Here is a 62,500-nt window from a genome sequence, read left to right on the forward strand (position 1 = left end):
AAAAAGGTAATCAGCTATGATACAATATATAATTTATAAACAAATGATTTTATATTATTACAAACGAATGATAAAATAACATAAATTATAGCATTACTAATAATTAGTAAACATTATTAATGATCATTTCATTGTTTGTTAACAGTAAAATAACTATTAACTAAAGTTTAATTAACTATCAATTTACCATTCATTAATGATGGTTATTATAAAGTGTTACCGCTTTACTTACTTACTTAGTGATCGGTCCAATGGGGGGACGCTACAATTACAGGTCAAATCAAGGAGACATATTTGTTATTGATTGGCTCAGAGGGGGACTGCATCATTTGTGTGGGACGACATGTTTACTGTTGCTTTGTTTCGTTTTGTTGTTTTACTAATGAACCCCACAGTCCTGAAAAAACAAAACCTGGGCTCTCTCACACTGTCCACAAAGTCGATGTCCAATTCTGTGTTAGTGGAGAAGCTTGGTGATTTGGCGGTTTATTGTTCAGCTGCAGGAGGCTGATTAGAGTCACACACACGCTGCTGTCATCTCAGCGCTGTATCGCTCTTTCAGTGAAGTAGAAACAAAAGCAGGGAAACAGCTGATACAGGAGCCTGCGTCACTCGCCTTTCTCTCTGTATTTCTGGGCCCTGAAGCAAACAGCTATGGGACTGGCAGGTAATAAGGGCTGGCTGTCAATAATGTTCACACACACACACACACACACAAAGGCATACACACAGAGTCACAGGGTTCGGTGACAAACACACACACACACACACACACACACACACACACACAAAGGCATACACACAGAGTCACAGGGTTCGGTGACACACACACACACACACACACACACACACACACACACACACACACACAGACTGTACCAGGATGGAAACAAAGAGTCAAATGTCACAAAACACACACACTCACCTGCAGAGAGCTTGGCCAGGTACTTTGACACGTCAGTCGAAGTGGCGTTCTCGTCTCCAACGATATAGAGAGCATAACTCTGAGAGAGAGAGAGAGAGAGAGAGAGAGAGAGAGAGAGAGAGAGAGAGAGAAAGATGAAAACAAGAGCAAGACAGAGCGTAGAAAAGAGTAAGCATCAACAAGTTACGACAAGACAAGTCTGAACCTATGTAAAACCTTCCATTGATTCAGCTGAAAATTTGATTTTCCTGAAAATATACCAAACAAAATATGTATTTTTGAGTAGATTTCATACCGCATATATTTCATAATTTTGGCATTTTTTCATACCGTACATATTCTGCAATCATTCTGTCTTTGCCGCAGTAACTTCTAAGATAAAAGTAAGTAAAGTAAGTGTTGTACATCCTAATTCTGTGATCCACACTTTCCCCATACTTTTCATTCATACATTCTGTGAAATTGTCAATTGTCAGCCCCATTTGCTATATTCATGTTTATATTCCATTTTTCTGTTCATATATTCTATTTTTCTTTGCCGTATCCTGTTGCTATCTGCTGCTACAACGACCTAATGTCCTGGAAATGTCAGAGGGAGACAGGCACACTATTGCACTGCATTTGGGAATGCCAAAATATCCAGTTGTTTTGGAGGAAAGTTTTGGAATGTTTGAGTAATTGGCTCAGAAGAGTATTACCAATATCGCCATGGTTATGTCTATTGGCAGATAGATTGCAAATACAAAAGATCTCAAATGTGAAATTTTCTGGTAGGCACCACTACTACCGCCAGAATAATACTTTTAAGAGAATGACAAAGGAGTAGAAGTATAAAGTAGCATAAAATGGTAATACTCAAGTAACGTACAAGTACCTCAAAATTGTACTTAAGTACAGTATTCGAGTAAATGTACTTAGTTACTTTCCACCTCTGTATTTAACTCAGGAAGCATTTGGAACCAGGGGGAGGTTAACCAGAAGGCGAGCTCGTTAGCCCTTTCTGGTATAATAGCATTAGTCTTCCTTGCGCAGATCCCCACACACATTACATCCATCAAGACATAAAGCAGCAAGGAGTGAGCAGACACAACAATGAGCAGCTTGATTATGTGAGGGTCAAAACAAAGGCTAGAGAGGCCATTTACACATACTATACATGTATACACACAGGTAAATGGGAGTAAACAGCAATGTAGTTGCACAAGGGCCTTCCTCTCCCTCCGCCTGTCTGTTTCTATGCCTGTGTTTTGGTAAATTTAAGCCTTTTTAAGAGCGTTTTTTAATACCAGTTGAAACATAAAAATGAAACATAAAACCAATTTCACAACTGAAATAAACGTGAAAATGAGAATAACTGTAGATCAGTGAGGATGCAGGTTTACATGACAGGACTGATTTGTCACTGGAAAAACAGCAAACAGAGGAAAATGTCTCTGTCTATTTCTGATTGTCTATTTTCTTATCTGTCTCTATTTATAAGTCTGTCTGCTTCTCTTTCTTTGTCTCTTGACCTGCCTATCTGTGTGTCTATCTGTCTGCCTATCTGTCTGTCTGTCTGTCTGCCTATCTGTCTGTCTGTCTGTCTGTCTGTCTCACAGCCTTTGTCACTTCATTCGTCCTCTAGAGGAATGAAGATGTAAACGAGACTTTTGTTTTCATCAAATGACCTGCCTGGTTAAATGAAGGTTAAATGAAGGAAATGGAGACACTCTGACATCAGCAACCCCCCCCCACGCACACACACACACACACACACACACACACATATAAGCACTCCATGGCCTAATTCTGTTTTATGTTCACTCACGAAAGAAAAAGGAACACAGAGAGACATGCTACGCAAACAGATTGTCTGACCATGTCTCTATCACAACTGAACTCTTTTACCCTCATTGTCTCTCTCTCACACACACACACACACACACACACACACACAGCCAGTGACCCTGAGGAAAAACAAGTTAAAGGTGACATTCAGAATGTAACGAACCTGCTGTTCAACAGTAATAATATTGAGGTATCAAGCCTCTTACTTAACTTAGCAGTACAGTTCCCATGGTGTTATCTAGTACTTTCATCATAGGTATTGAGTAACAACCCCTGAATCTGCTGAATATGGAATTTCCATTTAAGAGAGAAGGAAAGGGCCAGTAAGCCAATGTTTCCAAAGTATTACATAGTAATTATTCAGTGATTGCACAATTTAATGCAGTACTGTTATCCCCAGAATTTACCAGCATGTAACCGAGAAATTAAACATTATAATAACAAAATAGTTACTTGTTATTACAGAAATTACCATTCACTTTCTAATCATTTCTCTGTAATTACACAGTTATTACCTGGTAATTTATATACCGTAATGTAAAGTGCTACCAATTACAATAATAATTCTTACTGTATTACTTTGGGGTGCAGCTACAAACTTAAGGCAAACTTTGCCCAGAATCTGGACTTGCTTGTCATCTGGTTTAAAACCAAAGTGTCTCCAAATGACAGACGATGATCCAACAAAAACATTTTTTTTTTAGGATTTTCTCACATCTCACATCGGGTCGATCTGTTCTTTTCCCTTTTTCTCCTCGCTACTTTTTTCCGCCTCTATAAGGTTTCTCTGCTGCTTCTCCATCATGACATGGTGCACGTTACATTCAGAGGTTGTGATTGGTCCCAATGAATGGATGAGCGAATTTCAGGGGAACTGAGAATATAGCAAACATTTCAGTATCGCCAATTATTAATCGTGGAAAAATAAAATCGCAATATACATGTATCTATGACTGATGGTGCAGCCCTACTGTGGAGTGGTTTGTCTTGCAAAGCAGAGAGGATCTTTGGTCGTACCAGAACCAGCAGCCTGGTCCTCTGACAGATCCCCGGCAGGAAGGGGAAGGGCGGGACTTCCTCCCCTCTCAGACAGCTACTGAGCCAGCTGAACACACTGGGAGGCTCCGCCCTCAGGAAGGACGGACGCTGCATCTGACCAATCTGGGCTGAGAGAGGAGGAACAGGTGGGGGAAGAGGAGGGAGGAGGAAGGGATGAAGGGAGAGACACAGATGGAGGGAGAGGAGAGAAGGACGGGGGGAGGAGACGAGAGGGAAAGAGAGACAAAGGGAGGGTGGAGAGAGAGAAAAGGAAAGGACAGAGGGGAAGATGGGAGGGATGGAGGAGAAGAAGAAGAGGGGGGAAGGCAGGAAAGAGAAAAGGAGAGAGGAAGGGAGGAAAGTGGGGGGGAGTGGAGGAAAGCAAGGGTGGGAAGGAAGGATAGAATCAAAGGGAGAGAGGAAGGGACAGAGGAAAGATGGAGAGGAAGGGAGGGAGAAAGGGATGGAGGGAGGAAAGGAAGAGAGTGAGGAAAAAGAGAGGAAGAAAGAGGACAGCAAGGGAGGAAGTGAGGGAGGAAAGATGGAGATAGAGGGAGGGAGAAAGATAGGGGGATGAAAGGAAGGGAGGAAGCGAGGGAGGAAAGATGGAGAGGAAGGGAGGAAGAAAGATAGAGGGAGGAAAGGAAGGGAAGAAGCAAGGGAGGAAAGATGGAGAGGGAGAAGGAGAAAGAGGGAGGAAAGGAAGTGAGAAAGCAAGGGAGGAAAGATGGAGAGGGAGGGGGGAAGAAAGATGGAGAGAAAGGGAGGGAGAAATGAATGGGGGGAAGAAAGTAAGGCAGGAAGCATGGGAGAAAATATGGAGGGGAGAAAGGAAGGGAGGCAGGGAAGAAAGATAGAGAGGAAGGGAGGGAGGAAAAATGGAGAGGGAGAAAGAGAAAGAGGGAGGACAGCAAGGGAGGAAAGATGGAAAGGATAGGAGAGAGAAAGGGATGGAGGGAGGAAAAATGGAGGAAAGATGAGAGGAAGGGAGCGAGAGAGGGATGGAGGAAGGACAGCAAGGGAATAAAGACGAGGGAGGGAGGGAGAAAGAGACGGGAGGAGGAAAAGAAGGGAGGGAGGAAAGATGGCAAGGGAGCGAGGCAGGAGAGGAAGCAAAGTGAATCACAGAGTAAACTGCATCAGAAACGACTTTTCATTAGTGATGTATAATACTGACTATATTCACAATGTAAGAGTGAGAACTGCAAGAAACTCACACACACACACAAAGGAACCTTCAACTGACACACACACACACACACACACAGAGGAAAAGAGATTCACCCAGCAAATGTGTCATCAGTGACTGTGTTTACATGGACTTGAGTATCCCGGATATGAGGCTTATCCCGGTTTTGATCATATTCGGGTTATGGCGTTTACATGGAACACAGAGAAATCTGGTTATTCATATCCCCGTATACATGATGAATACTAGTATCCCGGTTACTGATTACTGCATGCTGTTTGCGCCTGTGATGTTTACAACACAAACCGGCAATTTTGAAATCGTTAATCTGATATCCCTCTGTAACTGTTAACCTTAAATTAATTTGACTGTTTTGTTTTGATGTTTGGCCATGTAGTAATGTTTCTTTAGTCTTTTCCACCGTGACCTGACTTGCTCCACTGTACGTGTTGGGAAATTGGTGTCCTGTAGTCTGTATACTACAGACTTGAATAGGTCAGAATATCGATGCTTTCTCCCATCTAAACTGCCAAGTAGATTTAATTCTTTCATCACCGAAAGACAAAAGTGAGACGCTCTCATTGCCGCCATTGTTTGTGTTTTTCTGTTCCGTCACTTGGCTGAAGGGTTATGGGATATGATGTTTACATGCGCAAACACAAAAACGGGATACTTCAAAAACCCGATCATAACCGGGATACTCAAGTCCATGTAAAGGCAGTCAGTGTATTTTTAGTGTTTGACCAGCGGCCCGGTCTCTCTAAACCCCGACCATCCTGCCCTCTCCACCCCACTGCAGCCTGTCCTGTCTGCTTCATACCATTACCAGCCTGTTCACTGGGTCTTACCCTGCTCTATGAGGCAGCTCTCAGTGAAGCTGCTGATTAATGACGGGTAGTCTCTCCAGTACACATCCACATACTCCTCCAGCTGGAGGTCTCTGCAAACAGGACGACAAGGAGGGAGGAGGGAGAAAAAAAAAGATGATTGGAATTAATATTTCTGTGACATAATTCCTGAAGACTGGACAAAGTTTATATGTGCAGAAACGTTGGCTCTTCGTATTCCTGGCCATTCAGGAACTCAACTTGTCCCTTTATGCTTCCCACAAAAAAAAAAACAATAAATAAATAACTAATTCTATTTTTGACAATTGTTTTCATTCATGTGCTAGCAGTGCCTCACCCGGAAATGTTGTGTTCCAGAGGAGAAACGGCATTCAGACCCTAAAACACTCTACTACAAATGAAATTCGTTAAGATACGATGGCTGGCTCAGGTGTGGAAATTGGTATTGATCTTGTGTGTGTGTGTGTGTGTGTGTGTGTGTGTGTGTGTGTGTGTGTGTGTGTGTGTGTGTGTGTGTGTGTGTGTCCTTGTCTGAGTGAACATACACAACAAGCAGCTCTTTTTTTCCTAAGGCCACGGAGAGAAAGGACGTGTGTGTGTGTATCGATGAGTGTGTGTGGGTTTGAGTGTGAGTGCAGTTTGCCATTATTGTATCTATACACTAAGTCCTGTTACTTGACCGACAGAATCTCCCTAATTAACTGGTATATGAATGTATATATTTAATTAATGAATCTTCTGTTTTTAATGTAAAAATCTATGAAACACTTAAACACTTAAACTCTTACAAAGAGCTACTTCATCACAAATTACCTCCTGGAAAGCATGAAACATTACAAACTAGTGATAAATAAAGCAAATTTCCACAAAGTTTCTACATCAGATTATAAAATCTGCCTTGTACCAGGCAGCAGGACTTTCCCAGTGGCCATCTCTGCACAACTGCACAATAACAAACTGCTGAGTGCTGAATCTAGTCTAAAAATGGCTCCATCCTCACAGAAAGGCTCCTTGGCATTTGACTTGTTTTTTCTTTACCAGTGATTAAGAAACAGACTCAGAGCAATTAGCAGCTGTAGGCCATTACCATTCTGCTTAGCAGATAATCAATAGTTTTTAATCCCATTGTCAAGCCCTGAACATCCCACACAATTCTCAGCTGTGTGTGTGTGTGTGTGTGTGTGTGTAAGCTCTGTAGAGTTATCTAACTATATAAAACGTAACCATCTGAAAATGATCTACAGATTTTCATGATATTTCTAAAGGGTTTTTGGATATGTAACATTTTCTATAACTTTTCCAGACCAAAAAAAAAAAGAATTATCCAATTCTAACTGCAAATGTCTTTTCCAGATTTCCACATTTTTTGTTACTGAAATCATAAAGGTGCAGATGAATCTGAATCATTCTAAAGGTGTAATAATTAAGATTTTCAGTGCCCCACGGCACAAAATATCCACAGTATATCTGTGGGGTTTGATCACTTCCAATGACAATGAGTATTTCACCAGGCGCTAGGCTCTGGGAAAATGGAAAAATCAGCTTCGTCAGTCCCTGCCTATGCCAATGCTCAATGCCCATGTGCAGTTTCAGATTGATTGGCCAACCCATCGAGGAGCAAAATGGATGCAGACAGACAGACAGAAGGACAGAGTTTTCCTCATTTTATAGTAGGATTGCAGCCTCTGCGATTTGGAAATTGGAATTTGGAAAAAGAAGTTCATATTTCAATTTATTTATTTTTTTTCAAATAATTGTTCAGCTCTACCAGGTGCTGATATTTCTGGCTTTCAAAACTCACTTTACCGGCCTGTACTCTGTTGTGGAACAGACCCTTCCCTCCTCCATTCTCTACTGCTCAACAACAGCTGACGGCGTCACGAGACATTTGAACTACGAAGGCCAAGAAAGCCTCGTTCAGCCATAACCTGCTGCTGTACTGTACACAGCAATCTAATAAAGGCAGAAACACTGTCAAAATTTGCACCACACTTCACAGCAGCCCACACGCTAACCGACGCAGGCCAATTACTGCTCTGAAGAGCGCTTCACTCTCCCACTCCACCTCTTCTGTTATTGTCAGTGCCACCAATCACAGCGGTCACTTGACAGCCTGCTGGAGGTTATTTCTCTTAACACGTCGCCACAAGAGCCTCCATTACTCACAAGCCTCCACTGAAAACAATGGAGTTTGCTTTGTGACGTGAGAGTCAAACGTATTTGGCCGGAAAAGTAGAGCAGGTTTTGTTTGTTTTGATATATGGGACAGGTTGATAATATCTCCTCTCCATTTTTTAACCTTTACTTATTTAGGAGAAGTCCACGCTTTTATTCCAGCAAAGCCCTGCTTCACATTCATACAGTTCCACACTCTCACACCTGGAAGCTGTCCAGTGCAACCACAGTCTTCTGCTGTTCCACTGGAGCAGCTGGGGGTTCAGTGCCTTGCTCATGGGCTCCTCAACAGTGGTTGTTGTGTGAGGGGGAGGGGCATTTAGGACTATTTGCATCATTTCAGCGAAAGAACGAATCAAGGCTCTTGCTCTTGCACTGCGATCGCCGCTTTGAAAAGCACAACGTGTCTCCAGCACACTGGGTGGCGCTAATTAAAAACCAATGAATTGGAATAGAATGAATAGAATTACTAGAACTACCCGCTCAGTACATCTGAAGGCACAGTGAGTGAATAAAGCAAGCTTCATGTGAAGGCCAACATTTCACCATGCATAAGTCTTCTTTGTGGAGTCTTGGTATTCTTTGATAGAGTTGTTGTACGACTGTTGTAAATTCTGAAATACATAGAATAAGCTTTTCCTTCATTTTGGAAATCTTGACAAGACTACAAAAGATGGTCTGCGTGCTACAACGTCTACTGTAAAGCCGCTGGCTGTGTGTGAAAAGGTCAACGAGGCATTCTGGGAAATGTAGGCGGTTCAAAGTAAAATCTATTTGAACTTGATGTGCGCTGCTCGCTGCATTTGACCGTGCATCACTCTGACCCACAAATAAACTGTCTCCATAAAACTTTGTTACTAATTTACTTACTGCGCTAAAATCTGAACATAACTTTACTCATTCAGTTTCATCGGCCACATTTTCCTTGCTGATCCAGAGATTTGAACCAGCAACCTTTCAGTCACAAACCTGCTTCTCTAACTTTTAGGGTACTGCCGCCCCCTGCCTGCCCCATATCCAGTCAGGAAAACACACACACACACACACATTTCCCTCTATTCATCTGCCCAGCTTGCACCAACCCCATGTCACTGAGCCCCTTGTAGCAGCTTACACAAACATTCACACACACACACACACACACACACACACACACACACACACAGGGGGTTACCTGGCCAGCTGCTGCAGCAGACAGACCAGAGACGAGGCTCCGGCTCTCTGCAGTTCGTCCAGCTGCAGCTCCTGGTAGAGCAGGTGGAGAACGTAGAAGAGGGCAGGAATGTGAGGGAAGAGAGGAGCCGAACTGTCCAACCTCAGAGACGGACTGATGGGAGGAGACGCCTGGGAAGAGGAGGAGAGGAAGACGAGAAGACAAGACAAGAGAAGACAAGTCAAGATAAGCAAACACAAGTCTAAGTGTAAAAGATTGGGGAGGTGTAGCCCACTGGGATGGGACTGGGGGTAGGACTGGGTGGTGGGGTGGATTGGGAGGATGAGTAGGAGAGATCAGGGGGTTGGGAAAGGGGAGGGCAGTTTTATATTTTGTATTTTATATGATGATCTTGTATTATGTATACCAGAACCCTTTGAAAATTCAATAAAGAGATGTTTTTAAAAAAAAAAAAAAAAAAAAAAAAAGATTGGGGAGGAGAACAGGAGACAACAGAGAAGATATATAGTCAATGTACTATGCAATAGAGTTCAACGGATATATGTTTTTTGAAGGCCAATACTGATATTTGTGGATTAAAGTTGACAAAAATTACAAATATTTGCCCCAAGATTTGTGTTCATGGGAGGGAAAGCCTTTGAAACAGAATTTAGACCATTGCCTTTGAACCCAGGAAGAGGGAAATGAGCAGAAGAAGCAGAAGAGGAAGCAGAAGAAGCAGAAGAGGAAGCAGAAGAAGCAGAAGAAGCAGAAGAGGAAGCAGAAGAAGCAGAAGAGAAAGCAGAAGAAGCAGAAGAGAAAGCAGAAGAAGCAGAAGAAGAAGCAGAAGAGGAAGCAGAAGAAGAGAAGAAGCAGAAGAGGAAGCAGAAGAAGAAGCAGAAGAGGAAGCAGAAGGAAAATATAAAGACATATTCATGCATCCAAAATGTCTCATTAGAATCAATTGAGCTTAAGGGCTTCCCATAGACAACCAGTGTAGTATTGATCAATTCTACAATAAATATCTAATCAAACAAATTCTATCATATCCATCATATCAGAGATGGGTGACACGGACTGACCGATATCTGATTTCTAATAAAAGGCAAAAACTGATAAACTGATAAATCAGTCTAACACTAGTATGAAAAAAGACAAACTACATCAAACAACATGCAATATATTGATCCACTCAGGCTGAGTTCCATACAGAAGAGAGGACCTCTGTGTCTGCGGTGACAGCAGCGGGGGAGCAGGGGTCCACTGGCCCGCAGGCAGGCTGGGAAACCATCTGACGGTGGTAATGAGACCCCAACAAATAGTCCCAGTCCTGCAGAGAGAACAGAAGGAGGCATGAGACCCAGTGATGTGGTGGTAAATAAACAGGTGGGCAAACTCTGACCTCTAGTCAGTGTTCATCACAGGGCAAACAACCAGCAATAACAATAAAAATGTTATGTTTCTTCCCTTAAACTGGGCTCCTTCAGATTTCCAGCTTCAAAATGTTAGTCTCTTTGCAGACCTATATACATCAGTATCCATGCATTTACAAAAAAAAACATCATTAAATCACTAGTGGGATTTGCTCTAATGAAAACACACTCATGCTTCTCTTCCACTCAGCTATTTCTATTATTTTATATTAATTGTCAGACATTTTCTGGTCATTAAATTTACTGTTTCATTCATTTTATTCACTTTTTCCTATCTCAACTGTGTAAAGTTGCTTTTGAAAAATGCTATACAAATAAAGTTGCGTATTACCATATTATCATAGAAACAGCACCACACAGCAAAAGGGTGAGTCTTAATTTAACTCTAAAATCAAGACTTTGACAGTGTTTATGTAAGTTCACACTCATCCGAGTCAATTTAACACTTTAGATAGTTTTGAACAGCCGCCTCAGGGCCATGTATGGATTACTGAACGGGCCAACCGGGCACAGGCCCAGGGGCCCAAGAGCTCAGGGGGGCCCCTGAGCCAGAGCCTGATACATGATGATGCTGTCACTAACTTAACATTAGAGCTGCAACGATTAATCGATTAATCGATTAGTTGTCAACTATTAAATTAATCGCCAACTATTTTGATAATCGATTAATCGGTCTGAGTAATATTTTAAGAAAAATAAGTCAAAATTCTCTGATTCCAGCTTCTTAAATGTGAATATTTTCTGGTTTCTTTACTCCTCTATGACAGTAAACTGAATATCTTTGGGTTGTGGACAAAACAAGACATTTGAGGACGTCATCTTGGGCTTTGGGAAACACTGATCCACATTTTTCACCATTTTCTGACATTTTATAGACCGAACAACTATCGATTAATCAAGAAAATAATCGACAGATTAATCGACAATGAAAATAATCGTTAGTTGCAGCCCTACTTAACATTTACTGCCCTGCACTCGAAGGGCTTAGTCATTTATATCAACACCAAAGCCCCAAAATTCCCCCTATAATAACCTAAACATTTGTTTTGAAGGTGTCACGATGGCTCTGTCACAGTGAGTGTTCCCCTCAGTTCATCTATAGCGCTTTAGCAGTAAAGCGCTGCATTATTGTCCAATACCATGCAGCTACTGTGTGGCCATACAGTAGATTTTGGGCATTGCAATTGCAATCAGGAGGCATTTTGCATTTTAAAACATGTTTTTGTTTTTGGCCTAAAATAATATGTGTTTGCACCTTGTAATTCCGTTGTAATTGTTTAGTTTTGTCTCCCATAAGTGCAATAACAAAAAAAGATAATAGGCATAGCAATATTATATAGCCTACGCAATGAGGGCATACAATAGCTTTTTTTTATGTTCATCTCACTTTTGTATTTACAAAACTGTTTTGAATATGAATTAAAATGCAATCTTTAATAGCCTAGTATCCCTAAATATGTTATCATCTTTCAAAAAAGATAAGCTGATAGGCTTCCACTTTCGTTTCCATTCTCACTAGATTAACGGGTGTGTTAGGTAAGACTATTTTATGATTCGTTTAGCCTTCAGAGGTCTACCTGCTATTAAATTTGCAACATGACTTGCATTCAGTTGTTAGAGCTGACTTAAACGGATTCCAAAATTATTTTTAGAAAGGCGTTTTTCTAACATGCTGTTGGCTTTGAGTGTGTATTGGCTCTATACTTGTGCTGATTACTTGTTGCAATAATTTCTTGTCTTTCGAGCACGGGGGTGGGCCTCAGTAGGTATCGGTGCCCAGGGGCCCTTTGTCTCATAATCTGCCTATGCTCAGGGCCAGATCAGCTCTGAGTGGACAAACAACTCTCCAGTCAGCACTTGTCAATAATTGTCACTGGAAAATCAACACTTACTCACACTGGAAAGTTTTCTGTGTAGTATCCCACGCTCTGGCCGGTGGCCAGATGGTGTGTTGAGATGCCAAAAATTTCAACAGCTAATTGCAACATGTGTCTACTTTAATGAAAAAAATGCTGACACGGGTGTACTGTAGGGATGGGACGTTATGTTTATCTCACAATACGATTCAATAAGCGATATGGGGTTCAGGATTCAATAGGAACACGATACGACGTAAATAATAAATAAAAGTTCACTGACAACAAAGTCTGACTGTGTAGAATTATGTTTATTTCTGAGACCCAAATCTTTCTAGCGATGGCATTGCTTTACTAGAATGTAAACAACAGTTGAAAAATGTCATTAAAGTGCAAACAATATAATTTGGATGGAGAAATTGTGAAACTGTGATGGTCAGCGTTTCATCTGTGATTACTACCGCAGAATAACATGGAGCTGATATCACCGTGAATTTTTCTGTCCCATGATAAGCACTGTCACTGTCACTGCGATATATTGAATTTCGATAAATCGTCCCATCCTTAGAGTACTGAGACCAAAAGAATAACCAGGCCTTTTACCAGCTAGACAATTATTAATGACGGATTTTCACATTTATGACTACAGAATGAGAAGAGACAAAGACGAGTCGATTCTCAGAGGAGAGATTCCTGCACATCCCAAACACACAGAGGTCAGAGGAGTAACAGCGTCAACAACGTGCTTCTGTTTAATCTGAGTCATACAGCTCCTCAGGTCTAAACACACACAAACAAGCACACACACACACACACACACACACACACACACACACACGTTGAACAAGTATACAGCATAGCCTAAGCCTCCAGCTGATTGACATTTGACAGTCTTGTTTTGCTCTGAAGAGAACAAACACACACAACCTTCCATTAAGTTTTTCCTTTAACCACTAGTGTGTTAAAGACTCTGTGTGTGTGTGTGTGTGTGTGTGTGTGTGTGTGTGTGTGTGTGTGTGTGTGTGTGTGTGCGCATGCGTTCGACTGTAGGACAGGCTACAGGTTATTTACTTTCCTCTGTTATGTCAAAGGTTTAGTTCAGAAAAAACAGTGAACTGGTAAACACACAGTAGGACACTTCCACTGCTGAACAGCTGCTGGGGACAGGAGCAGCTCCATCATTTTTTAACAGGTTGAACGCAGGGTTTTCCCTTCTAGTAGAGCTGAACAGTCAATCGAAAAAAAAATGAAATCGTTATTTGAGCTTCTGCAATTTCCAAATGGTAGAGGAGGCAATTAATTGCTTCAGAGAGAGTTGTGTCCAAACAGGATTTGTGAACAAGGAGTTTTAGAGTTGCAGGTGATCTTTTGGTCCTTTCATCAGACTCAAACTCAGTAAATGCTGCACACTGACATCTATTGTTTTTTTTTTAACAAAATCACTTTTATTTAAGCAATTTTAAAGTTGTATGTCTGTATGACAAGAAAAACTTGTGATGATATGAATCGCAGTTTAAATCTCAATTGCAATATTCTGTCAAATAATAGCAATTCGATTTTTTGTCAATATGTTTCAGCCCTATCGTCTAGTAGACTTTTAGGCCGACAACTGTTGACTGATTTTTTTTATTTACTACCTAAATGAAAATGGAAAACCAAATGTATTCTTTGGTTGGTATTGGACTTTTAAATACAGGTTTCCTACACATTTGCACTGATTGAATTCTATTACTTTTTCATGACTATTCCATGAAAAACAGCATCATTTCAGTCTGTGTTCAGATGCTACAGTGTTTTGTTGAATAGCTGATTTGAATGTCCCAGGTCTTATTACTAACTTTTGGGGCTTCTACAATAAATAAATGTGCTGTTTACATTATTATTCCTTCAAAAAGTACTTAGATCTACCAGGAACCAGGCTTGACAGCAAACCTTTGACCTGAAACAATGATCAGAAAAGATTTCCAGGATGTTCCCAAAACTTTTTGTACATGTAGCCTTTTCTATAACTTCTCCAGATCTGGAAAACATAATTTCCATGCGATTAGATAGTGTATTATCTGGGTTATTATTTCTTCAAGGGTGCCTGCATTTACTAGCTGAGGATATGATGAATTCCCTAAATATAACAATTTCCATAACTTTTCCGGGTCTGGAAAATAGTATTTTCAAATTCCATTACATTTCCATGTTTTCCACATGTGTAGAAACTAGGGCTGGGCGATATATCAATATTATATCGATATCGTGATATGAGACTAGATATCGTCTTAGATTTTGGATATCGTAATATCGTGATATGGCATAAGTGTCTTTTCCTGGTTTTAAAGGCTGCATTACAATAAAGTGATGTCATTTTCTGAACTTACCAGACTGTTCTAAAACAGGGAAGGAAACCCTGTCTTTTTTTTTTTTTAAGATTTATTTTGGCATTTTATGCTTTATTTGTGAGATATAGTGAGAGAGAGACAGGAAGGTATGGGAGAGAGAGCAAGGGGAGGACATGCAGCAAAGGACCACGGGTCGGATTCGAACCCGGGTCGCTGCGGGAAGGCCTGAGCCAAATGGTACGCGCCCTACTTGGTGAGCCACCAGGGCGCCCCAGGAAACCCTGTCTTTGCATTTTATTTTGATCACAGTCTTGTTTTAATAAAAGTGCTTGTGACATCTCACATGTGGCTTTGACTTACAACTGAACATTTAGCCTACTTCGTAGAAAATACCGAGATATATATCGTGTATCGCCATTCAGCCTAAAAATACCGAGATATGATTTTTGGTCCATATCGCCCAGCCCTAGTAGAAACCCAGCAGCATTACTTCTCCAGGTTGTTGAGTCGAGAGAGTTCATCCCCTCCTGACAGCCACTCTGGTTGAGATGCATTCCCTTTTTTACTCTAAATGAAATGCTGCACACTCCTCTTTCTTTACCACTAACATTGGACGACAGTCTTCAGAGAATACACGTCTACAAGTCATTTCGGACTAGACAACAATTATGTTAATGTGCTAATCGTGCCAGCGAACATCCTGACAGATAATACGGTAACCACCCACCTCATCAGAGCCGCCGTCGGAGGGACGAGCCTTCTTGGCTGCAATCACTGGAGAGAGAGGCACTTCAAAGTGGAGCTGTGGGGGGTCAAGACAGGTGAATCAGTGGTCAAAGATGATATATTAGGAGCTCTCTATAGGTTTAGAATAACACTAGAACTACCAAGGCAGTCATTTTGACCATTTTTAAATTTTGCAATGTAATAACTTTGTTGAAATAAAACCCACGTTACTATAGGCTTTTCCTAAATGTGTGTATATTTTATTCTAACATTATTATTTTATTAAAATTACAAAACACAAAAGAGTGCTGAGTATTTCTACCTTGAATGACAGTGTATCATTTCAGTGCTTGCTACTTTTTCCCGCTCTTGAAGATCCGCGTCACCGTTGTCTAGCAACTATTTTGTCTAGTTGTGTTTTTTATGCTATTGCAAAGCTAAAACCAAATAAAACACGAGGCAGAAACAACCCGTTATGGACACCGGTCACATCAGCAGGTTTCTGGGATAGGCTACACACCGATATGGACGGTACAGGTCTCTCTCTCTCTCTCTGTCTCTCTCTCTCTGTCTCTCTCTCTCTGTCTCTCTCTCTCTCTCTCTCTCTCTCTGTCTCTCTCTGTCTCTCTCTGTCTCTCTGTCTCTCTCTCTAGTTTAGCAAATTTTCATATTCTTTTCCTAAATTTCGTGTCCTGATGTTTTGTATTACCTATCCTAACATTAGAGATCCATTTATTCTTAGATTTTATATTGATTATTGAAATAATATGCAAATAATGTATGAACGTTCAGAATGGCCGCTATGGCCATTCTAGTAGTTATAGATTTCCGGTAGTTTGCGTGTTAAAGTGTTGGCTCACGTTGCGAGTCCAGGCCAGGCGCTCGGTGTTGTAGCCCATCAGCGTCATGAAACAGGTGACAAACAGGTTCCACTCTGCGTGGGAGCTGGGCCCGCCGGGGGCGTTGTAGATGTTGTACCACTTCACCAAAACCTACATAATAACACAATACTTATCAACAGTTATATAGCCGAGTAATTTTATTTTCAATTTCGAATGCATCGAATTAGAAAAGTTGAATGGAAACGGCAAAATTCAATAGTTTCCCCAATATGGCAAAAACAGTTTTTACATTTGAAGCAGAAAATATTTTTGCTGATTAAGAAATGTGATAAATAGAAATGGAAATGTATCTGTTCAATAAATAATGAGCAAATTTAGATTTTAGTACCTAAATTCAAGGCCTCAAAAGTCCTTTAATACTGTTAAATGCAGCCTTAAATTCAGTTCTGGAGATCTTAAAAATGTGGTGTCTTGGTGCACCGTTTTCCCAATTAGCTCCCACTTCTACAAACCTTCATGGCAGCTTCCTTGGGGAGGATGAAACGAATCGCCTGAAGACACTTCCTCACTGAAAGAGAGGAGAGGGGAAAAAGGAAGGGCCAAAAAGATCAGAGTGGAGAAAGAGAGAACAGAAGACGTTATTTTGAGAAGTTACACAGTGGGAAATACAGCAGCAATGGGTCCAAATGGCTTTCACTTCAATTTAGCAAGTGGATACTCTACAAAAATTTAAAGAAATATTTTCTGCGGGGCCAACAACAGGCTCTTTTCAATATATAAAGAAATTATTGATAATAAATGTTTAATGTGTGAATAAGTCAGTTTAAATAAATATGAAGAGTTATTTTCCAAAATGCTATTCAACTTTCCCTGGTTAACAATTAAAAAACACAACTTCATTCTCCTCCTCCTCATTTCTAATAGGAGATTAGTTTTTCCACTAATTTCTCTGTTCCCGATCACATTCCTGTTACTGTGATCGTCTGCCTCTTCCTCTCAATAGCGGAAAACAAAAGAGGCAAAAAAAAAAAAAAAAGCACCACCACTACAACAGTGATTAGTGTTCCAGTGTCTTCCAACGGCTCTGACCAATCAGATTGCTAATCACCGTCGCCGGGCGATCTTAATTGGACGTCCGAAGTGGGAAAGGTCAGGGAAGAGGTGGATAAATGCCATTTCATTAGAGGGAGAAAGTCTCATCTGTGAGATCAATTACTAAATAATGGGCAGGAACACAAAGCGATGTAACATCAAACACACACACACACACACAAACAAAGAGACACACACACACAGACACACACACACTTTAATGACGCTGAATACTTAAGAAACAAAAGGTGAGCGGATATCAGGGAGATTAAGGAACTTGAAGGTTCATGGTCAGAACGGTTTCTGAGGTCTGAATAGACAGAGAGACAATTAGCTGCAGTTAAAACAAAAGAAGAGATACAACAGTTGACAGCTGCTTTAATTGGCTAAACAATAAAAATATATTGTGGCTACAAAGCATATTAATTATCCCTAAATAATTGGTCGTCAGCTAGTTTTTGCTGCTAAGACACCCAACGAGAATGGGAATATAGCTTCTTTGTTCAATGGCCACAGTCCCTAGTCATTTCCAAAGTTTGCCAGCTGTCTATTTTCCCAGCTGGATTTTTAGAACCGAAAAGTTCTCCCAAACAATCATCTGTTACCTGCCAAAATGTCTGCAAAATGGAGGCATTGGTCAAATCTATAGGGGAAGGTTTTAAAATGCATTTGTAGCACAAACCTTAAAGTGCTGTTGAGCTTTGGTAGCACCTTAGGTTGTGTCTCTTCCTCCATGATAAAACCCCAAAATCAGTGATTCTGTGATCTGTTGCTCCGGTAGAGGAGACTGGAGAATTGTGTTTTTTTTCCTCTCTCCATTCACTGCCATTGTATGGAGGAACAGTCTGAAAATCACTTCTACAACATAAACGAAGGCCGACAAAGCAGATACACATTGTGACTCATAGTGGGGGTGTGCATATATAAGCACCTACCATTTTAACATTTTCTTATCAGTGGACACTTGATGCAAATGGACTATATATTATTGATAATCTTTTACTACGACTACACAGCACTTTCTTGTGATCAAATGTGTTGCCTCTTGATGGACATCATAATTGCTTTACTGTCTTAATGTGTCTTGTTATGTTGTCTTGTTTAATGTGTCTTTTATATGGAGCAACTGTATGCAGCAGTGTGCCCGAGACAAATTTCCCTTCTGGGACCATAAAGTATATTCTATTCTATTCTGACAATATATAAAAAAAAAAAAGCTAGTCATGCTGCTGAATTGTGGTTAAGTGAATCTCTTTCTTTATGTTTATTAAACCTTTCAGTTTGAACAAGCGGAACACCGAAATCCGGTCAAAGGAAACTTATGCCGATAGAAGAAGAAAATAGTATGTTTACCAACAATTGTAAATAGGCGACTATTTTCTTTGTTCCATCGGCATAAGTTTCCTCCAACTGGACTTCGGTGTTAAACTTGTTCAAACTGAAAGGTTTAACCGTCATACAATGGCAGTGAATGGTGAGAGAGAATTCACCGATCTCCTCTACCGAAGCAACAAGTTCAAGTTCAAGTTTGTTTATTTCTATAGCCCTTTATCACAAGCATGTCTCAGAGGACTTTACAGAGAATGAGCCTAACTAGATCTGACTAAACAAAAAACCAGTGGTGAACAAAATGATATAGGACAAGTATAGTGAAAAATTCCCAAGAAAAACCTTAGTAGGAAAACTTGGAAGAAACCTTGGGCGGGCCCCCCCATCCCTCAGTTTCTAAATGTACTGATACTGTCAATCTAATTATTTGAATTACTGAAGGGATCCTATTATTTTTATTTTATTTATTTATTTTTATTTACTTTTTTACTACTTTTTTATTTATTTATTTATTTTTTTCTCTCCTTTTCTTTTTTTGTAAGGATATATTGTCATGTCATCATATTGTTGCGTGTGTTATGTATATTATTTGCCTGTAATAATAATTTAAAAAAAAAACAAAAAAAAAAACAAGCACACCAGTTCTAAACCTGACAAGAGAACACTTGGCATAGCTGGCCGCTAGCTGGTGTGGATCATATTAACCCGTGGAAAACACAGATGTTGGGGGTTAATTCATTAATTACTTGAGGTTCCCACACAATACCAGTCCCATGTGAGCAGGGCTTTCATCTCACCTGCGCACTTCAGCCTTCTACTCCCTCTTCAACCCACGCTATTTAATCATTTACATGTGTAAAAACGAAACCTACAAGCTTTATGTGCAACGCAAAGCTCACTAGGGAGATGATAAAGATCTAAGTTAAGTCTGATTTATTTATAGAGTATTTTCTACCAACAGGTTCGTCACCAAGTGCTTTACAGACAACAAAGGACATGAATACAGATTAAAAAAAAAAACAAAGGAAAATAAAAGAGGATGGTAAAAACAAGAAACGAGGCCGGAGCTTGGGCATCCTATTCTGCTCTGGACATGGACACTTTACTGATGTAGTGGCTTAATCATCATCAGTAGGAGGGTGTGCGTGCGTGTGTGTGTGTGTGTGTGTGTGTGTGTGTGTGTGTGTGAGAGTGTGTGTGTGTGTGTTTGTGTGTGTGTAATGGCATCCTCAATGCATCAAGAGTATACGTCACTGTGTAACAACGTAGGGCAGCACTCAAACCTAATTTCCAGAGCCTAACTGCTGTATGACTCAGCTGTGTGTGTATATATGTGTGTGTGTGTGTGTGTATGTGTGTGTATGTGTGTGTGTGTGTATCTGTGTGTCTGTCCGCATGAACCAAACCGAAAACGATACAGTCCCAGACCATAAAATCTGTGGTTACTAATATTTCTGTGTGTGAGTGTGTGTGTGTGTGTGTGTGTGTGTGTGTGTGTGTGTGTGTGTGTGTGTGTGTGTGTGTGTGTGTGTGTGTGTGTGTGTGTGTGTGTTGACCTTACCCAGCTCTGAGGTAGCGATCTCCGGGACAGAGATCCTCAGCATCGTCCCGCTGCTCAGCTCCTAGAAGAACAGATTCAACACCAAGTCAAATTCAGTTTACTTTCAAATTCACTTTCAAAGCAACAGAAAACAACTGTATCAGCTCCGTCTATGAAGCAGTGTTGAATAATCAGTAACAGTCCACTGAATGATGTGCAGCAGAAAAAATAAAAATAAAAATCTCCTCTGTAATTCTATGTAGCATTGATGTTGGGGGAAATAATTTTTAATTCCACATCTGGACCCATTTTGTTCCCAGTTATGTTTGCAGTGTATTTCATGAGTTGACAAAACACTATACATCCATTGGTAGCACTTTACAATACAGTACACATATTACAAGGTAATTACTGTGTAATTTACATAAAAATTATCAGAAAGTAACTGGTAATTTCTGATAATAACGAGTAACTATTTGTAATTATAATGTGTACTTTCTCAAATAAATGCCAGCAATTTGTGGTGACAACGAGTAATTATTAGCATAACAGTTCTACATTAATGTAGTAAGTTGTGCAATTATTTACTCAATAATTACTATGTAATACTTTGGAAACATTTGCACCTTGCTAATACCTATTATGAAAGTACTAGATAACACCATGGGAACTGTGGTGCTAAAGTAAAGTCAGGCTGGATACCTCAATATTCATTATATTAAAAATCATTATTTCAAGTTCATCAATATTCAATATCTCCAACATATAAAAGGTCCAGTGTATAACAGTGCCATCTTACATTATCATTAGGGATGGGACTACATATCGAAATACAATATATCGCATTACAAAAATGTGACAGAAAAATGAACGGTGATATCAGCTCCATGTTATTCTGCTGTAGTAATCACAAATGAGACACTTGACCATCACAGTTTCACCAGCTCTCCATACAAATTATATTATTGTCACTGTAATGAAATTTTTAAATTGTTGTTTACATTCTAGTACACCAACGCCATCGCTAGAAAGATTTGTGGCTCAGAAATAAACAGAATTCTGCACAGTCAGACTTTGTTGTCACCGAACTTTTATTTATCACATCGTATCCTGGTTGTATTGAATCTTGAACCCCGTATCGCATATTGAATCGTCAAGATCATCAAGACTACCTTTTGCTGGGTTTTAGAGGAAAATTAGACAAAATTAGACATTTTAATTTCACATTTCCTCTGGAAGGAGTGGTGTTCTTGCTGTGGTTTCACATAGGGCTGAACAATTAATCTAAATTTTATCGAAATCGCAATATGGTAAGGCCGATACGTATCATGATACATTGCGATACGATACATATTGCGATACATTGGAATACTCTACATAATTTACTGAAAATTTAAAAATAGAGCTGAAAATACAACTTGCTGTGTACCACCTGGGTAGTCTAATATGTACATCACATTATATTGATAACTCAGCGGACAAATTGAGTCAAAGCTATTTAATTCAAAGGGATTTGGGGGAAATTTAAGGACATTTTAAATCTGTTTAAAACATGAATACTTTTTTTTTAATGTATCGATACAAGGGGCTGGAAAATCGATACAGTATCATGGAAAAAAAATATTGCAATACTCAGCTGTATCGATTTTTTTGCACAGCCCTACAATATGGCCAACTGCAATTTTCAAATCGCAGGAGGCGCAAAATTTGTTAAAGGCGAAATGTGTCAAAATACCATTTTAAATTAAATATTGTGGTGCTGCAGAGATGTCCTGGCCTACACATCATACTCTACAGACAGACAGAAAACATCTTTGTTTGGTACAGATCCCCGCAATGAATTTAATACGTTTTTCAATGAAAATGAGAATAATGATGTAAAAGTGATCATTCCCTCTAATATTGCAAATGATATCGCAACTGCAATATCAGTCAAAATAATCGCAATTAGGTATTTTTTGAAAATCGTTCAGCCCTAGTTTCACAGAACTGCTGAGCGATTAGAGAGAAACTCTGATTAGAAAATATAGCATCGACCCGACAACACACTGAGAGTGACTGGTGCTTTGAAACCGTTAGCCTCCGAGGAGACGCATCTAGGGGTCAGAGGGCAAATCCATGAACAGAGGCAGTGTGTCAAAACAGCAGCCTGCAGACACTGTTTGGCACTTTGACACAGGGATCTGTTTGTGTGTGTGTGTGTGTGTGTGCGTGTGTGTGTGTGTGTATGTCCCAGGGCTGAAGAGGCTGTTAATACTAAGTTTGACAGGACTGACCCAGGAGGCAGACACACACACACACACACACAAAGTCACACAGTCAGAAACATTCACTCCCCTGTGCCCCCCATTCACAAATATTAATGAACATGAATCACACACACACACACACACACACACACACACACACGTCACTGACTGAACAGACCCTCCAGGTGTTGTTGGCAACATGTGTACAACCAGACACCAACAGAATGCTGGAACATTTTCTATTTTTTGGAGGCTGTATTCTATTTGGCTGGTAAAATAGTGAAAGGGGAAAGCGAAATTTGGGCATTTACCAGCTGCTGTGGCCGGTAGACAAAAAAGGCAGCTGTTTTCCCTCCTGAACACACACACCCACACACACCCACACACACACACACCCACACACACACCCACACACACCCCAACCTACCAGAGTGACCCGGTTGCAGACGGGGTCCCGCAGGGCGTGGATGTAGGGCGTGGCCTGCTGGAAGGTGTAGTCCTCCAAAAAGGAAGTTTCATGGTGTTTAGTGTTTAGACCCCTCAGCTCCGACACTGGAGAAGGCATCGCAGCCTGGGGAACGGAGGGAAGGAGGGAGGGAGGGAAGGAAGGGAGGAGGGAAAGTGAGAGAGAAGGAAGACAGAAAGAGATGGAGAGTAAGAGAGAGATTAGTCAAAGACACAAATATATCTGCCATTTATTTAACCAGCTAAATGGTGGCCATATTCACATTTTCTTTGGCCATTTGACTCATCTCATATATATAAAAAAGGCATTCTCAAACTTTCTCAAGCCATCACAACTCAAAATATAGGTCTGTTACTCCGGTTTTTATAAACATTACACATTTAAAAAAACCTTTTCTAGCATCAAGATCCATGTAAAACTCACGTTTAACTATCACATATTGTAATATATTGCTATATTGCTATATACATATTGCTCTTACAATAAATTTCAGAGCCAAAGAATTTCTTCAGTCCAATAAATCACTATGTTAGCAAAGCCAGTGGAGGGGATACATTGTCTCAGCATGCAAATTCATGTTGACCAATATATCTTTTATTAAAATTAAGATATCGGCCAGTCCGATATGATGCATATGATGCAGTTTGTTTTATTACATTTTTATTCTGTAATTGATCAACACTACACTGGTTGTCTATGGGAAGAGGAGAATACCAGTGTCATGTAGAGTTACAGCCCATTTACTTCTGTCTACATCTAGTCTACATTTCCCCCAGTCATTTTGCAATGCATGCTGTATGGAATTAGATTTTTTACATTTACTCGTTTTTCATCATTTTTAAAATACAAACTTTACAGTGTCAAACCTTGCTAGAAATAAACTGCTGTCCCAGCCAACAAAGACGGCCTGCTCAAACCAAATGAGGGCTTCATGTTTCCTGTGATGGATTGTCTCGCTCTGAGAAAGTTGTTTTTCATACCGGACAAGAATGAACAGCAGCAAATGTCTTCTTCCGAAGGAGGAAAACGAGCGCTGATATTTGCAACTATGCTGACTGTGCAGAAACCAGCAGGAATGGAGAGAAGCAATCTAGATGACTGGCACAAATTTAAATAAAAGCACCCATATTATCCTAACCCCAAACGGAATTGCTTCAATCCCAAAAATATCTGTATCAGCCTTCAAACCCTCCTGCAAATGTTGTGTTGCCTATTTTTCAGTCACACCCAGCAGTGAGGGCTCAACAGCAATACAAACGGATACAGAATAGTATTTTAAGACAGGGCGGTACCTCATCCAGTCTGTGGATGTGCCTGCTGGCGGCGTTGGTTGGTGTGCTGACGCTCTCCACCGGGGTGCTGAGGTGGATGGGGTGGGTGGACAGGCTGAAGGTGGGCGACAGCAGGCCTGGGACAAACACCTTGCTCACCTGGAAGGACACCGAGACGGGAATCACATGTCTTATCACCCTGGAAATCACTCCAATAACCAGGAATGTGATCAGAAACCATAGACCATAAAAGATAAACACAAAATAAACCGTCGTATTCAGTATAACTACTTCAAACATACTGTATTCCCAGGTTGCCTGCATGCACATACAGTAGCCTGCTATATGTGTGTTTGACGAGTTCAATTAGATAATCCCCATTTGAAAAAAGTGACAATAATTATGCAAAGCACATAATTGGCTGCAATTGAAAGGTGCTACATGTCGCATTTTAGCGTGGGACATTAGTATAATTACTGTAATCAAACAAGACCATTAGTGGTTCAGCCTGTCAGCCTCTATCAGCCTCTACTCTGCATCCTCCATTGTTTCTCCACCTGGTGGATCTGGATGGAAATCTGCTGGATCGCTTTACGGCACAAAACAGGTAGAGGGCGCTGTTCTTCCAGAGCAAACGGAGCTAAAGCTTTCAGAGAAAGCCAGAGCTTCTGGCAATGGCAGAAACTTTGATTTACTGATATTGTTAAGCATGCTGTTTATCGAATGAATTCAGTCAATCATAAATGCTGCTGTGTTGGACTGAGTGGGTAAAGTCTGGAGCTAAATGTGTCTTAAAGTCCCCATGAAATGAACTCCCATTACTTTTACTTCCTGGAAAACAGAGTATCTTTCATGGTGACCTCATGCTGCACTAGTAGGCGTTAATATGAATTTCTAACCAATAAAACCACCAGATTTTTGAACAATCCAGCCTCTCCGCACCCCTCCCATCAAATGAAACGGTCTTTCTCTCTTTCTCTTTCCCTGACTCATATTCCATTGGTTTGGACTTTTGAATGATCCCTCAGTTCGTTATGTCCCGCCCCAGTATCCTGTTTCAATAAGGAAACACATCAAATCCAGGAAGTAACGATGCCATTTCATGAGGTGTTTAAGTCTTGGTGGTGTGAGTCCATCCTTACCCGGGTGACTCCTGTGTAGAGAACCAGACTGCCACTGGCCTCCAGAACCAGCATGGCATCTATATTCTGAGGAGCAGAGGAATTTTACAGTCAGAAACAAGATAGATACCCAAAAAAAAAAACTTTTCTCTCTGGCTCTTATTTCTTTACTTACAGTAGCACTTCTTTTCTACATGATTCTACAAACACAGGAATATTTTTTTACATCTATTGTCAAGACACTGTTGTTTTGTCCCTGGTACTCCTGACTACCCTTTCCTTAATATTCCTAATATTCCTGATATTGGCAAAATAGGAATTGAAGCTTATTCGACAGCTGCATTCACTGTAAGGATAAGCGCATCAACTAAATACTAAATACAAGTAAATAATAGAAAGTAGGGCTGCATGATAGAGAGAAAAATAATATTTCAATCTTTTTTGCTGAATATTGCAATCACAGTAAGAATGTTTCAGTTGGACACAGCGTTTGTACCCAATTTATTCAGCGCTGAAAAAAACAGTCTGAAGAAATGAGATGCGAACTCTTGGACTGTCCTCAGTTTTTCTCTGATATGCAACTTGATGTGAAGGCCTTGGGTTATTCTGCACAGCGCCACAATACTTTATTTAAGAAGCTGCTCGAAATACCTTTCCCTTAATAGTTCAATCAATTTTTGTAAAATTTCAGATTTTAAGGAGGTTTTGATGGGTCATCTTTGGAAACCATCCAGCTTCATCTACAGCTATATCTATTATTTGGTTGATACTTCATATTTTAACACAAGCAAACCTCTAACCCTGGCAGTTGATGTCTTGTTCTACCAACTGAGCCATAGCTGGGATTATCTCTATACCTACTATAGGGCAGTATGATTAACATACATTAAATGAACCTGTAATAATTACCTCCCAAATAGGCACAACTATTCACAATTCACAACTAGATCAATCAATAACACAACCTTCATCTAGATTTGTTGTAATCATGTAAGGATTTCTGGTGTAAAGAAAGCTGTTCAATGAGGCCCTCAGAGATGCAGCTCAACTAAAAATACACACGTTGGATTTATAGGTAATGAGAACAAGTAAAGAACTAATTATAATTATAGTGCAGCGACGTCATGCACATCATGCTCCAACACTGACAGCCTGAGTAAATATAACAAGAAGAAGAAATAAAGAAAATAAAGAATAAAGAAATAAAGTTGAGACGATGGCCGTAGTCGTCCACAGCTGCTTCCTGCATCGCTTTGTCAAATCAGGACCCTCATTTCTTTCTGATATCAGTTCAAAACAGTTTCCAAAGCTGTTATAATATGAACTTTTAGCATGCTATAATACACTGTGAACATTTTACACTGCCCATTTATATTGGAGTTGGACTTCACCACCTCCTGCACATCACTTTCCATCAAATGCTTGCTGGGTTTTGCTTGTAGCCCCAAACTAGGGCTGGGTAATATATCAATATTATATCGATATCATGATATGACACTAGATATCGTCTTAGATTTTGGATATCGTAATATCGTGATATGGCATAAGTGTCTTTTCCTGGTTTTAAAGGCTGCATTACAGTAAAGTGATGTCATTTTCTGAACTTACCAGACTGTTCTAGCTGTTCTATTATTTGCCTTTACCCACTTAGTCATTATATGCACATTACTGATGATTATTTATCAAAAATCTCATTGTGTAAATATTTTGTGAAAGCACCAATAGTCATCCCTTCAATATTGTCGCAATATCGATACCGAGGTATTTGGTCAAAAATATTGTGATATTTGATTTTGTCCATATCGCCCAGCTCTAACCCAAACACAACATGTTTTACTAATTGTACACTCAATTTGGCAGCGTTTTTAACTTGCTCAGCATCTCATGTCAGGTGGAATCCAGAATTACCTGCCTCACGACTGTTTACAGACGTCTGAATTAAATCTACAGAGTATAAAATAATACTAATAATAAAAATTTTCCAGACATTCATTTCTTGATTTGAGTTAAAGGTTGTGGTCAGTGCTCAATATCATTTATGCTAGTAGCGGCTTGGAAATATGATTGCCAGCTACGCCACAAAATTTAAGATTATTCTTCACACCATGAATATTCCAAAGGATCTACAACAACGACCTGTAAAATGTAGTCATGTGTATTGGAACTGAACAACACTTCATACTATTATTCTTTTGTAATTCCAAAACTTTTTCATACCTGGAAATGATCAAACTTATTTTCCATACATTCCAGGCCTGTGCATAAACTGTACATTCCCATTAACTATCTAAAGCAGTGGTTCTCAATGTGGGGTCCGGGGACCACCAGGGGTCCTTGAGGGGGCTCCAGGGGGTCCCCAGCAAATTGATGAATTGTTAAACTTCAGCATTATTTAATTTACAAGAAGTTAACACAATTAGGGAATGTAGAAGAATGACTGTTTTTATCATAGTTTCTCTGTTATCTCTCTACCTACAACACAGACAGTCATGGGATTCTTGACAAAATCATATCTAACAATAAAAATATTCTCAGATTTGGATCCAAGAGACAAAATCTCATCAAATGGGGGTCTGTGGCCCTAATGCTGACTAAATCACTGCTCTAAAGTACCACATGTGTACTGATTATGAAACTTATTTCCACTACCCTTCACCTACTCATGACAATCCCATGATGCCTCACTGTTTTAATCTACCTGCAGAGGCTCAGCGTCTTTAGCAGGGAGGGTCGTGACAGAGGCAAAGATGAGCTGAGTAGTATCGTTGCTCTCGATGAACTTAACACATCTGAGGAAGCACAGAAAAACATGTTAACAGACACCTGAAAACAATGACTGTGAGGAAGAGGATGGCAGAAACTGATAGAAAGAGAAAGATACTAGTTGAAAAGTGATAAAGAAGAAGAAGAAAAGAGGAAACTGGCAGTTATATGAAATTTTATTATATTTTATGTTTTTTGGATGTTTGTCTGTCTGTATACAAGAGAGACAGAAAGAAAACAAAGTGAGAACCAATGTTTGCAAATATCAGGGTATCTGCAGGTGTCAGAAAGCCAAATTTAAGACATTTTTAATGCTACCTGGAATTTAATTTAAGACCAATTGAAAAGCGAAAATAAAGAAGCAAAGCTGTCAAAACCAGCCTATTTCTGACTGAACACAGCTAATGCAAGTTCTGATATTATAAATGGGCAGAATAAGAAAAAGGACACCGGCAAATGAATTGTTCTATATTAATCTAAGAGTGGACATGCAGCGTAAAGAAACCTGTCATTAGATGGTGAAGAAGATAAGACCTCTAATAACGGGATGTAAGACTTTTTCCAGACTTTTTCAAACCCACTGATACCCTGATACGTGTGTGTGTGTGTGTGTTGACCTGAGCTGTTGGTGAGACTCCACCAGGAAGCAGAGGTAGTGGTTCTCACAGAGGTCAGAGGTCAGGAACACTTTAGAGGCCTGGCTGCTCATCTCCCTACCCACACCAAACACCAAACACAGGTTAGTATAAACAACCAAATAACACAAATACATACATATCTAACAGTCAAAAGTCCTGTTGCGAATTGTTCTGTGATCCTCACTTGATCCCTGGTTGGGATTCGGTGTCTTGCTCAAAGGCACGTCAGCAGGATAGACACTTGCTGTCATGGGGGTTTGAACCCTCCCTACTCACTGTGCAACCCTGCTGCCCCGATACAATACACCAGATCTGATGCTTTAAAAGCAATACTGTTAAAGACAATACTTTTTCTCACTAGCCTTCTCAGCTAAATGAAAGCGAATTTCATTATGCAGCAAGTTAAATTACTTTCTGGATAATTTTTACATATGCCATCTACTTGTCTAAAAAGAATCAAACAAAACTCCTGATTTTGTTTTTTCCAAAAATCTAACGCTAGAACAGATCCCATCTGTATACATGCAATCCATTATAACTAGAGCTGCATATTTAATCGAAAAAATGACAAATCGCCATATTGACAGCCAAATCATTTCAAAAGTTTCAAACAGTTTGATTGATTTGACCACTTCACTACCGCTACAGCAGTGGTCTTCAGCAGTCAGTCAGTCAGTCAGTCAGTCAGTCAGTCAGTGGTAAGACACTTCACTCCTCTATATGTGTGTGTGGGGGGGCACAGAGCTGAGGTCCCATTCAAATAAACTAGCTCTATGTCATGGCCATGAACGCAGCGTGGGACTGAACAGAACCTGAGTCTGCCTGTCATTAAGCTTCAGCCCCGGGTGTCTCTGTCGCTACCTGTGAGAGCCGGCGGTGGCGGTCTCGCTCCACAGCTGCTCCATGCACAGGTCGGGGACGATGGGCTCCATCTCCGGCACCAGCACCGACTCGTTGTGGGTGCTGTTGGGAGAGGGCAGCAGGCTGTGGTGCCCCCTGGGGGACGGAGTGTGGAAAGACGCGTTGAAACGAGCCGTGCCCGAGAAGGACGGCGCCGCCATGCCTGGGGAATGGGAGCGGCTGGGGAGGAGAGAGAGAGGAGGAGAAAGAAGGGAGAACAAGTGTCACATGTTTTATTACATACTGTATTTCCTCTAATATTGGCCCGGGCCTTTATTTACCTCAACTGCAGGGGGTCCCAGGCCTTTATTGGAAGCAGGCTTATATTAGAGACAGGCCTTTATTTCTAATTCCCTCTGTTTGTTGAGTATATTTGCTCATATTTTAGTACAAAGCCTCCTTGTTTTATGATCTGCTTCTGTTGGGGTTCGTTAGGTATCCGTTTTCTTTGTTACTGCAATGCATTACTGATAATTACGGTAATCGACGACGGCACGCTTCAGAGACTTCCACCAGGCACCAGGAGTTTACCGGTATCCACCGTTGTTTTTAGCTGCGACCAGCAGCTCTATAGCTCGCTCTGTCGCTCGGTCAGTCGGTCGGTTGGTTGGTTCACAAAAATTTCCCCGCCCTTTGGCGGCCTATAAAGTATACAGTGTGTGTACTTGGTCGCAGCTATGGCGAATTCACGCTTGTTTCCTTTGTTTTTTCCCCGGCCTGTATTTGGGGCCGGCCTTTATTTGTTCGTGTCGACCACAGCCCCGGCCGTTATCGGAGACCCGGCTTTTAATTGACTACCGGCCACTATTAGAGGAAATACGGTACACAAAAAAAAGTGAGAAATTACCTCACAAAACACTGACATTATAGTAAAACTAATTTTGGTCATTTGCTATTTAAAGACATTCTCCTACCAAATACTAAAACATCTGAGGATGAAAACATCTACACTCTTGAAGGGTGAATATCGAGGTACCTATCGAATTTTTTTCCCCTAAAAATGTAGCATCTAAATGTAGCATTTTGGAATGTATGCCTTCATCTAATCTATGATATACAGGGTTTCCACCCTGAGCCTGAGTTTAAACTTCATTTCTTCTCCATGACTACACCAAAAGCAAATTTCTGTGCCTTAAAAATGCAGAAGCCTTTAGAGAATGTTGTCAGCTGTTTGTCAGCTAAGAACATTTCTAAAGAGGTAGTCTGGTTTAAACTACAGGGACAAATGAGGCTTCCTGCCAAAAAATACAAACAAAAAAAGGATGGATAAGATTTCATCGTTTTAACTACAGATACAATTGGGGCATGCTGGGGCAAATGTGCAATTTTAAATTAATATAGGCCACATATGGAAATGTGCAATATTGGTCTTTTTATGACTTTGTTACAGTATTCTTACAGTGATTTTATAGTGTTTTTGATATATGACATTATGTTTTTGCTTTGTCTAGTGTGTCCAGTGTGCCGTGAATTATGCCTGCTGAGATTGAGTCTAAAACCGTGAGCATGAATTAATAAAGTAAAAGTCTAATTTAGCAGTGCGGCAGTTATATTTTCAAGTAAAAGATGCTTTAAATCGTTTGTTGTAAATATATTTGAGGTGAAAATGAGACAGGGACAGGGAACTTTACTAAATGTCAGCACAGAAGAAAAAGAAAATCTGGGAAGGGAACAACTAGCAGCAACCAGACCAATGCTGGTCAATTTTGGTGAGTCAGTCTACTGTACCAGCTACTTTAGCATGTAACCAGTCCAGAGTTTAATTACCATTTTATTTTTTTTACCGGTAAAATCTGTTGAAGTCTGACATATTTAAATCTCTACGGTCATAATGTCCGGTGAAAATAATTCCCTCTAAGCACAATTATTGGAACATTGTGCTCCTTGTTTTACTGAGACTGAGTTACAGCAACAGGTTGAGTTCTACTCCCAGTCTATCTCCCGATGAGTAGCTTTGAGTCTCTTTCAGTAAAGTAATAATAAATATTGCACTACGTGAGTTTATTTAAGTGACATGAGACACAACTGGGGAGGATTTACTAAATTGTTTTGAATGTAGCGTAATGTATTAACCAATCAAGGGCGATGTGTGTGTGTGTCGGGTGAAGGTCGGATGCCTTTGCAGTTTATTTTCATGACTTTTTGCTGGGCTGTGCTTTTTACATATTTACTGTGTCGGTTGCGTATTTAGCAATTATCAATGTGTTATCATGGTTAACGGGACATGTACATTGTGCATTTGGCATTGCGTAATGGTGAGAGGAACACGTAGTTTTTGGCATTTGGCATTGCATAATGGTGAAAGCATATGGCTATTTGGCAACAAAATACATGTCAGGAACAAAGTAAAGTGCAAATTTTCATAGTAGATGATCCTATTTTTCTATTTTGCATGGTAAAGTTGTGTGTGTGTGTTTGAGAGAGATAGCGTTATGCACGTGAGTTATTCACTTATTTTATTTGGAATATAATGTATAAGCAACAGTAGCCTACTTTTCAATAAAAAATATTATAAATCTACATGCCTTGATGATGTCATTCTTTATATAGCCTGCCTTTAAGCTCAATAAACACAGATAATATTTGACCGGAATTTCTCCCATTTGTCCGGGACATTGAAATCTTCCAGGACATGTGGACCGGCACGGAAACCCTGAACCAGTCATTATCTGCGAAGCTTATTCTATCCTTAAAATTAGTAAATCAGTGCCAGGCTTGAGAACACAGGAATCAACTGTCCACTGTGGCCGTCAGGCAAGAAAGTTAATTACCCGTCCTTTCCTACAGATATCAGTTTCAGATATTTTCTTAATATTTCATAGATTAATTGAGTTTCGTAAAAATTCTTCAAGTTAATTTGTTTCTTCAATTTGAATTCGGACTCACCTGAGGGCGGCCATGTTGGATATACTGGGGGAGTGAACGCGGGAGTGGAACCCCGGCGATGACGTCATGATCCTGCCCTGGTGGCCGTGCAGAGCGCTGTAGTGCAGAGGAGAGCCGCCGCCGCCGCCGCAGCTAGGAGCAGAAAACCAAGGAGGGGTCAGACAGGCAGGCAGCACGGTAACAGATGCTTTCAAATGTAAACTACTTTCATGTTGAATCGTCTGATACACGAAACAAAATGAAAGAAAATTCATGCTAGCAGTTGAGAAGTCAAGTGTCAACCTGGCTGCACATGTTCTCAAATCACTTAAATTAAAGATGTACAAAGATACTGCACCATTCATTAATTCCTGTGCTTTCCTGTGCTTATGGCTGATGTGCTTTTGCTAAATCTAGTGGTAAAACTGAGTAACATCAGAGTGGCCAGATACGTCAGTCACTGGTGATTGGTTCAGGGAAAATCAACCCCCCCACTAGAGCTGCAACGATTAATCGATTAATCGATTAGTTGTCAACTATTAAATTAATCGCCAACTATTTTGATTATCAATTAATCGGTTTGAGTAATTTTTTAAGAAAAATAAGTCAAAATTCTGATTCCAGCTTCTTAAATGTGAATATTTTCTGGTTTCTTTCCTCCTCTATGACAGTAAACTGAATATCTTTGGGTTGTGGACAAAACAAGACATTTGAGGACGTCATCTTGGGCTTTGGGAAACACTGATCAACATTTTTCACCATTTTCTGACATTTTATAGACCAAACAACTAATCGATTAATCGAGAAAACGGCTAACAAGGAGGAAATCTCAGGCTGAATAATGGAGTGGGAACGAAATGACCACTCAGTCTGAATATCAGGCTATATGAAGCCCAAAGAATCTGAAGAATCTGACAAGTCAATTATATTGACGACACTTTCACCATGTCCCTACCTGGGGCCGGTGCCGGGGCCGAGCCCGGCTCCTCCGCCGCCGCCGCCGGGGGAGTCGAGGCGGGAGACGTTCCGGAGGTGAGAGGTCAGGAAGCCTGAAGCCATCAGACCCAGCGGGGTGCCGACCGGCTCCACCGGGCACCGCAGGACTGTGGAGCGCTCCTGATGGAGGGGAGACACTGGAGGTTAGGGCCAGGTGCACTGTCATGACTTGGACTCGAATCTGACTCGAGTCTGTTTTAATTGCTTGAGACTTGAGTTTATGCATGAAGAGAAGACTTGAGACTTGACTTGACTTGGCTTCTGCTGACTTGGGACTTGACTCTGACTTGTACTCTGATGACTTGAAAAGGTTTCTAAAGTCTTGACTTGAGATCTTGTGTTTGTGTAAATGACTTCGATTGAAAGTGATGAGATTTGTTCCAGCAGACGACTGAATTTAAATTCTGTTTTCTGAATTTGTATGGAATGATTGAATTTATTGAAGTTGAAACTGATTATAGAAATCAAACTCATGATGCTCTTACCAAGTTTTTATCCTATTAAAACCATATTGCATTGAAAAGTCCTAGATATTTAGTTTTCTTTAAGATATTAAATTGATACTGGACTCTTGATTTGTTCTGACTTGACTTGCTGTTCTACATTTAGACTTGAGACTTGACATTAATGACATGGATTTGACTTGAACTTGACTTGGTAATCTACATTTAGACTTGGGACTTGACTTGAGACTCGTGCCTCAAGACTTGAGACCGACTTGGGACTCGAGCAGAGTTGACTTGGTCACTTGGTAACTCACATCGTGTGTGACTTTGCGCAGGGCCCAGACGGAGTGTGTTCCCTGTACAGTGTCGTAGGAGACGACTATAGAGGGCTGACAGCAGCTGAACACTATCTTCATGGTGCTGTCGGACACATACTGCACACGGGAGCCTTCAAACAGGCCTGTAACACACACACACACACACACACACACACAAACACACACAAAGATACAGATACAATAAGAAGACAGTAAAGTAAAATTTAGAAATTACAAAAAGCCATTTCAACAGACTCAAATGTGGTGATAGATTCATTACAATTTGTGTGTGTGTGTGTGTGTGTGTGTGTGTGTGTGTGTGTGTGTGTGTGTGTGTGTGTGTGTGTGTGTGTGTCTCACCTGCAGGTTTACACACTACCGGTGCAATCTCGTCTAAAGGATGCAGCATGCTGAACACTGTGGGCAGAGGCTCCCTACAGAGGCAGAGACACAACCCAGCTCAATACCCTGCTGAACAACAATAGTTGGTGTGTGTGTGTGTGTGTGTGTGTGTGTGTGTGTGTGTGTGTGTGTGTGTGTGTGTGTGTGTGTGTGCGTCTGAGACTGTCTTCAAATGTGTAGATAGGATAATGTGATAAATGCATTTTGCAGGTTTCTGAATTGCTTTGTGCTTTGATGTGTGTGACTGTGAGTTCACGTGGGTGTTTGCAGGTGTGGCTGTCTGGATCTATCTGTGCATGCATTCATGTTTTTCAATTGTTTTGTGCTTGGGCATGAGAGTGTGTGTGTGTGTGTGTGTGTGTGTGTGTGTGTGTGTGTGTGTGTGTGTGTACCCCGGGGGGCTGAGCGGTGCGTCAGAAGCTGGGTTTTTTCGTTCTAACAAAAGTCCAAACTTGGTCGCCCAGAGATTAGAGACCTGCAGGAGAAAAGAGAACATGTTAATATCTTTAGACTATTTGGATTTAGGTTTCCCTTAAATTTCCCATTAAAAGGAGACACAAAATGTTTTCTATAACCTATGCCATACACATATTCTTTATCTTGGTTTGAGTTATAGCATCTCTATAATGTCTATAACCTCTATAATATTCCTAACTGAGACGCCATCTTGTTATGCTAGAGTCATTACATTACATTTAAAATGAGAAAAATCTGTTTAATTTGACCTGTCATGTCTCCAGTAACCACATACTAGGATTTAATTTCCAAAATGCTCTGCATCCACTTTGGAAAACATAATTACCTGAAATTCATCATCCAATATCTCTAAAATGAAGATGACTTAAATTACCCACTGTCAAATGCACTGTAATTTGCGATTCGTTATTTATCCCCACAGGGAAATGCTCTTTTCAGCCCTTTCCGCAGGGAGGTCAAAGGTCAGCTCCAGAACAGGGATTGAGTGTGTTGCTCTAGGACACTTCAGCAGGGCGGAGGCTTGCTGTCACGAGGGTTTGAACCCGGATTTTCCATCTGAAGAACGATCTCCTTACTCACTAGAGCACCCTGCTGCTTCCTTACTTGTTTGTTTAAACGTTGTGCTGCCAATAATTTATTAAGAGAAGGTGTCGAAGTTTCCCAAAGGTGAATATCTCATTCTTCACATGGTGCTGGGATTACATTTTCAACATTAACTGCACAGGCTTCCACAACGCGGAAAACAAACACAGAACCGAAACCTGATTTACTCCGAGCCGCACATACACACTGTGCACCTAAACTCACTGCTAAAACACATGCCTGGGTTAAATTACATCATGCTGCCCTGCAACAGACTAATGAGACCAATACATACTCATATACACACACACAGACGCACACAAAACTCCTAAAATATATACATATACACAAACACACACATGTTAACACTATCAAAAGACATCCTGAGCTCACATGTGCACAAACACACACACACACACACACACATATCCAAGCACACATTTAGTCCAGTCAGTACACAAGCACACACATCTCTCTCTCACACACACACTTAAATACAAACATCTGATATTGATGGGGTTCATTCCCACTGTCAGCTGTCAGTGATCCAAATTTCCCATTATGATTGGTTAGCGAGACAATGGGCCGGTCCTGGGGAATATCACTAGACTGACTGACGCACACGCACACACACACACACACACACACACACACACACACACAGTTCAGCATTTACGTAGCAAACAACCAGCTGGGGAAATTACTAAGTTACTGACATGAACGTCAGACGGCACGACACACAAATGTCCCCAGAGGTCGACGCTTTCCTGGAAGCTCATGAACGCACATCTTTAAAACTCTTCTCATCTAACTCATCTTAATATGATTCTGATTGTGAAATATTTCCTGAGAAATTTCAGGTAGCAAAAACCTTTCCAAAATGGATACACAGAATTTTGGAATTAAACGCTTCATATAAATGTGCCTGTGTTGTGTGCATCAGGGTTCCTACACACTTTCAATTAAAAAATTCCATACTTTTTCCAGACCTTGATTTGTTTTGAAGATTTTGTCTGGTGTTCAATATGATTTACGCAGACAGACATCTTGCCCCTGCTAACTAGGTCATATCACTGTATAGATGAAGATTGTTCTTCACAGCGACAAATATCAGAATATGTGAGATGATTGGCAGGGTTCCTACACGGTTTCCATTTTAAAATTCCATATTTTTCCCAGACCCTATGTTCTTGACTGGATTTGATTTTGGTGGGTATTTGATATAATGCATGCTGACAGCGGCTGGGTAATAAGAGCGTCCCTCTATCTGAACATTATTCTTCACATCAACAAAACCTGTGGACTCAAAGTGGCTCTACAACAACATAAAAGCTAGAATTATGTGTGTATCGGACCTGAACCGCAACATTTTCCATACTTTTCCAGACATTTTTTCAAATTCCCAAACTATTCAAGACCTGGAAATGATCAAATTCATTTTTAATACTTTTCCAGACCTGCGTAGGAACCCTGGTGCATGTAAACCCAGTGCACACAACAACAACAAATAGACTTGTTGAAGCTGCACTAGGCAGCGAGAGGTAAGAATCTACAGCATCTAAACTAGAGGGGAAGGGAGGCTCTCTGCTGCAGCCACAATTTGTGATTTAGGGGGATGAGACAGGTATATCCGAACAGTAAAACCCCTGCCTCCCCCATCCCACCTGGAAGGGCAGCGGTGAGATGAAATCCTTCCCGGTGACACTGTGGACGTTGACACAGCTACTCTGGACGATACACACCGTCTGCTCCACTTCCTCCTCCTCTGCAAGACAACAACACCATCAGGACAACAACACACACACACACATATCAATATGTACAGGGTCAATTATCCATGTTTTCTGGGAATGTAGAAAATTAAAACACTTTTGGAAAGTGGTACACGATCTGACTGTCAAGGTTTTGGAAATTCCATTGGACATTATACCTATAAGGAACCTCTTTGGTACAGATCTGGACAGGACACTAGACCCCATATCTCTTAAGAGGATTCCCATAATATCATATATAGCGAAGAAATGCATCTTGCTCAACTGGAATCAACAAAGACCTCCAACATTTAATTTGTTCAAAAAAATTCTGAATGAAACATTACGACTGGAACAGCGCACTTATACTTTAAAAGAGGGATATCTTTCTGAGAACATGGGAGCCTGAGTTCTATTTCTCTGTACTGTAAGAATGATGAAAATGAATAAATAAATAATTGCACTGTAAATCAGTAGGGAACATGAAAGAACAAATGTTTCTGAAAGCTGCCACGTACCATCTTTCTTGTTCTGAGGAACAGCAAAGTTACACCACAGGGCCTGCAGACACAAGGAGAGACAGGGTTAGACACAAGCTTTTCAGTTGCTTGAGATGTTTTGTCTGAAAAGCAAACATCATAATTCCTAGCAATCATAACGAATATACATTGTGCTTGGCTAAGAAAATGTTAAAAGCTATTAGGAGGCTGGTTCCCTTAAGAGATTTTACATGGCTTGATAAATACTGCTTTAGGAACACTAGTTCTGAAACAATTAGTCGATTAATTGATCAACAGAAAATTAATCGATTATAATTCTGATAATAGATTAATCGTTTTAGTCATTTATCAAGTAAAAATACATCAAGTAAAAATTCATAAATGCTAAGATTTACTTGTTTTTCTCCATTTATGTAATTATAAAATGAATACTTTTTTGGCTGTGGATCACTGGGCTCTGGTAACTTGTGATGAGCATTTGTCATTATTTTTTACATTTTATAGACTAAATGATTAATAACAAAAATAATCAATACATTAATCAATAATGAAAACAATAGTTAGTTGCAGCCCTAAGGAACACACAAACACACATTATCTTGTTTAGTCACTCACTTGCTCACTTGTCTCTCTCTCTCTCTCTGTCTCTCACACTCACACACCACCATTAGATGAAGATACGGTTTCCAAAAAGCCATTTTATAGGAAATACGAAAATAAATCTTATACTCCCATTCACACACATGTATGTCTCAAATATCTTTTGTTTGGAATGGGTTTTGTGGTTCCCAGGATGATAAGTGAAAAGTAACTGGCACCTGAATTACCATGTAAAATTTTCAATCTAAGTATGAAAATGAAGTGCGTCAAAAATAGATTCAGGATAGGAAATGACAACCAGCCAAATGCTAGCAGATTGTATCTGTGGCTGGTAAGTGTGTGCACTCCACCAGCCACTTTGGCAGGTAACCACCCACTATATTATATGATTATATCTGGCTGGTAAAACAACAGCAACAAAAATATCAGGTCAGAGGTCTAGAGCTGCAACGATTAATCGATTAATCGATTAGTTGTCAACTATTAAATTAATCGCCAACTATTTTGATAATCGATTAATCGGTTTGAGTCATTTTTTAAGAAAAATAAGTCAAAATTCTCTGATTCCAGCTTCTTAAATGTGAATATTTTCTGGTTTCTTTCCTCCTCTATGACAGTAAACTGAATATCTTTGGGTTGTGGACAAAACAAGACATTTGAGGACGTCATCTTGGGCTTTGGGAAACACTGATCCACATTTTTCACCATTTTCTGACATGTTATAGACCAAACAACTAATCGATTAATCGAGAAAATAATCGACAGATGAATCGACAATGAAAATAATCGTTAGTTGCAGCCCTACAGAGGTCAGAGGTCAGGGTCAAGGGTCAGTGTCTTGCTCAAGGACACTTCAGCAGGGTGGATACTCGAGTATCCACCCTGCTGCCTGAGTCAAACAGTGAAAGTGGGTGGTGAATTTTGGAACCCATCAGCCATCGTGAAAAAAAAAAAAAAAAAGTAAAAAATGAAAAAGTTGGTTTTCTGTCCCGAATGCTGTTACAAGGCCTTCACCTGGTGCACTGGGCTGTCGAGCGGCTGCTAAGTTCATGAAAGTAATTCAGATGTGAAAATGGATTACATCAAAGTTACACCGACCGTACTAACACATAACCAGCCACCCATGAGAGCAGTCACCAGTTGATTTTGACCACATTTCCTTGTTTGTTGGCACAAAAGTGCTGACTACAGTTGAACTTTTGGGTGACATACTAGTGATGTCTCAGCTAACAATCAGATGGCAATAAGGCAGCAGAAATTGCTGAAGACAGTATTGCAATTTCAACTTTTTTTTATTAACTGTGCAGCAAACTAACTATGTGTTTAGCAATGTGATTTTGAAAAAACAAAATCATGTGCATGTACATTACTTATTCTATTTAGAGAAATATATGGCATATAAATGTTAGAAAGTATTTGACATTGTAATGCATAACTAAATTTACTTTTTTAATTTAACTGAGAAGGCTATTGCAAAAACTAAGGATTTGTAACAAGTATTGGTTTCGTCGTATCACAACCGGTATTGTATTGGAGCAGGAGGGTATTGGTGCATAGAGAGTAAGGAGACTATTCTTCAACTGGAAGTAGGGCTGAACGATTTTGAAAAAATATCTAATTGCGATTATTTTGACTGATATTGCAATTGCGATATGATTTGCGATATTAGAGGGAATGATCATTTTTACATCATTATTCTCCTTTTCATTGAAAAACGTATTAAAATGATTATGGTGTGATTTTTGCGGGGATCTGTACCAAACAAAGATGTTTTCTTAAGTCTGTAGAATATGATGTGTAGGCCAGGACATCTCTGCAGCACGACAATATTTACTTTAAAATGGTATTTTGACACACATTTCACCTTTAACAAATATTGTGCCTCCTGCGATTTGAAAATTTCAGTAGGCCATATTGCGATTTCAATAAAATTTCAATTAATTGTTCAGCCCTAACTGGAAGGTCTGGGTTTAAACCAGTATGACAGTAAGCATCCGCCCTGCTGAAGTGTCCTTGAGCAAAACACTGAATCCCAACCAGCTCCAGGGCTTCGGGGAATTTCCCTTCAGGATCAATACAGTATCATAAATCAGCCTTCAGGCAGCAGCCTGGCGATGTGGCAGCTAGCGGTGCGGCCTGACCTGTTGCACTGGGCTGTCCACAGTGAAGGCCTTGTACACGTTGGAGGCCTGGTTGCGGCTGCCTTGGCTCCAGACGACCATGTTTCCTGCTGTGTACAGCTCCTCTTCAAACTCCACCTCCTCCTCCCCGACTCCCACGCAGCCCTTCCTCAGCTGCCAGCATTCCTGTCAATCAAATATTACAATATGTACAATATACCAATATGTTGCCCAATTTCCTCACAGGGATCATTAAAGTGTCATCTTATTTTATCTAGTCTTAGTGGTAGCAATAGAAGTAGTAGTGGTGGTAGTGGTAGCAGCATTGGTAGTACTAGTAGCAGTAGGAGTAGTAGTGAAGCAGTAGTAGTGATGGTAGCAGCGGTAGCAGTAGCAACAGTAGTAGTAGTAATAGCAGTTGCAGTAATAGTAGCAGTGGTAGTGGTAGTGGTAGTATTAGTAGTGGTAGACTGGTAGTAATAGCAGCAGTACTAGTAGTAGTGGTGGTGGTGGGGGCAGTAGTAGTAGTAGAAACAGTAGTGGTGGTAGAGGTAGTGGTAGTAGTAGTAGTGGTAGTAGTGGTAGTAGTAGTAGTAATGGTAGCACTAGTAGCAGTAGTAGGAGTAACAATAGAGGTAGTGGTAATATTAGTAGCAGTAGTAGTAACAGTAGTAATAGCGGTTGTAGTAGTTGTAGTAATACTAGCAGTAGTAGTATTAGTAGCAGTAGTAGCAATAGCAGCAGTAGTCGTAGTAGCAGTAATAATAGTAATAGCAGTAGTAGCAGTAGCAGCAGTAGTAGTGGCAGTAGTAGCAGTAGTAGCAGTATTAGTAGCAGTAGTAGTACTAGTAGCAGTGGTAGCAAGTGGAAGTAGTAGTTGTAGTAGCAGCAGTAGTAAAAGCAGCAGTAGTAGCAGTAGCAGTAGTAGTAGCAGTTGTAGTAGCAGTAGCAGTAGTAGTAGCAGTAGCAGTAGTAGTAGCAGTAGCAGTAGTAGTACTAGTAGCAGTATGTAACCCCCTGTCTTCTCACCCTCTCTCTCTCCTGCAGAGTGACTTCCTGGAGCGACCCCACCAGGCCGGCGGCGCCATCTGACGACCAGAGCTCGGAGGCGGGCTGCAGCTCTCGGAGCTGCAGGTTGAAGGCGTTGGGATGGTTCCTGCAGTGCTCACGGCCAAACGGGACAAACGACTGCAATTCCCCTGCGGCGATCATCGTGGCTGTCTCTTCATACACGACTTCCGACATGAGTTCCAGATATCAGCATTATTTCTAGGACAAGAGGGAGGAGAGAAAGACATTTAACATTAGGCAGGAAACTTTTTCAGTGAGTTTGAGTTATCAAGGAGGCAACTGACAGAAAGAGAATGAGAGTAGAATTGAGTCAGACAGAAGCTGCCTATCAGTGTCCCCTGTCAGAGAGGACAAATCATTCATAGAGTACAATCTCACCTACAGGTGCCATAATAAAATAGTAATAAAAATAGAAAATCAATTGCTAGAAGCTGTTTAACTCAATGGTTCAGGGGCACCAAGGCGTTCCTAAGGCAGCTCCAGCTGCTCCCCATCAAAATGAGGAATAGTTTAATTTCACTATAATTTAATTCACCAGAAAACAACCCAATGAGAGATGTTGATCATATAGTTGGTTTCACTCTCTCCACTACTCTCCCGATGTACAGGGTAGACAGTTGGACAACTAGAATCTTTCCACACTTTTCTTTCCAGGTATGTTTGGGGTCCTAGCACAACATCTTGTCAAAAGGGGGTCCGGGGGAACGGGGGGCCTAATGTGCGTCTATAAAATATGTTTGAGAGAAAGTTGAAAGTTATTTGTGCGTGAAAATGCTGCCCCTCCCATTCTAATAGCAGTAAGTTTGATTTTTAATAACAGAATTAACTGTAAAGACAGTTATTAACTAGTCACGTTAATTAACTGTCTGTAGTTTTCCGCTCTAGTTCTCTCTAGTATGGAGAGAACTCAAAGTCTATTAAAAATCAGGTAATTTAATGCGTCTTTGCTTATCGGTAAACGACAAATCCTTCGTAGAATAAACTTATGACATTTTACGAATCGTTAGGAGCCACTGTCAAATTCGGCATATAAGTGATCGACCAAACAGCACTTTATTCAACAATATGCCTACATACTATTACTTGCTACTAGTAACTAACTAAACTGTTACTAACGTTACGTGCTAGCAGCTAGCAGTGCAGCTCAACAACTCAATAATGACCCCAAAACAAACCTCTGTATGTGATGGCTAATGTTGCTGCATATAATACACATTCTGACAAGTAGCATTAGCTAATGTTAGTTTGGGCTGCCCTATGTTACGTGGGGACTAGCTATCTTCAAGTACTGCTTAGCCATAGCATGCTAACGGCAGATTAACGTTACGTTCAATGCCTAGCTAGCTAGCTGCTAGCTAATGTTAGCTTTAGCTGTGTGCAGGAAAGGAGACACCTGTCCGCCAACCTGATAATAAGGAATATTCTGGCTCTTGTCGCGGAGTCCTCGTCTTTTCTTCGTATGGATCTTGCTTGAGCACCGCGTAGTCACCAATGCCAACATAAAAACAACTTGGATAAGCTCCCAAAGTGAGAATTTTGCTACAGCAGCTTTTCAAATGTGCGCGGACATCTTTGCTGTCCCGACATCCTCTTCCTCTCTGCGTCAGCCAATCAGTGGTGAGAAGGAGGGGAGGGATGCTGAGGAAAACATCAATGTCATCACTTGGTGATATTGAAGCTTTCTCACTACTGCTCCTTTCCTCCTCTCCCTCACTACCAATCCACCAGGGAGCGAGGGACATTTTTTTGCTGCTCCATCATCAAAAATGGACATCTGCTCTTGATGAAGTGGCCCTATCATAACATAGGCCAGTGATTCTCAACATTTTTCATATCAAGGACCCCTAATTTAGTCCATATTAAAGCCACGGACCCCCATTTGATGAGAGTTTGTCTCTTAGACCCAAATCTGAGAATATTTGTATTGTTAGATATGATTTTGTCCAGAATTCCATGACTGCCTCTATTGTAGGTAGAGAGATAACAGAGAAACTATGATCAAAACAGTCATTCTTCTACATTCTCTAATTGTGTTAACTTAATGTAAATGAAATAATGCTGAAGTTTACTAATTCATCAATGTGCTGGGGACCCCCTGGAACACCCTCAAGGACCCCTGGTGGTCCCCAGACCCCACGTTGAGAACCACTGACATAGGCTACACAGTTAGGTCTATGTAGTCTTACCATGCATTCATGGATGAACCTTTCTCCTCAGCCTACATTGGAGAATACATTTTCTTAGTGGGCCCAATTCCAACAGATTTGATTCTTGCAACATTGCTTCTGTAAAATATTGGAATTTTAAAAAAAAGCCCCACCTACATACCATAATCCCTTCTGCTCTTATGTTACAGTAATAAAATGTCTTCTCATATGACACAGGTAGCTGTTAGTTTTGTCTTTCTCTCTGTCCGGTGAATTTGATTCTAAGATTAAATTAAATTCAATAAGTTACAATAAGAAATAAAAGAAATAAGCAATCAACAACACGTAACTCCTGATGTGTAAGGAGGCTAAATACAAAACAAATACAGATTTTAAGTGAAAGAGTGAAGTTTACTTGATTTTCAGTATGAGAACCGGTGCTGTCATTCTGCCACAGGGTTGTGATGCCGGTTAAGAGTGGAAGTCATTAATGAGTGGCTGCAGTCAGAACTGTTATCACCCCAATTAAGAGTAAATAAGATGATATTTACTTGTGGAAGTGGTGACTTTATTTGATATTCTCTAATTAACAGAGTCTGTTCAAAGTCACATCCCAAGACTCAGACTCAGGCAGCAGTCTGTTTTACAGACACACATACATAGATTTATTTTCATGAGATTTATATTTGCATTACATTTGTCTTACGTGAATGTTTAGTTTACTATTGGTAGAATGTCACAGATTTTGTTTCATCACTTCAAACACTCTACTGAGCGTGTGCAGCACAAAGTGTAAAGGTCAAGTTGACGAGTGACAGACGGAGGAACAGAGAAGCCTGGTGGGAAAGTTCAACCCTGTTTGTCTTTTCCTGTATCAAACCCATCATTAACACCCAAAACCACATTATGCTAAACAAACAAAAAGCAGTGAATCTCCAAGATGATATAGGATGAGCGGGGTTTTTTTTCAAGTCAAGCTAAATCTATAAATACACATATAATACAAATGTATAATAATACATTTTACTTATAAAGCACTTTACATGATTCTCAAAGACACTTTAAAACAGATAAAAAAATATATAAAACAATTAGTACAAACTAATAATAATATTACCTAATAATATTAATATCAATGATAATGATAATAAATAATGAAGACAATAAAATTATGACACAAGCATATTACATAAATCAGCAAAATTGAAAACAGTGATGATGAGTCGGACAACAACAAGTTAATTAATGCATTAATTAGCATATGTCAACACACTTGTCTTCACATAGCACATGGGTGATGTTAAAACTAACTGCATATCTGAAAGGTGTAAGGAGTTACAGCAGTTTTATAGTAAGAAAATCATTTTTTCCTCATTAATATGCAAATTTATGCAGGAAGGTGTTCCGAAATCTAACAGATATCTATTCTCTAGAGGGAACCTGTGGTGTCAGGATGAAGTGTCCACTTATACATAATGTATACATAATTTATACATAATGTCCTACAAAAAAAGATTTAAAAGAGAAAAAATACGCACATCAGGTATTTTACTGTAATACACAAGGTCACAGCTGCTGTGCGTGTGTTACAGTGATTCGTTACTGAATTTTGTTAGTTAAAACTTTAATTTAAACGTGTTTTTCTTGGTCCATCGTGTCTCAATCCTTATCTAAAAATCAAATAAAAATAAATTTGGTCATGAAAAATCATATCTGAGTGAAATGCAGGAGTGGGGGTGGTACGGGGGCAGATGGATGTGATGGATGTCACGCCACATTGTGTGATCTGAGTGAGTTAGGACTCCCAGACAATATGAGTGTATCTCCCCAGGTAGTGTGTGTGTGTGTGTGTGTGTGTCTGTGTCTGTGTGTGTGTCTGTGTCTGTGTCTGTGTCTGTATGTGTGTGTGTGTGTGTGTAACCGAGACAGAGAGAGAAAGAGGCAGAGAAAGAGAGAGAGAGAGAGAGAACATTTCTAGTTGGAAGTGTTAAAAAAGGCTAAAAGAAAAAGTTAAAGACTCTGACAAAAGAAGGAAAAGAGTGAGTCTTCACATCTTCACAACTTGATAAAACTTGATTATTTTCTAATATTGCGTTTGGCATCGCTCCCTCTCTGACTCACACCTGTTCCTTTGCTCCCTCCTCTGTTAAGCGCCTCTGTGTTTCAAATCATTTCTGTGACTCCGGGTGACATCGGCTCTTTCCAGCTGCCTCTCTCCTGCAGAGATCGCAGCACGCCACTTTGATTTTGGAATTTGGTTTTGGCATTGGGAAATGTTTTGTGAGAAACACCTGCCTTTATAACAAGTGATTCTTATCAATGTAACTATTCTGCGTGCTGAGTATCTTGTGAAAATAGTCTGGGAAAAAAAGGGATTTGATGTCTAACTTTGACCAAAAGCTACTGTATATGTACATGTATGGTTTGTTTTTACAAGAACAGATACAACTTCAAGATAGATAGATAGATAGATAGATAGATAGATTCATCCCCTTGGGGAAATTAAGGTGTCCAGTAGCTCACACAATCTGTATTAACATATAACTATAGATTAGAGACAATACACAATAAAATAAGGTAATGCAGCATGCACAGGGTTAAAAACCAAAATTACTTAAAAGCAAAGAATCACATAAATAAATAAATAAAAGGTGCCAATAAAAAGTACCACATAGTTCTTGAGGATTATTGCACAGAGGATATATCACTGCCTATTGCACTGAATCGCAGTATTTTTGCTATTATTTACTAGTTTTCTGTACATGGTGATTAGATGCCTTTGCTAAAGATGGCGAAGGAAATAGACCAGTTTTTATACAATCCAGTAGTCGGCTAACTGCCGAAAAACTCCAAGGAAGAAGAAGAAGAAGAAGAAGAAAAAGAAAAAGAAAAAGAAAAAGAAAAAGAAAAAGAAGAAGAAGAAGAAGCAGCTTCTTTGGCTCAGGAAAGCTTCAACAGTAACTGGGACCCAGCAACCTTTCCACAGTTCTCTGTGTCTGGCCCAGTGGCCTAATGGATAAGGCATCAGCCTCCGGAGCTGGGGATTATGGGTTCGAGTCCCATCTGGGTCGTGTTCTTACAGAGACACTTGTCTTGACAGAGGCTTATAGGGATGTCCTGGAGTCTCAGTGGTCCAAGGTGTTTAATTGCAAACAACAACATCCCAGGTTCAAATCCTACCCAGGACCTTTGTTGCATTTCTTTCCCAGTGTTTCCTCTCTCTCTCTACTTTCACCTCTGAAATAGAGGCAAAAATGCCCAAAAAAGAATCTTTAAAAAGAGAAGAGGAAAGAAATATCTACACATATATCTTAGTGGGGTGAAAGTATCCATGTTTCCATCCAAGTGAACTTCTGAAATTTTGCACAAAATAAAATACAAACAGACAGGCTTCCTGAATGTAAAAAAAAAAATAAAAAAATAAAAAAACACCAGAAAAATGAAGAATCTTTTAAGAATTAATTAGTATTGTATTGTATTTAAGAATTCATTATTAGGCTATTGGACAAGTTGTTCTTTTATAGCCAACATTAGCTGAGATTAGCTGCCTGACCATATTGTAACAGCAACCATGGCAGATGCCTTATACACAGATAGATAGATAGATAGATAGATAAATAGATAGATAGATAGATAGATAGATTGACTTTGCTTTGGCAATAACTACTTTTGTATTTCATGCCAATAAAGCACCTTGAATTGAATTTAATAGATAGATAGATAGATAAATAGATAAATAGATAGATAGATAGATAGATAGATAGATATATGGATAGATAGATAGATAGATAGATAGATAGATAGATAGATAGATAGATAGATGCTCTGGTAATCTGGTTAGCATCGAAGGCCACGACTCCCGGCAGCGGACGGCACCGGAGAGGGAAAACAACCTAATCTGATTGGTCCTGATGACAGCCGGACCCAAGTGCATCGTGGGTAGGGGTTTTGCTGGTTAATGAGAGCTAATGATGGAAATGTGTCTGTGTGTGTGTGTGTGTGTGTGTGTGTGTGTGTGTGTGTGTCACGCTAATGAAACTCTGGAGATGGCATTGTTGTACGTAATGTCTGCCATGAGGCTGAATGCAGGCCAAATGTATTTATGTGTTTAGTTAATTTAGGAGGCAATGAAGAGATCTGGTCGCCTAATTGATCTGTACAGGAGGCCGCGCATCCAACCACAGCCTCCATTAAAGAGACACCCGACCCGAGGGACCAGACTGTGACGGGGGGGGTGAGAGAGAGAGAGAGAGGGAGGGAAGGAGAGAGAGAGAGAGAGAGAGAGAGAGAGAGAGAGAGAGAGAGAGAGAGAGAGAAGAGAATACGCAAGCAAGTGAAAAGAGATGCGTCTATGTGTGTGTGTGTGTGAGAGAGAGAGAGAGAGAGAGAGGAGAGAGAGACAAAGCAATAACAGAGATAATGAGTCTCTATGTGTGTTACTGTGTGTGTGTCAGTGCGTGTGTGTGTGTATGAAGAGAGCAAGAGAGAAAACGGGTGAGTGACAGTAAGAGAGAGATATCGACAGAGAGATCCTGCCTATATGTTTGCGTGAGAGAGAAAATGTGTGTTTCTGTGTGTGTGTTTTTGTGTCTGTGTGTGAGAAATTAAACATAAGTACTATTCCTCATATAAAGCACTGTAATCTTATCAAGTTATCTAAGGTATTTTATCATTTTTATAGCAGGACACCACTTGCATGTTTACTTCAGTCAGGATTTTTCAGAAATGGACTACATCTGTTTTTAGTGACTCCTCATATATCAAGAGAACTATGATGTTTTAATGAGGCAAAACAAGACAACATGTTGATATTTTGTTCATCCTTTTCACCTGAAAGCCCTCTGTAGTGTTTAGGAATCAAACAGTTTAAATATTTATGATTCCCCTCGCTGAGAGGGTTTAAGGAAAAACCCTAATTACTTCATTTACAGAACTTGTCGAGCCCATGGTCTCCCAAAATTACATGAAATGAGCATATTTACATGTCTTAAAACAGTGACTCCCAAGCTTTTTCATATCAACGACCCCTAATGCAGTTCACATTAGGCCCGCGGACCCCCATTTGTCCCAAATCTGAGAATATTTTTATTGTTAGATACGTTTTTGTCCAGAATCCCATGACTATCTGTATTGTAGGTAGAGAGATAACAGTGAAACTATGATCAAAGCAGTCATTTTTCTATATTCTGTAATTGTGTTAACTTATTCGTCTCAATCGATTTCCTATTCTGAAACGAAAATCGGAAAATGGAAATCGGGGCTTTTTTTAATTATCACTGTTTGTAACAATGTTTTAAAAACGGAAATAGAGCCGTTTTCCATTTAATTTTGTCCTCAAAATAGAATTTTCAGGATTTTCATATAGTGAGTCAGACACAAAAAATCCAGTTTCCATTACACAAAATGCAAAATTGGGCCGATTTTAAATTATCTTTGTTATCAAAAGGTGAACCGGAAGCATTCTGTTGTGTATTGACAGCCTAACTTTGTCCCTTTTGAGATACTGTTACGCCCCCTTGTGTTACGTGCATATGTCATTGTAATCCTCAGTCCTGAGTTGAAACTAAATACATGCCCACGTGCAATTCTCCCCGGTCTCATGTTTCCTCACTATTAGTTGTAGTACCAAATAGTAGAATGAATATACAACACATTCACTGTCTCTCGGAAGTACATTTTAAAGCCCTCAGCAAAATCCAAACATCGCGGCTACATGATGATTAAGCATGCTATGGGTAGATGTGAACACTGGGGACTACAGGAAACGGTGGAGCATGTCCTAGATATCAACAAGTGAGAAAGACACTTAAAATTACACTCCAGAGGAATCACATGACACTGGGTGTTAGAGAAATGTTGCAGAGGAGTTCAGGTGATGTAGGATACAGGGCTATTTTCAGATTTTTAGAAAATACAGGAATTAATAAGAGAATTAAATGTAATAGTATAGCAGTGGTGGAAAGTAACTAAGTACATTTACTCAATTACTGTACTTAAGTACAATTCTGAGGTACTTGTACTTTACTTGAGTATTTCTTATACTCCACTACATTTTAGAGGGAAATATTGTACTTTTTACTCCATTACATTTATTTCACAGCTATAGTTACTAGTTACTTTTCAGATCAATATTTTATATTTAAAACATTTGATCATCTTTATAAAATAACTATAAAATAGCATTGTTATAGATTAGACGACCCAAAAGTATAGCTAAATTGTTAAGATTAGCTTCACGTCGACAACTTTAAAATGCTGCTTACATGTACATGTATGTCAATAAATCAGTATTAATATTCCAATAATTTATGAAAAATATAACTCTCTAAATGGGGACAGTTTGCATAATGAGTACGTTTACTGTGATACTCTAAGTACATTTTGCTGCCAATACTTATGTACTTTTACTTAAGTAAGATTTTGAATGCAGGACTTTTACTTTTAATGGAGTATCTTTACATTGTTGTATTGCTACTTTTACTTAAGTAAAAGATCTCAGTACTTCTTCCACCACTGTAGTATAGTAACTGTTCTTACTTCACTCTTTCATTTTGTTTAAGTCTCTAATGGGTCAGTTAGGAAGAAACATCTCAGAAGTCTATCAGCAATCTGTGCAGCCATCTACAAATCAGATATCATGCTCTTCTTATTTGTCTCAAGCACTTCTGACAATGAATGCAAATGTGCAGTATATTCAAAAACGGTGCGTCCAGTTCTTGCTACTGTCACATAATCCAATTCATGGTGGAGGAATAATTCTCGTACACAACAATCAGCATTTCAGAGTACAATATCCTGACATCGGACATGACTAGTGAATCTTCTGCAGATATGACAGCTGTCCATTTCTGACTATAGATATTTTCCGAATATGAGATGTTTTTATTGCATATCATGATGATATCTATCTATCTACGGTATCCGGGATAACACAAACTCCAGATTCTAGCAGTATAAAGTGGTCCCATTCTGTAGTTGGAGATGCTCCGATCATGAAATCTGTGACTCGGATCATGATCGGAGAGTATCCACTATGTATATCCTCATATTTGAATCATATCTTGGAATATTCGGGCAATAATATCTCTGGATTCTTTTTTTTTTTTTTGCAGCCTGACTCCTGACTCCTGATGCAGCGGAGCAGGTTGAGCCAGTCAGTGGAGTTTAGCAGTGATTGATCCGTCTAATCTCCTCCGGGCCGCGGACGGCCATCCATCAGCTGAACCCGGGCGGGTCCAGGTTCAGCCGGGAGGAGCGGACTCTCTCCACCTGGGAGGCAGAAATCTGTTTGACCCCCCCGGCACCTGGAAACACATTCAGGATGAGTGTGGAGCACTGCCATCTGTCTGGGAAATACCATTAGTGTGACGGAGAAGCTCTCTGCCTCCCACCGGCTGAGGGGGGAGTTCCCGTACTCTCTCTCTCTCTGTTACTCTCTCTCTCTTTGTCTCTCTATCACTCTCTCTCTCTCTCTCTGTCTGTCTGTCTCTCTGTCTGTCGCTCACTCTCTGTCTTTGTCTCTCTATCACTCCCTCTCTGTCTCTCTGTCTGTCTGTCTGTCGCTCACTCTCTGTCTTTGTCTCTCTCTCTCTCTCTCTCTCTCTCTGTCTGTCTGTCTGTCGCTCACTCTCTGTCTTTGTCTCTCTATCACTCCCTCTCTCTCTCTCTGTCTGTCTGTCTGTCGCTCACTCTCTGTCTTTGTCTCTCTATCTCTCTCTCTCTCTGTCTGTCTGTCTGTCGCTCACTCTCTGTCTCTCTGTCTCTCTCTCTCTGTCTGTCTGTCGCTCACTCTGTCTCTCTATCTCTCTCTCTCTCTGTCTGTCTGTCTGTCGCTCACTCTCTGTCTCTCTGTCTCTCTCTCTCTGTCTGTCTGTCGCTCACTCTGTCTCTCTATCTCTCTGTCTGTCTGTCTGTCTCTCTCTCTGTCGCTCACTCTGTCTTTGTCGCTCACTCTCTGTCTTTGTCTCCCTATCACTCTCTCTCTCTCTCTATCTGTCTGTCTGTCACTCACTCTGTCTTTGTCTCTCTATCACTCTCTCTCTCTTTCTGTCTGTCTGTCTGTTGCTCACTCTCTGTCTGTCTCTCTATCTCTCTTTCTCTCTCTCTCTTTCTGTCTGTCTGTCGCTCATTGTATGTATTTGTCTCTCTCTCTCTCTCTCTGTCTGTCTGTCGCTCACTCTGTCTCTCTATCACTCTCTCTCTGTCTGTCTGTCGCTCACTCTGTCTTTGCCTCTCTATCACTCTCTCTGTCTGTCTGTCTGTCACTCACTCTCTCTTTCTCTCTCTATCACTCTCTCTGCCTGTCTGTCTCTCACTCTCTCTCTTTGTCTCTCTATCACTCTCTCTGTCTGTCTGTCGCTCACTCTCTCTTTGTCTCTCTATCACTCTCTCTCTCTCTGTCTGTCTGTCGCTCACTCTCTGTCTTTGTCTCTCTATCACTCTCTCTCTCTGTCTGTCTGTCTGTTGCTCACTCTCTCTTTGTCTCTCTATCACTCTCTCTCTCTCTGTCTGTCTGTCGCTCACTCTCTGTCTTCGTCTCTCTATCACTCTCTCTCTCTGTCTGTCTGTCTGTTGCTCACTCTCTCTTTGTCTCTCTATCACTCTCTCTCTCTGTCTGTCTGTTGCTCACTCTCTCTTTGTCTCTCTATCACTCTCTCTCTCTCTCTCTCTGTCTCACTCAGATTCAGAGAAGGCTTTACTGTCATGAATCAGGTAATATTGAATGTTGCCAAAGCATATTACAACACTACAGGACAAAATAAGCTACAATACAGATGAATATGGTACAATAAAGGATAGGTAAATTCAGTAATTATAGGCAGAGGTGGGGACTCCAGTCCCAGTTTTAATTGCTTGAGACTTGACTTGATGCATGAAGAGAAGACTTGAGACTTGACTTGACTTGGGTTCTGGTGACTTGGGACTTGACTCTGACTTGTACTTTGACGACTTGAAAAGGTTTCTAAAGTCTTGACTTGAGATCTTGTGTTTGTGTAAATGACTCAGATTGAAAGTGATGAGATTTGTTCCAGCAGACGACTGAATTTAAATTCTGTTTTCTGAATTTGTATGGAATGATTGAATTTATTGAAGTTGAAACTGATTATAGAAATCAAACTCATGATGCTCTTAGCAAGTTTTGATCCTATTAAAACCATATTGCTTTCTGCTGACTTGGGACTTGACTTTGACTTGTACTTTGACGACTTGAAAAGGTTTCTAAAGTCTTGACAAAAGATCTTGTGTTGGTGTAAACGACTTACTTTCTGGGTGAAGCCGCTTTTCTTCTTCTTCTCTTCTCTCTTTTTTTCTATGACTCACGCTCTCTCTCTCTCACTTTGTCTCTCTTCTCTCTGACGCTCGGTCACCTTTTCTTGCACTATTTCTCCATTTCTCTCTCTCTCTCATTTCAATTTCAATTTCAGCTTGCTTTATTGGCACGTAAATACATTTGTGTTGTCAAAGCATGTAGAGGGGAAAATAATAGATACAGAGAGAGACAATAGTGTCTGGTAATGACAATAAAAGAAAAGTATTAAAAGTGAACATCTCTCTGTCATTCACTCCCTCTCTCTCTGCATCACTCACTCTTTCTCACTCTCTCTCTCATTCCTCCTCTCTCTCACTCGGTCACTCACTCTTTCTAGCGTTCATTTTCTCTCTCTCCCGCTCTCTTTTAGCCACTCACTCCCTTTCTCTCTCTCTCTCTCTCTCGGTCTCTCTCTCTCTTGGTCGCTCTTTTTTCTCTGTCTTTTTCACTCAGTCCCTTTTTTGGTCTTTCTCCTGCTCTTTGTCTTTCATGCAATTTCTCTCTTTCACACTCTCCTTTTTCCACCTTTCAACCTGCCTCTCTTTCTCGAACACATACACACACACACAAACACACTAGAGACCCCAGAGCGTCCCGTCAGGCTGCCAGCAGTAATCTGCCATTAGAGCCGTCACTCTGTGGTTTGTTAATTGGATAATGTGGTGCGGAGGAGGCTCTCAGCCAGCCGGGGGATTCCCCTCCTCATCCACCACAGTCTGCTGCCATCCTCTGCTTCCATATCAGTCGTGTTGTAAGAGCAGCCAGTGTGAAGTGTCTCCTTCCAAAGACAGACCATCTGAAAAGAAATGACACAATGAGGTCCCATACTGTATCTATTTTGGAAAGTGAATATTGCATGATGTTCGCTACAAAATAGAGATGATAACATCTTCTAAAATGTTACTATTTTGTATGTGAAAGTCTTTGGTTAGCTAAAAAAAAAAAGTTCAATAATAGTAGTAGTAGCAGTAGTAGTATTATAAGCAGTAGTATTTGTAGTTGTAGTAGTAGCAGCAGCAGTAGTAGTATTAGAAGCAGTAGCATTTGTAGTAGTAGTAATAATAACCTTAATTTGTATAGCACCTTTCATACACAACATGCAGCTCAAAGTGCTTTACTGTACATCAATAGAAGGCAGATAAAAGTCAGATAAAAAGATAAAATTCATATAAAAGAACAAGCAAAATGCATTGCATTAAAGGAATCACATCAAGTAAAATTGAAAGATATTTTTACCCCCTAAAGGAAACACAGAATCAAGCAGCGTTACTTCTTGGTATTGAGTAGTCACTCTCACACTGGTGACACTGTCAACCAGTATACGATTAAGTGTGCCTTACCTCTAAGTAGTACTTGTAGTGGTAGTGGTAATAGTACTAGTAGTAGAAGTAGTAGTAGCAGTAGTAGTGTTAGTAGCACTAGTAGTAGTAGTAGTAGCAGTCGTAGCATTTGTAGTGGTAGTGGTAATAGTAGTGGTAGTAGTAGTAGTAGCAGCAGTAGTAGTACTTGTAGTAGTGGTACTGGTAACAGTAGCGGTAGTAGTAGCCTATAGCAGCAGTAGCAACAGAAGTAGTAGTAGAAGTAAAATAGTAGTAGTATTTGTCATGGTAGTGGTAATAGTAGTGGTAGTAGTAGTAGTAGCAGTAGTAGTAGTAGTCGTAGTATTTGTGGTGGTAGTAGTAGTAGTCGTAGCAGTAGTATTAGTAGTTGTGGTAGTTGTGGTAGTAGTAGTAGTAGCAGTGGTAGTAGTAGTCGTAGTATTTGTGGTGATAATAGTAGTATTGCTAACAACAACAACATTAAGAAGAAGACTTTGTGTTTTCATCTGTTTCAGTGCTCCTCTGTGCTCCCTGCAGACGGACATGTGCTCAGCCTGACTCAGTCGTCTATAGGAACGTTTTCTTCCGAACATTCCATCAACATCAGCATAATAACGCTGATGTTTCCTCCGTCAGTTTCCCCTCTTCTTCCTGTTCTTCCTGCACGGATCTGTTTCCAATCACTGCTGTCAATTAGGGCCGGCTCGTTTTCCCATGATTTTCTCCATAATCTACTTTCTCTCTGGCCTGATCGCATTAAGACTCAGATGGTGCCATCGGGGTGAGGGGGGGGGGGGGGGGTGAAGGGGGGGTGAAGGGGGGTGAGGGGGGGTGAGCGGGGGGTCTGCTGACTGGGAGGAGATACCAAAGAAGAAGTTGGAAGGCTACTGACCCTATCTTCATATAACTTGCATCAGTGTGATACTACTTACTATGATATTGTGGAAACACTTTACAATAAGGGTCACTAGGTTAAGGGTTAGTTAATGCTTAATAAGCATTAACTAACCCTTAATTAACACTTAACTAATGTGTAATTTACTAATGGTGTTCATGTTAACTAAGGTATTAATTTATACATTAGTTAATAGTTTATAAAGATGACTATTAAATAATGTATAAATTAATACCTTAGTTAACATGAACACCATTAGTAAATGATTACCAGACTGTTAATTAAGCCTTAATTAACTGTTAATTAAGCCTTAACCCTTAGTTAATGTACCCTTATTGTAAAGTGTTACCTATCGTCAATTTACCTCGTAGAGATTTTTATCAGTATCTGTAAATTGAATTTTGGTGCGTTTGCCCTCCACCACATCATTGTGTAGAGAAAATAATGTTCTAGAAAGATTATTAAATGGCCATAAACAGTTTGTTGTCATAGAAATAAATGTCAGTGCAGTGTGTTAGCCTCAAAAGGAAAACGTGTTGGGTGGTGGGGGATTAAAGTGTATGGGGGTAAAAAAAAAAAAAAAAAGTGGGCAAGTGTTGCTGTGCTCAAGGCATCATTTGACCAAAAAAAAAAAAGATCTTGAAAAAAAAAAGGAAGATGTGTTGCTGTGCTAAAGGCATCATTTGGCCAAAATCTCCATTGGCGGTTGTTTTGAAAGCTTGAGACTCGTGCATCCATCCACTCATAACACAAATACTCAATTCTACATGATCAAAATCCCATTGCAGCCACTTATATCCATTATTTTACCAAGAAAAGGACAGCAGCTGGGAGGGACAAAGAGGAGGGCGACATTAGAAAGTACAGTAGATTGTGCTAAAATGTGATTCAAAGCCAGTAAGGATTGAAGGGAGCCTTAAAAGAAGAAGTCACCCCCACATTTTAAACTGAGTCTGAAAGCCAGAAAGATCAAAAATCCTATCAACCCTCCACAGATTCTGTATATCAAGGTGATTTTGTGCTATGGGACAGTTTTTCTTTTTTATCGGCTTTTTATTGTCTCTTTATCGGCTTTTTATCGGCTTTCTATTGTCTTTTTACGTCTTTTATCTTTTATCTTAACTCTATCTTACTTTTATTTTATTGTTTTGTTTATTTTGGTTTTCATCCTACGATTATACCACTATTTACTCAAATGTTTGCTCTTTTCCACCTCTGTCCTCCTATGAATTTAATCTGTTTATTATTGTAATATATTATATGTAAAATATTATTGTAGTATGTTCCATCGTAATATACACATTGGAAGCTACTGTACACCAGAATTTCCTTCGGGATCAATAAAGTATTTATCTATCTATCTATCCATCCTGTGTTGATGCTGCTGTCACCAGATCTCTCTCTCTCCAATAACAGATTTTTCATCTCATTGTGAACTCCTGGTAAAATAAATGGAATAAAAAGACTTTCAGAGAGACGCTGCTGCTGTGCTTTTCAAGAGCGTCGTCTAATCACTGAGGTGGATCTGACTCCACAGTCCCTGATGAGTCTGTGATTCGCTCCGGTGGAACGGCACACCGAATTAGCCGTGACGTCAGCCGGCGCGTCATCCATCCATCCATCCATCCATCCATCCATCCATCCATCCATCCATCCATCCATCCATCCATCTATCCATCTACCTATCTACGTGTGAACCATCCATTTAACCCATATCATTGGAGAGAAAAAGATGATTGGTTTGGACATGACTTGGTTCCCTGGTGCAGAGAGATAGAGAGAGAGACAGAGAGAGAGAGAGAGAGAGAGAGACAGAGAGACAGAGAGAGAGAGAAGAGAGACAGAGAGAGAGAGAGAGAGAGAGAAAGAGAGACAGACAAACAGAGAGGGGAGAGAGAGAGAGAGAGGGAGAGAGAGACAGAGAGAGACAGACAGACAGACAGAAAGACAGACAAACAGAGAGGAGAGAGAGGGGGGGGGGACAGAGAGAGAGACAGACAGACAGACAGAGAGGGGAGAGAGAGAGAGAGAGAGGGGAAGAGAGAGAGACTGAGAGAGAAGAGAGAGAGAGAGACAGAGAGAGAGAGAAAGAGAGACAGACAAACAGAGAGGGGAGAGAGAGAGAGAGAGGGAGAGAGAGACAGAGAGAGACAGACAGACAGACAGAAAGACAGACAAACAGAGGAGAGAGAGAGAGATGGGGGGGAGAGACAGAGAGAGAGACAGACAGACAGACAGAGAGGGGAGAGAGAGAGAGAGAGAGGAAGAGAGAGAGACTGAGAGAGAAGAGAGAGAGAGAGACAGAGAGAGAGAGAGAGAGAGACAGACAAACAGAGAGGGGAGAGAGAGAGAGAGGGAGAGAGACAGAGAGAAGAGAGAGAGAGAGAGAGACAGACAGACAGAAAGACAGACAGACAAACAGAGAGGAGAGAGAGGGGGGGGAGAGAGAGACAGAGAGAGAGAGAGACAGACAGACAAACAGAGAGGGGAGAGAGAGAGAGAGAGAGAAAGACAGAGACAGAGAGAGAGTGGGACAGAGAGAGAGAGACTGCAGGAAAAGAGACAAACTGCAGAGCTCCTGTAGGTGAGAAATGGAGAGACAGAAGAAAGAAAGAGAGAGAGATTGATGAAAAGCTACAGTGATCTGGTCATGAGAGACAATGGAGTTAAACTAAAGATATTATTAGATTATTTTACAATAAAAAAAATAGAATATTTTCATATCAACTGTCAAATTTAAGTTTAAATTGTATTAACCAAAGATGTTAAAATACAGTTAACCTAAACCTATACACATATATTAGCAATATTTTAAATATTTCCATATGTATGAAAGCAATTATTCCCATATATCCACATAGGGTTTTGGCGGATTTGGGTTTTTGCAGATATTTTTAGATCTTTTTTTTTTAGTCAGTATTCAATATCTGTAAATTTGACAGTTTTCATGCCAAAAAAAAATCCAAGTATTCAGTATTTCCCTGAGAACTGTCTTCTTGTCAGGGTGGAAAAGCCTCTGAAACAGCATGCAGACCATCACGGGACACTAAAACTCTCCACTGAAACCCAGACTGATGAAATTCTTTCAGTGTCAGCAGCTCTTTAAAGCAGGAAGACCCACTGCACCTTTTCAATGGTAGAGAAACTCTGGGAGAGTTTAAATGAAGAATTAATTCATAAAAAACATAATTGAACAGTTAAATGAATATATAAAATGTGTAAAGAAAACAAAATTTAATCATCACCTCCATCACATCGGCAGAGGATGACATGACTAGATGATATCCGATATTTACAGTAATAAAGGTCTGATATCGATGTGTCAGGCTAACCCTAATCGATAGATACGTGGAAGCAGTGATCTCCACATGTCTATTTTTGTATTTATCGTTTTATATGTAAAACATTTACAGTCAAAGCAATTGATGCTCATAAGTGTAGAGAAGATACAAAGGAAACCAAATACCAACCTCCAACTGTTTTCTTTTTGGCGTTCACTATAGAAGTCTACTGTACGGTTGAGATGCTTTAATTCACTAATATAATTTATTTCAACATTTTATATGAACAATCTTTTCAAGACTTTACATATTGTTTCATAACCTCGACTTTATCTTCATCATCACCCTCCTCTTCCTCTCAAAATTCGTCCCATCATGCTGACTCTGAGTCTGTCATGCATGCTTTTTGGAAGTCCATACTTTTTTGTTATATTCTTATTATTTAAGGTGTGTTCTAGTGGAGGAACATCATGGTTTGTCCCTTGATTGCCAAATTCCTGTTTTATGCTCTGATCTTTGAAGGCTGACTTTGGGGTTTCTGGACTGTGTGCTGAAGTGAGATATGACAGCCCATGTTCAGAGACATTTAGGGTTTTTTTTTTAATAAGTGTTGATTTTTCAGTACAGTTGACAAGTGTGGACTGGGGGAGTTGTTTGTCCACTTATACAGCTGATCTGGCTCTGGTGCAGCTGTCCAAATCTATATTTAAAGTGTTAACTTATCTCTGGTGGGACTTTCAGAAACCCTCAGAGTCCAATTAACACTGGTGATTCTGCTGTGGGAACACAAATCCTCCAAGAACCTGAACCTGCAGTTATTGGAGAAACAATCTGGCAACGTTTTGTGAGCTTGACATCACAGTATGAGGTTTAATCTGATCAGAGTGCAGTTTGGAGATATTCAGCATCAAAGATTTGACCTCCCAGCTGGCAGAACTGTTATGTACTTTCTATCTTTCCAATATTTAACCCCAAAATGTTCCTTTTATTTTTAAGATATAACAGTACACAAGCATAAAGTTCAGATGTCAGACCTGGTTATGTTTATTACCATAATCTCATGATGAACTATAAACTGAATGTACAAAATATCAGAGTCATCTTCCTGATGCTGAGTTTCAGCCCCTTTTGCACATCCACATCTCAACTGTCTCAAAGCTTGAAAATCCTTCTCTAACTTCTCTGCTTCTCTTTATCTATCTCCTCCTTTGTGATCAGTATAGATTTAATAAGATAAATCAATAAGGGATAATGGCTTTTACCTGCCGCTAATATTTTGTACATCATGTGTAAATCATAATTGAAGGAACAAACTTATATTGGGATTCAACTGACGTTTTATTCTTCATTCTGTCTTCTCAGTCATTCTGAATCACTCTGATTGATTGATTGGTTGATTGGTTGATTGGTTGATTGATTGATTGATTGATTGACTGACTGACTGATTGATTGATTGATTGATTGATTGATTGAGTATAAAAAGGTACAAACAACAGCACAACCCAGAGGATGACACTTCAAAGCATACTGAAATTCTTGTTTCCAACGTGATGTACAAAATCAGAACAAAACAATACACAAAAAAACATACAATTAGACAGCGAAGAAAACAATAGAACTTTGACATTAGTGCAGCAAATTTAATCCATAACATCTAATGAAGTTAAATTCCTGAAAAAAATAAAATAAAAACAGTTTTACAGTTTGTACACAATCCCTATAATAAGAAGCTGCCTTGGCTCCAACAGGCTCCTCCAAGTCCTTCTCCACCTTCCATCTCCACCGAATAAAATGTACACGGGTAGAAAAAGTGCATAAACCCTGAGTTTCCCCTCAGGTTCAGATCTTCTAGGGTTTAATTCTGATTTCTAGGCTAATTTCCAGTTCCAGCCTCCCTGCCTTCCTACCAGCTGACCCGCATTGCGATGGGAGAGGAGCCCAGGGGAAAAGATCAGAATGAGTCAACGGCATCACCCATGACATAAATAAGTTATTCCAACGATTAAGAAAAAAAAACCCATTAATTTCACCATAGGCCTGTTTGGTTCCGACTGTGAGCAAGGCCAATGACGGAAGCAGCGACCCACTGACGTCTCAGGCCCTTGATCCCCTCCTGCTGCACGAAAACTATTCAGATGTATAAAACAGCAGCAGGACTGAAGGCGAACAGAGAGGCAGAGAGATAGAAACAGGAACCATCGGATCAGAAGAGTGGAGATACAGCAGCAGATCAGGACTTTGGAGAGAGAGAGAGAGAGAGAGGAAGAGAGGACGAACAAAAAACAGACAACTTTCTCTAAAGCACATGTAAGACTTTATTTCTGTGAAGCTGTTTGGGATGCATTTGCAAAAAAAAAAAAAACATGTAAGAGTTTCTCTGAGATGATGCGCGTTCAGTTTTCTCCATTTTTGATCGTTTTTGAATGTTGAATCTTCCTTTTTGCGCATGCCAGACGCGTTTTGGAGTCACTCTAAACGTCTGAATATTGCATTTTGCATTGAATATATTGCACGTTTTAGATATCCAAGAAGATATGAGGAACAGCTTGACAAAATCAGGTCGGTTTGTGGTAGATGATGGCAACAGAACTGCAGCTTTTCCGCGATGTAATAAGATGTTTAGTCCTCGCCAATATATCGGCGCCGTGCGTAATTACGCACCGGATTCCTCTGCTTTCTTTTGCTTTCCAGACAAATTTCCACAGTATTTGCCAAAAAAATGACAATCAAATAGCTCTTTATGGCTAAGCTACTCTACTTTCTTGTTGCTTTGCTTTTGCAGCAATTCAACACTTCAATTCCGAGCTTTTACGACTCGAGTATTGTGCGTAATTTGTGTAATGAATAACGAGGAGGGAGTACTGATGAAAAAAAGTCGTACTATCTTTCTCTCATCAGTAAATTGGATACAACATCTCCAGTTATCTCCACAGTGTTCAGGTTAGTGAGAGATTAACCCATCACCGTCTTCATTTACAGGTTTAAAGCGATGTTACAGCGGACCGGTCCCCAGCTGCTTCTCCTAATAGCCCTGTGCAGTGTCTTGTACTCCCGGACCCTGAGTCTACCATACACATCCATGAGGTGAGAGGAAAACCGGCTTCTTTGGATTATTGATGAGGGGGAAAAGCCGTGCTGTATAATTAGACGTGTGGATAAATATCATTTAATAACACTTTTCGGTTTATTTGTTTGTCTCTAAACACTCATGTTCAAGTTCATTTATGTTCACACCAAACGCGAATTTCTTGACTTTTGATGCATATTGACAATATTTATGCCATAAAGTGCATTCTGCTCTGAATAATGCCGGAGGCCAGCTGGGGCTGAGTGAGGGCAAAATCTCCCAAAAATACAAAAGCTTACACATACCTGAAAAGAGCGGGGAAAAAAAGAATATTAATCGTTGTTTTCTGGTTTATACAAGAAATCATTCTCTATAAAGCCATTTTCTTCCTTCAGTCACCAAATGACAACGGAACGGACAAGAAAACCTTAACGAAAAATCACTGCAATATTCTTATAGTCATTTATATGGTCTGGTGCTCAGTGTGATGTGTATTATTACCTTAACGTGCGTTATTTTACTTTTAATTCACTGTAACATTCCTATAATATTCCTATAGGAGTAGCCTAGGTTCTAGTTAGGCCTATAGCATCCTTCTAAAATGTATTATAGGATTACTATAGCTGCTTTCGTAGGGGAGGTT

At 40.1% G+C, this 62,500-nt stretch overlaps 2 protein-coding genes and 1 non-coding gene across 3 annotated transcripts in view; 2 read left to right on the forward strand and 1 right to left on the reverse strand.

Moving 5' to 3' along the window:
- Nucleotides 1-925: 925 nt before the first annotated feature.
- On the reverse strand, nt 926-43,332 carry anapc1 (anaphase promoting complex subunit 1; the record flags this gene model as incomplete). The annotated part of the gene is made up of 25 exons (XM_071545092.1): nt 43,244-43,332; nt 41,797-42,036; nt 40,789-40,953; nt 38,066-38,108; nt 37,461-37,561; nt 35,130-35,212; nt 34,696-34,769; nt 34,333-34,478; nt 33,532-33,692; nt 32,598-32,729; nt 29,673-29,891; nt 28,791-28,886; nt 28,109-28,199; nt 25,432-25,497; nt 24,311-24,448; nt 22,980-23,123; nt 20,325-20,385; nt 16,855-16,910; nt 16,361-16,492; nt 15,502-15,576; nt 10,378-10,485; nt 9,177-9,346; nt 5,828-5,919; nt 3,770-3,918; nt 926-1,004 (listed from the first exon to the last, which is right to left on the reverse strand). Coding segments are annotated over exons 2-25 (2,797 nt in total), but the record flags the coding sequence as incomplete, so codon positions are not given.
- A 3,651-nt stretch (nt 43,333-46,983) lies between these two features.
- On the forward strand, nt 46,984-47,056 carry trnar-ccg (transfer RNA arginine (anticodon CCG)). Its single transcript has one exon. It is a non-coding gene; the product is annotated as a tRNA-Arg (tRNA).
- A 14,723-nt stretch (nt 47,057-61,779) lies between these two features.
- Nucleotides 61,780-62,500, forward strand: part of vip (vasoactive intestinal peptide) — a 5,806-nt gene continuing 5,085 nt past the window's right edge. Inside the window, exon 1 of the mRNA XM_071545098.1 lies at nt 61,780-61,874. Coding sequence (XP_071401199.1) covers nt 61,780-61,874 — 95 coding nt within the window. The remainder of the gene's footprint in view (nt 61,875-62,500) is intronic.

This window comes from Centroberyx affinis, unplaced genomic scaffold (genome assembly GCF_046629955.1).
Source record: "Centroberyx affinis isolate AG114_WGS23_722 - 3 ecotype Tasmania unplaced genomic scaffold, CSIRO-AGI_Caff_v1 ptg004769l_1, whole genome shotgun sequence".
NCBI lineage: Eukaryota > Metazoa > Chordata > Actinopteri > Beryciformes > Berycidae > Centroberyx > Centroberyx affinis.